This window comes from Castanea sativa, chromosome 7 (assembly GCF_040712315.1).
Source record: "Castanea sativa cultivar Marrone di Chiusa Pesio chromosome 7, ASM4071231v1".
In the NCBI taxonomy this organism is placed as follows: domain Eukaryota; kingdom Viridiplantae; phylum Streptophyta; class Magnoliopsida; order Fagales; family Fagaceae; genus Castanea; species Castanea sativa.
Window position 1 is genome coordinate 9,038,353 of NC_134019.1, and position 72,089 is coordinate 9,110,441.

Genomic DNA, 72,089 nt, shown 5'->3' on the forward strand with positions numbered 1-72,089 from the left:
GACGAGACTCTAAGATCATACATAGCCCGCTTTAATAAGGAAGCCCTCTCAATAGACGAGGCGGATGACAAGATACTTGTAGCAGCGTTCACAAACAGGCTGCAGAAGGGTAAGTTCCTGTTTTCTCTGTATAAGAATGACCCAAAGACTATGTCCGAAGTGTTTTACAGGGCAACGAAGTACATGAACGAAGAGGATGCCTTGCTGGCCCGAGAGGAAAAACCTAAAAAAAGGGAAAGGCAGGAAGATATACGATCGGATAAGGGACGGAAGATGGCTAGAACCAGAGAGCGACGGGAAGATCGACGACCGAAACCGCCCACGGGAAGATTCACGAACTTCACCCCTCTCACAGCCCCAATCGACCAAGTGTTAATGTAGATCAAAGATGAAGGAACCCTGATGTTTCCTAGCAAGCTGAAGGGAGATCCGAACAAGAGGCCAAAAGACAGATACTACCGTTTTCATGGCGATCATGGCCACGATACGACGGACTGTTATGACTTAATGCAGCAAATTGAAGCCCTCATTAGGCAAGGAAGGTTGCAGAGGTTTGTGAGGAAGGAGAAAACGGATCAACTCCAGGAACAAAATCAACAACGAGAGAACGACCGTCCCAGGCCACCTGTAGGAGACATGCGGATGATTGTAGGGGGCACTACTTCTGCAGGGTTGTCCAAAAAGGCCAGAAAGACCTATTTGCGGATGGTTCAAAGCGTCCAGTCGACAGGTTCCTCACTAAAAGTGACGCGATGAGATAACCCTAGCATCGGGTTTTCGGAAGAAAATGCGCGACGCCTTCACCACCCACATGACGACGCGCTCGTCGTCAACATACGGGCAGGGGCTACAACATGCATCGAGTTTTGGTGGATAATGGAAGCTCAGAAGATATCCTCCACTACCCCGCGTTCCAGCAAATAGGGATTTGTAGAGAACGACTGGTCCCAACGAATGCACCCCTTGTTGGCTTCGGAGGGACAAAGGTCTCTCCTTTGGGAGTCGTCACGTTGTCTATGGCGGTTGAAGATTACCTACAGCAAGTAACCAAGGATGTAGCTTTCCTTGTGGTCGATTGCTCTTCTGCTTATAACGCCATCCTTGAACAGCCCACTCTCAATACATGGAAGGCTGTTACCTCAACCTACCATCTAATGGTCAAATTCTCCATTGAATACGGAGTAGCAGAGCTGTGCAAAAATCAGGTGGCTGCACGGGAATGCTACATTGCCATGATGGAAATGGATAACCACCTACAAGCAATGGTTTTCTCCTGATCAACCTTGTCCAATTTAATTTGGTTGTAGCCGGAGAATGCGTCCATGAAGCTCAAGAGTTCATGTCTTGTGGTGGAGTCTACTAGGGTGTCAATACGTGAGAGTGGGTAACTATCCTTAGGGCAGGCCCTATTCAAATCTGTGAAGTCAACACACATTCTCCACTTCCCATTTGTCTTCTTGACCATTACTACATTTGCCAACCAATCAGGGTAGTACATCTCGCGTATGATGTTTACTTCTTGTAGCTTCCATACTTCTTCTGCTAGGGCTCGATCTCGTTCAAGGGCGAACACTCGTTTCTTCTGTCTGACAGGGGAGAAAGAGGGTGATACGTTCAACCTATGAACTATAACCAACGGGTCTATCCTCGGCATGTCCTCGTGACTCCATGCAAAAACATCTTGGTTTTCCTTGAGGAATAATGCGAGCACTTGTCGGACTGCTTGGTTGGCCAAGGTGCCGATTCTTGTGGGCTGTTCGGGCCTAAAATCATCCAGGTGTACTTCTTCTAACTCTTCCACTGGTTCTGCCACCGTTCGCTGTTCAAGGATGAAAGTACGAGACAAATTGTGAGATGGACGTACCTCACAGGTAAAAGATGTCTTAATCGTATATACAAGTTCACATTTGGACAGACCCCTACGACATGATTAGATTATCTATTGTACAAGCCATAAATTAAATAATGCACAGATAAAAACAAGCAAATAAACTAGTTAAATCCTACAAGAGGAATTATGTCCACAAAAAAATTACAACGGTTAAAAGTTGTCCTTGACATTTAAAAAAAAAAACTAATGATGATGTTGGGGGGGAGTGCTTTCAAGTTTCTGATTATCGTCTAGTTGATCTTGAGCAAGAGTCTAGCCTCCGTCCCCAAGAGGAGCATTAACAGCAAACAAATCTTCTGTACTCTCTAAATGAACGAAGTGAGCTAGTGTCTGCCCTTGGGCGTCTATGGAGACATGAGATACGTCTAGATCTGGATATGAGGCCTTAACTTGACGGAGGGCATCATCGAATCCGTCAGCAAAGGAGCTCCCAAGCTCTACTAAAAGAAGGTCGGAGTCACGATACTCCCGAATCACCTCTTCTTTGGCATCGCGGAGTTGATTCCTGGCGTCCGTCACCTCCTTTTCTTTATCCTTCAGGATTTGTGTCAGCTACTCTGTCTGCCTCTCTAGCTCTCCTCTGACCTGTTCTGAACAGGTGAGTTTTCTCTCCATATTGATCTTCCAGGCCTTCAGATCATGAAGCTCGTCCTTCATCAACTTATTCTTCTTCCTGAAACGGTCCAAAGTTGTCTCATGATTCAGACAACGACCCATCAGCCCCTTCATCATCAACATGGCCTGAAAACAAAGTCAAAATGAATATGATATAAATGACGGATAAGCAAGGATGGGTTCAAGGCTGAGAACGGGTTTAAAATACCTGAGCAATGGTAAAAAGGCCCGTCTCTCCCATCACCTCTGTAGCATGGTTACCAAGGTCCTCATAATCGTCAACAATAATGATAGACGAGAGTTTTTCTAAGGCATATTCAGAATCTTCTCGTAGGAGGACGGGTGGTTTCTCACCAACAAGAGCTGGACCTTTCATCAAACCTTTACCTTTTCCATGCCCCATGGGAGTGACTGTTCTTTTGGTCTCAGCTTCCAGCACTACAACGGGCTCAGGGGTTGTTTTCTGCTTCTTTTGTTGACGGTCCATCTTCTTCGGTTACTTCCGTTTGGATGGAACGGATGAATCCGTCCCCTTAATCTGTTGACCGGCCTTCTGTTTCTTCTTTGCTGCTTGTTGCCTGATGAAGGCTCTTCTTTTGGCAGTGTCCATTTCTGCAAAGAAAATATGGATGTGCAGCATTAGAAAAGAATGAGTAAAAGAAACTAAAAGCGTTTAATGACGGGCTTACATTTGTGAATTCTATTATCGTAACGACGGGCGGCTGAAGTTGGTTCGGGGCCTTCACAATACTAGTGGAGTGTGTCGAGGGTGACCAATTTTGCCCACATGCTCTCTTCGAGCTTCATCTTATTAAAAATCCTCTCCAAGAAGCTCCACTGCTCCAATGTAACTTGCGGACGATCTCGAGCTGCAAAAGAAGACGTTTGGAGTAACTTACAAAAAAATAAAAGTAAGGTTTGAACACACGGGAACTAAAGCAAGTGCATACCCGACGGAGGCATTATGCCCCATGTTGTGTCGACGGACATAAATGTGTTATCCCCTGGACGACACATCCACTCGTCCCCTTCCATGAAAAAATACCTACTCTTCCAGTCCCTATTAGAGTCGGGTGTATCACAAACGAGCCTCAACAACGGGCTCCTAGCTACGAAACTATACATACCCTTTGACTTTATGATCTCAGTGGAACAGTAACAGTGAAAAAATTCTTCCACCGTCAGCCTTCGTGCACCGTTTGACATGGCCCCGTACAAGACCTCCACGCCTATGAATACCCTCTAGGCGTTTGGGGAGATTTGTGTGACGGATAAACCAAGATACTGAAGTAGTCGACGGTGGAGAGAGCTTAGAGGAAATTTGAGCCCTGCCTTTAGCATTTGCTCATAAATCCCAACACCTTCAACACCCTTATAGTAACATTTCTCGGATTTATGGGGGAGACGGAGACGGATGTTGTCAGGAATTTGGTACTTGGCCCTAATTGTTTTGAAATGAGATTCTTCGACCGTAGACCTAAAATCATTGACCGTCCACAAGGGTAGCATTACGAACTACCTAAGGTCGTCAGGACCAATTACAGATTGAACAGGGGGATCGACATCGTCTAGGCCATCACTTGAAGCCTCCTCTGAACTATCTGACTCCAAACCTTTGTCATCTGAGGAAGGAGAAGTAGCAGACGGATTCCTTTCTTCACTTGAAGTGTCAGGGACTTTTTGACCTGACGGGAATCCTTCATCGTAGCCCGCCCTGTTGCAGACAAACAAATGATTACTCGATGCACTAGACATTACCTACATATGACGGTAAAACCTAAAACACTGACAGATCTACAAAAAGTGCGTGAAAAAAAGAAGAAAAAGTTCAGAGAAGTACATACTGGATTGAAATCAAGCAGTATGAGATGACTAAGAGATTAGCAGGATGGTACAAGTGCACAAAGTAAACGACGGTGGCGCTCCGATTGCAAAATTTCTATTAGAAGGTGAGAATGAAGAAAAAGAAGGCAATCTTTTATAGAGCAAAGGGCACTAAATACGAAGGGACGCCTCGCTTAGAGTGAACAGCTAATAAATGAAGGCCGCGTGTCCTTTGTCATAAATAATCCTAGCCCGTCTGTCTCGATAAGTTGCCATGAGAAAGGAAGACTGTCACTCCATGAGTCCGTCTAGTTTGTAGTGACAGACTCAAGGAGTGAGGGGGCAACTGAAGAGGATAAAATAGGAGACGGATATCTCTTCGTGAAGCACGACGGTACGGTATTGACATGTGGATGATCGACGGGTCAATGTTATAAGGACATGTAGTAGACGGTTGTAACATTTGGCCTCCGTTGGTATTGATTAGGCTTTTAGGGTTCCTACCTGAAATCAACTTGCATCTCGCAATAAGTCTAATATGGCTTTGCTTGATCTCCACACAAACGTGAATAAAGAGAGTTCTTGTGTTACATGTTTCACCATAATCAAAAGACTCCTATAAGGAAAAGAACTTTATAATGTTTGCAGAATCAAAGAGGTGTTATCCTAAAAGGAAAGGGTTTCCTGGCCAAGGCATGGATGATAACCCTACAGCAATATAAATACCCCAAAACCCTCGTAAATCAAGGTACGCATAATTAACTCGACTCTGGCACTTTAGGGTTGTGAAAAACTCTAACTTGACCTTCGGAGGGTTTTTGGCCAGCACCACACCGGTGCTCTCTGTTAGGTCTTCTCTTTTCGTTTTGCAGGTGTTGTTTCAATTTGGGAGTGCGTGCAGCTTACTGGTGACTTTTTCGACATCATCAACCCACAAAATGTTCTTTTCTATTAAATAATTATAGGGGGACACACAATGAAAAGTAGCCCTACCACATATATTAAACCTTCATATCCTAGCTGAAAGTGGGATCTAATTTTAAGTCTTTTGTACAACACCTCATAGACATTCTGAGCTAATCTAGCCAGAAATTTCAACTTTTGTAGGTACTTATAACTCAAAATAAGTTATACAAGTTCCAAATAAAATGTTTTTCGATAAGCTCCAAATAAAATGTTAATAGAATATTATAACGGAGCATTCTTAACTAGTATTTCCACCTTCAAAAACTCTTCAGACTAGCTCTGTAAATAAAATTAGGGGTAAGGTAAGGCTGCCTACCAATCACCTCTCAAAAAACTTTATTTGACATGTGATACAAACTTTATTTTTTTTTTGAGGTTAAACGGCATAATTGTTTTTCAAAACAAAGCAAACTATACACTAGGAGCAAACTTGCTCAATACAATATAAGACACCTCCGACGGAAAGGCTTTTGAAACAATGTAAAACAAATTTTTTTTTTAACAAAATTTTACAATTCTATTCTTCTTGTTGTCCCTAGCTGCATTTCCAGCAAGCTCCAGTACCTGAATACACACACCAAAATCAAAGCCACATTAATAATCCATACCCATTAAAAATAAGACAAATATTTTGGTAATGAAAGGAGATTGAAATGAATTATCCAAACCAATTTTTTGTAAAAAACGAGATTGATATAAATCCAAAAAAGGTTGATTTCACTTCAGAAAATCCAAATACCTCATGTCCCTTATCATTTCAAAATTTCATGAAAGCTTGAAAATTTATTGAATTGAATCCAATTAAGCAAGACAACACTTCAAATTCAAGAAAAGAAATCCTAATTTAATAAATGAACCCATGAAATCAAAACCCAAAAAATCCCTAACTTCAGTCTTAAGAAATCAAGACCATGCAACGAAAAACCCAGAAAAATCAAAACCCTATTTTCAACCAAAACCCCCAAATTTGAAAACTTTGATCTCAAAAATCAGCTATGCAAAAACAATCAAACCCAATTAATACTCATTTTCGTCAAAATAAAAATCAAAACCCAATTAACCCATAAACCTGAAAATGGAAAAACCCATCAATAATTCGAAATCCAAATTGGGGAAAAGGGAAAATCATGAAAAAAAACCTTTGGATCGTGGCTCAGGGCGGCTCCGATATGTTTCCAAGCTCCACGCACAGCTCTGGTGACCTATGTGGCGGTGAGCTTCGGTGTGTGATGTGGTGGAGGTTTGGGCAAGCAAAGGACGGCACGGAGGCGAGAACTCTTTCTTCTTCGGAATCATTCTGCTTTGGCGATCAGGCTGGCGGTGGTGGAGGTTCGGCGTGAAGGAAGCAGAGCTTTTTGTCGGAGGGGTTTTTCTGTTTTCTGTTTTGTCTAAGGTGAATGGTGTGAGGTTGGAGAAATTTTGATTTTGGGTTTCAGAAATTGGGTTAACACGGTGAGAAAGAAGGTTTGGGTTGCTGAGTTTGTTTTAGTTTTAACCATGGTTTTAGTTGCTAACAAGAGTTAAGGTAATGGGGTTTGTGCTGATGTGGAGCTGAGTCAAAAAAAAAATGAACAAGTGTCATTCTCCTATTAGCTAGTAGGAGGTGGGAGGACCACATCAGTGGTCCGCCCGGAGGAACCAATAATTTCTTCATGTGGACGGATCAGCAATAAAGTTGACAGGCACTTCCCCCTGACAAACCAACGGAGGACCCTTAACTGACGGAAAGGCATGCCGACGGGTCCTACATGGCCTACTTGGTCTACACACAAACTCATATATGGAAACATCTTGCGTATTGCGTATCATGCACAAAGACCCTATCACACAATTTCCACCTCCCAAAATAGAGAGTATCCCTAAGATCTCAATAGCATTAACTCCACCTTCTCCCCATAAGGAAAATCCCCCTATTCTCGGGATCTAGAGCTCTTCCCCACCACTATATAAGCAACAGCTCTCCTCCTTTTAGGTATGCAAAAAAATTTTAACTCTCTCACTATAGAGTTCTTAAAGGTTTTTCACTGATTAATTAACCTACAGAAGATTTTTGGCCGGTACCACATTAGTGTCTTTTGTTTAGTTCTTATTTTCTTATTCTGCAGGCATCCGTCAGCGTGATCAGGAACCAACAACTCACCTGCAATTTTCATGCATCATCAATTAAGTTTGCAATTTTATCGATACTTTATCAGTTAATTCTATTCTAATAATTATCAATTTAGTTTCTAAAATTTTACTGTAATCAAAGATTTTATTTATTGTAATGTAATTGTTTGACTCGCATTTTTTAATCTTACTCATGATAAATGTTAGGTATTGTACAAAGATCGTGAGACACATTATTTAATAACCAAAGTTATGAATACCATACCGGTTGATCATATGGTCAGAATCTATTTTATAAGTAATCATTCGGATATATTTATCAATTTTTTTAGACAGGTAGATAGAGAGTGGAGAGTAATCTGTCCTTATTTTTTCGGTTTGTGCCAATTTTTTTTTTTTTAAAACAAACATATGCTGTTGGCTAATTGGCCTGCTGGTATAACACTGCCGAATGACGAAAGTTGCCAACATTTTTCTTCTTCCACATCACACACAGTCACTCCCCAACTTCTTCTTTCAACCTTTCTCTACATTTCTGTTTTGTCCCACTTTCTTGGTTTTTTCTGCAGCCAACTACTTCCAGATGCTCTTAGCTTCTTTACACATCTTGTTTTGTCCACCGAGCAATTTTCCCCTTGTTTATCCCTCTCGTTCAAGGCTCCTTGAAATTTAAAATTTGAATATATATATATATATATGAGAGTTTGATCCAAATTTTTTTATTTGAACCCATATTAATTTGTTATTGGCATAACACTTTAACCCATATCATGGAACCAAGTTTTAAAACTTTAGGATTTGGGTGTTGCCGTACAGCATGGCTCCACCTAAATGAATTTTTTATTCTTCGCCCATAAAACTAGTGCTGAACACAAGATGAATAAGGATTTATACTTCTCCAACTAATACCTTTTTTTTGTACGAGAGAGAGAGAGAGAAAGAGAGAGAGAGAGAAAGAGAGAAAGAGAGAACTTTTTAACGAGAGCCAAAATGAAAAGTAAACACTTTTATACCAACGCATCACAAATGGATCCTTTTTTTTTTTTTTTTAATCATGAAATGTTTATGCTTTGTATTAAACAACATCATTTATATCACGTGACATTTAATAGAAGTAGGGTTAATAAATATGGCCAAAAAAACTAAATTATCAAAACAAAATAGCTTCAAAATTTAAATGCATAAGTTAAAATTTCAAAAGCCAAATTTCCAAAAAATAAAACTTAGAGGTACATAAATATATTTTAGCCTAAAATTTTCGGATGTGGACAAATTGGGTTAGGGTAGGGTTGCAGTAGGGATGTAACTCGCCTTTGCAGTTGGCAGCTATAAATTGCAACCCTATTTTGCATTCATGAATCTATCCCACGTAACTATCACATCTAAGCACAGATCCTTCTAGTTAAGAGGAAATTCTAGGCAAAGTTCCTTAAATTAGTTTCTCTACTTTCGTTTTAAAAAATAAAAAAAATAAAAACCTCTATCAGGGAGACTAAAGATCAAATAAATCGTACCCACCTTCTTGATTTACTATATTTGAGTCCTTGGATTACTTAGGCATTATACTTGGATTAGAATCAAGTGCAATAGCATTGCACCTTGCAATACCCTTTCAATGACTTAAATCAAAAGTTAAAAAGTTATCTTTTGATATCAACTATTGGATCAAGAAAATTAAAAAAGTAAAAAAGTTAAGAGGTAAAAAAATTTTAAAAAGTTGAAATTTTGTGTGGGAGATTAGCTATTGCACCGGACCTCAAATATTGTACTTTTGGATCATTAAATTGGAGAAGCATGGTGACAAAATCAATGATGTCATTGCATGTGTAAAACACATAGGGCGTAGGATGAAAAACGTTTCACCTTTATTTTTATTTTTTTAATAGAAACTTTCCCCTTCATGTGCCATATATAGGTAATAGAGGTTTATATATTGACTTCTCGCAGTCAAAAAAATCTCAAAAATGGCAATGACTACTGAGTCATGTAGACTTGATGTTGATGGTGAATGTCGACACTTCCCATGCAAATCCCACTTACTCAAGTTGTTTCCTGATTTCCTCAACTTTGAGCACCCAAGCGAGCAGGCAATTCTCCAAAGATGGAGAGAACCAAATTCCTTTCGGTTAGTGCACTTAACTTCACTTAACGCATGGTTTTTATTCATCATTGGCCCCACAGGCCACCTTCTTTTTTATTTCTATATACCAATCTTTCTTAAGGTTTGTAACATATTCTTTACACCATTTCAATCGTATTGCTTAAATCAAGAATCTTATAACTCAACTGGTTAGCATTTCTTGGTGTTTTCAACAAAAACATCTAGGATTCAAATCCCTTAATTTCCCAATTATCAAATTTATGAAAAAAATATAAAAATAAAATAAAAAATAAAAAAAAAAGGAATCGTGTAACAATATTGTAGCAATAGGGTTGTGTGTGCAAGCTATATGTATGCAGAGCTTTATTCTTTACAAGCATGCATATTGAATGTATCGGATCCAAGAAAATGACATGCAAAAATTGGATTGTTTGCTTGATAGATGTCATTTCCGCAAATACTAGTATTTGAAGGCACTTTAAACCCCTTGAAACATAGGAATTCTTACTCTATATGAAGCTATATATAGACTAATGAGCCTGAAAGATGGATTCAAATCAGGTGCAATACCCAGCTACCATCATATATGACCTCATTCATTTGTAGCTCAATCAATGTATCTAACATCACTTATAAAGTAATGCAATAGCAAATCCTTACAAGGAGAAGAGGGAGTAATAATTATACAATATTTTAAGGGGAAAAATGCTCACACACCCCCTGAACTTTTAATTTGGCCAATTTACACCACAAATTTTATACACTTGCCAAATCAATACCTCTATTAGTTTGGTGTTAAAAAACTAACAGAAACTCAATCTCACATGAGAGACACGTGAGCATAGAAATGACCAAGGGAGTATGGATCAATCCATTGCAATGTGGGTGATACCGTACCGTACTAGCCAGTACGGCCGGTATATATCGTACCGGCCAGCTTTCCGGTACAGGTACACCCCATGTTTCGTACCGAAAAAAATACCGGCTATTCCTGCCTCACACCGGCCGTACCGGCAAAATCCGGCTGTTTCGGCCAGTAATTAGATACCGGGCCGAAACACGATCTCAAAAAAAAAAATCTGAGTAAGCCAAGAAAACACAAACACAATCCTCCTCTCTTCTTTGTTCATCTGTCCCTCTCTCAAATGGTAACACAATCAAAACACAAACACAATCTAAAATCAGAATAGAGACAACAGATCAAGAACAGGGAAAAATACAAATTTAATTAGAACAACAAATCTAAAATCAAAACAAAAACAACTGATCAAGAACATAAAAGCCTATCTAAGCTCCAAGCTCCATTGTAACAACAAAGTGACTCAGAACAAGAAAAAAAAAAAAAAAAAAAAAAAAAAAAAAAAAAAGCACAGAAGAACAAGAGAAAGAGAGAGGGATGTTCTGGAAACTTGGAAAGTAGAGATAAAAAAGGTGTGGCTGGAGATATATGAGTGTAGGTGTGTGGTGGAGAAAAAACAAGAGAAAAAAAGAAAAAAAGAAAAGAAAAGGAAACGTACTGTGGATGAAAGAATAGAAAGAATAAGAAATGACCGGTTAGAAATAATACCACAATATTTTTACAATATTTTTGCAATAAATTTTAAATAATTAGCTAATATGAGTGAGTAAAAAAATAATTTTAGCAGTGGGTTCAAATTAGAACTAGTAACAACTTTCCACATAAGGTTTTGATGTGATTCTTGTGAAAGTATTGCGAAAAATATTGTGAATATAACATTTTTATTAAAAAATATAATTATTGGGAATGAAATAGTAAAAATAGCGGTAAACCCGAAACGGTACACCGGTATCCGAAATATATCGTACCGCTAGCAAAACTAGTACAACCTCCGGTACGGTATTGACTTCCTTGATCCATTGAGATGGAGAGAGAAAGCTTTAGAGAGAGACTGTAGAACCAAAAGTCCAGAACCACGTGTCTCTCTCATTCTTTTTCGTTGTTTAGTTCGCTTCTATTTTGTTTGTTTCATTCTATTGTTTCGATTTGGCTATTGGCAAATACTTTTTTTTCACCATTTTTCTTTTCTTGTGAAAGTTTCTCTGACGGTGATTGTTGAATATGTTGGGAAATTTAGACCCTAGTTGATAGAATTAACAAGTTTTAAACTCAAATTGTTAATTAGATATATTATGAATAATCCTTGGTTAAACAAAAAAAAAAACATCAATATCATATCAAAAACATGCACAGCAGAATAGTAAATAAGATAAGATACGATGACTTAGGAAAACCAATGAAACAAACTAGTTTCACCGTAAAAAAAAAATAAATAAAAAATAAAAAATAAAAAAAACCTGAGGGGGAACCTTCCCAAAAAGCAATTCATTATAATTAATAGAAGTTTCATATCTAGTACAAAACCTTTATCCCTAAACTCTACAATACTAGTAGATGAACTTACAACAAAAACCTTCTACTACTTCAGAACCTCTAAACTCTATAATATTCTCTCCACCTACAATCACAATTAGAACCTCCAACTGACTTCAAGAACCTCTTGAAGGTTGTCCTCATTGTAGCAAGTCTATGGTGGTTGCTATGACTCTTGCTTCTTCACCAATGGAATCTTCAGATCTACTTTGAAACTCTTTGGCTTGGTGAACTAGAGAAAACTTAGTTACAAAATCCTAGCCACATAAACGGAATGTTTATCTCTCTAAAAAACATCTAATAGATGGCTTATGATGCCCTTTAAATACTAATTCAATCGGATCTCAATTCGGGCTTCAAACGAATAAGTTATGGGCTTTTCGCGTTGTTGATTTTTGTTGATCTGCGAAGCTCGATCTATCGAGCTTCTATTGAGAACAAAATCTTCTATCAAGGAGACAATAATTTTCAACTTCTATCGAGCTGCTATCAAGGTACATGCTGAAAAAGTGTTTTTCTTAGAGTAAACTTTGTGTCTTCAACTTGGTCTTCAATTACAATTTTAAGACATATCAAAACTCAATAAAAGACACATAATTTGGCATGATTTGACAATACCAAAACACATGAACCTAACAAACTCCCCTTTTGTCAATTCATGACAAAACCTCAGCTACAAAAGTAAGCTCAATACAATAATAACCCGAATACAATAAATGAACCCATATTCAAATACACTAGCCTATATAAAAACAACCAGTCCTGAGAAACCATAGCACGAACTAGGATTGATTGTTTTGATTGGCTTCATACCTGTCTTTCTTAAAAGCACTTAACAAATATGTTATGCGCACCATGTAAAAAACAATGATAGATAATAAACAAGTAAATTGCGTTTTGTTATAGGATATGTCAATTACATAAAAATATAAACCTATATATATATATTCAACAAAGAGGTATTTGAGAGAAGCAATGGAAGGGGATAAGAAAATGGCGTCATCTTCTTCCTGAAGTTCTGAACTTTTTAGGTCTAAAGAATTTTCTTCTTCATCTAGGATTTTTGGGTCAATCTTTGTGCCTTCAACCAAGGTATTGGTTTTATTCTCAATTCAACTCTGTTGTTTTAAGCTAATGTTTAGAATCTATAAATATGTGATGTATTTTCTTCGATTGTCTCGATTTGATTTTCATTGCTTTTATTGTGTTATGTTTGTCTGTTTTCTGCATTTTATGGTATTGGTACCAATTTTGTTTTTACAGTGGTAACCTTTTATAGTTTTTCTATCTCTCTCTATAAAGCTTTCTCTCTCCATGTCAATTGAATTGATTCATACTCCCTTGTCATTTTTATATTCACATGAGTTTCCATTAGTTTTTTAACACCAAACTAACAGAGGCATTAATTTGGTAAGTGTATAAATTTTGTGAAGTAAATTAGCCAAATTAAAAGTTCAAGAGGTATCTTGGCCACTACCTAAAAGTCCAGGGAGATGTGAGCATTTTTCCCTATTTCAAAAATACAATAATATATGTGATAGTGTACTCCCTTATGTCATGTATAATTAATATTGAATTACACTAACACTAATTAAATTCATGGCAGGGTCCAACATGATGTGATACACTCCTTTTATTAATCAAAGCAATACCTACTATCTTACTTTTTGATAAAGACTTTCCTCAACAAAAAAAAAAAAATGTTAAAGACCTTATTTCACCTTTTTATTTTATTTATTTGCTTACAATACAAATAGATGGATGCAATGGTAACATGGATGCAATGGTAAAATTCTTGCTAAAAATGTGGATATTCATAATATACATGGGACAACTATTCTAGAACTTTTTGTAAAAGATGCCACATACACAATCTATGAGTTGCATTTGGTAGTACATCTGCAATTGCCTTAGCGATAACCTTGTCATCGTCTGTTATAATTGTAGAAGGATGATTTCCAGGCATTGCATTAAGCCAAGTCTTCAACAACCATGTATAAGATTATGTTGTTTCATTGACAAGCAATGCACATCCAAACATCACAGATTGATGATGGTGGTTAACTCCTGTGAAAGGAACAAAAGGCATCTTATAACAATTTATTTGGTATGTAGCGTCCAAGGTAACAACATCTCCAAATATTGGTATGTCATTCTTGACCTAGCATCTACCCAAAAGCAATTACCCATGCACCCATATTCATCAACTTTAATTGCATAAAAAAACTTGGATTTTTATATTGCCTCTCAATAAAATATTTGTACATTCCCTGGGCATCTCCATCTTGAAGCAACTTTCTTCTTTTACTACCCATATAATTTTGAATATCAACTGGAATACATCCAACATTATAATCACCACCAGATTCTTTACTTAACATAGACATTATCTTGCTTGGGGCTATACCTGACTCATTGAGTGTATCTATAACATTCTTTTGGACACTTGTTATCACTCTATGCCCACGAAGCAAACTTGTCCTCTTAGGGGTAAGAAGCTCATGATTATGACTCTCCACAAACTTATATACAATCTATATATTCTCAACTTTCTTTAAACCTATCATTGCTTTGCATCCCACTCTTGTTTTTGCACGCTCTGGACCTGTTTTTTTATTGTCTTCATTACAGTGACGATGAAATCCTTCCTTCGAACAAACATATTCAATTCCAACCCTTATTTTATCTTTATTCTTTCGAGTATGATTTACTCATATACTAAAATCCTTTTGCCTTGCATATGCATTATAATTTGCACAAGTAGCCTCTAAGTTTTCAAATACCATATCAAGACGTGGTTCTGAATGCCTATTGCATGCAAAAGGTTGATTTGAATCATCCAATGAGAAGTCTACATTATTTTGATCTTTGTTTATTTCTGGCTCATCATGTGCTAAGTCATCCACCATATCACAAAGTGAGATTGTTTCAGGTTCTTTGTTATTCACACTCATATTTTCAATTCAAGTAATTTTATATTTCAATAGGACCTATAAAAAACAAAAGAGAAGAAAAATTCATAAGCAACAATTAAGAATAAATTTAAAATTTGTGCTATTACAATACTAAACTTGCCCAATTTGGCAAACTTGTTATATTACAAAATTAAATTTTAATCGGAAAATTTTACACTAATATTACAATTATCATTAAAAAATTTGTCATTGAAAAATGGTAACATTTCAACTCAATTTAGGATACAAGTAAAGAGTCAAATTAACCACTTAATACAAAACCAAGCAACCAATTTGATTGTTTGAAATTCAAAATAATTCCACAAAAGCACAATAAAGGCAGGATACATTTGAACATCATGGTTAACAACTCAATAAACTTTATTACATAAATCAGCTCCAAGTACATCCTTATTTGCACTTTGGTACATATATAGAGCAAATTGACATTACAAGTAGGAGAAAATTGACATTACAAGTAGGAGTAAATTATATTTGAAACTAAAAATATTTTAATAGCTATCAAATAAATGATACCAGCTGTGTCCCAGAGGCTAAAGTTGACAGCAGAAAATTCAATAACCATAGTAAGTAAACTTGTCGGAAAGGCACCTATAAGAAAAAAAAGATTCTCATTCAATTAAATTCATTTTGTGGTTGAACTAATATAGAGACTAAAAATATAGAACTTTTCAGTGTTGGATTCCTAATTGAACAAGATCCCAAGAAAAGCAAATCCAAAACTTTAAGTCAAGGTTTTTTTTTTTAAAAAAAAGGAAACACAAATTGAAAAAATTGAAAGATATATATATATATATATATATATATATATGAAACAATTCAGCAATCCTATCATACACAACAAACAGGACTGCATAAAGATATAATGATTTGCATTAAAAAATAATCAAACAAGATAGCATAAAGATATTTGAGCAAACATACACATGGTATTCATTAGCAGATAATAGAAACTATGGTCAAAATTTTCCCTGCAAAATTTTCATTGGCAGATAATACTCTCCTAGGTATCAAATCAACTATTACACTTCTTTTTTATCAATTTTTTGTATCAACAGAACATTTTTTTTTTTAATCATTTTCTACGATTGATTCCCAATCTACAATGCAATTGTAACATAAAACAAACAGTTGGTAAAAAAAGATTCCACATAGCAATTTATTTATTGCAATCAAACGTGACAAACAACTCGCAATATGATATGACCAAAGCTAAAGCTTCATTATCTTTAATTAGGAACAACCTCCATCATCGGATTCAAGTATGTAGGTGCATGGATTAGGCACAAAGGGTGGAATTGGTGCTTGATTCTGTGAAACTGACACATTGAGTGACTCAAGCTTTGACTTCATGTCATACAGAGGCCTCATGGCTTCAGAGGTTTGCTGTTAAGTATCATCAGCAAGGCCAAAGTCACTGCCACCTTCACAATGTTGGAGATAGATTTCCCCCGTAACATTTTTTACTTCATCAAGAAGGAGGTGTGTATTTCGGATGTATGTTTTGTTAATGAGAAAATGAGTATTTTATAGATAAGAAAAATTTGACCGGAGTCCTTGTATTGTATTGAGCTACATTCATTTACGGGTTGAACCCTAACACTTAGGAATCTAATCAAAACCCATTAAGATACCAAAATACAGGAAAAAAAAAACTATAAATAATTCATGAGGCTCCAAAGAAACTCATAAACCCAAAAAAACCCATCAATAATTCGAAATCCAAATTGGGGAAAAAGAAAAATCATGAAAAGCAAACCTTTGGATTGTGGCTTACGGCGGCTACGGTTTGATTCCAAGCTCCACGCACAGCTCCAACGAACTTTGTGGTGGTGAGCTTCGGTGTGTGGTGTGGTGGAGGTTTGGGCAAGCAAAGATAGAACAGGGAGGAAGCTTTTGTCTGAGGGCTGTGGGTTTTCTCAATTCGTTCTCACGCACAACTTCGGCGAACTTTGTGGCGGAGAGCTTTGGTGTGTGGTGTGGTGGAGGTTTGGGCATAGAAGAGGGAGATAGTTTTTGTCTGAGGGCTGTGGTTTTCTTTCTTAATTCGTTTCTCTGTTTGGAGTCTATTTGGAGAGGGATTTAAGTGATAAGTTAATATTGTCCACATGGCAGGATTCTATTGGCTGGCGTAAAGCACTGGTTTTACACCACAGCCAGAATGAATGTATTCTCCTTTTATAATTGCCCAATAATCCATTTCACGATTTTCTTTTAAAAATTTATTTTATTGAGCATGCACTAATAGGCAATAGCTAATTTTTTTGTCCACCCGATGTGACCTATTGGGATCCAAAAGCTCTTTCAAATCTCTTCGAAAGATAAATATAATATCGACCTAGCAAACTGACTTGGAATGACTTGTATTTTTTTCACATACCAGAAAAAGAAAATTTTAACATATTTTTCTTTCAATAAAAATAAAAGGGAAAAACACTTTAAGATAAAAGTTGAATAAAGTATTTGAAAAATCCTTAGGTTTATAATCCAATAATTAATTCTATTGTTTACTAGACTAATAATTAATTCAACAAAATAAAAAAAAAACGTGTGAAAACTAAGTGTGCTCTGGGATTGAATTTTCATTGTAATTTTATTTATATATTTGTTAAAATTTGGCAAAATTATAATTTTGCTTAAAAAATTTTACACAAACAAATAAGAAAAAAAGTTTTTAAAAAATCCAAATTCATTTAATATATACAACTTTAAGAGTAGAACACAACATGTTAGTTAAAGAAAAAAAAAATTAAGAATAAAATCTACATTAAACATACAGAAAAACTACGCATTGTTAGTTATATATTCAACGGTGAAAACATTTATTTTTGAGAATTGCTTATCAAGTTGATGAGTAATGTCATTAATTGGTTTTATCCACAATATATCAATAAAAAATTAATTTTAAAAATTTTATAATAAAGGCTTTATGAGCCATACCCTTTTCTTTTTTTTTTTGGGTTCAAATTCAGGTGGGTTATTAGGTTTGGGTCCAATTTTTCCAAGTCTAACATGATATAAGTAAGATTCAAGATACAAGAATTTTCAGAATTTTTGACGTGGTAAATTGTAATAGAATAAGTAATATCATTTTCTATGGATATACTATTAGCACCATTTTTATTGGCACCAATCACAACATACTACCTTAATAGTTAAAAGAAACAAAAATCATGCATGTAGGCTATTCCCTAATACATATTCTAGAATTTGTAGGATTTAGGACAAACTTTCCTCAAATAGCTTCAGTGAATTTCATGAGAGATGAGAGATTGTGAAAGCTTAGTCATGGTTTTACCCTAAAAAGAACTTGGAAAAAAAAAAAAAAAAAAAAAAAAAAAAAAAAAAAAAGAGAAGTTGATAACAAGGCAATTATACTTCTCTTTTTTGTTGTGTTAGACTACAAGCCCAATGGGCCTAAACTCATTATACTTACAAGAAGTTATTAATTTTCATTGTATTATCAATGTAAGATTTATATTGTATACTAAACAAATTTATACAACATTGTACACTTTTCTGTACACATTTATTTAGTCTATAATGTAAATCCTACATTGATAATACAATGTAAACCAATAAGTGTCCTATACTTTATTTCTCTTTTGTGTATAATCATAACATTTGCATTGTGGCCTCTTCATGCCGGGGAAGGGTTGGGGGGGGGGGGGTGTCATTGTTAATTCTAATGTGTTTATCATCCTCACCCACCTTCTCTTATGCTTTTTTTTTTTTTTGATGACTTGAAACCTCACTAAGGCAGGGTTCTTTGGATTCAGCCCTAGGGAGGACGTGTATCAGGTAATCTAGGGGAACTTCTAGTGGGGATGAAACCATGGATGTCTATGCCTATTGGAACTCCTTTAATAGTGTCTATGCCGCTGTTGAAAGGGTTGATTTATTATGTTTCACATTGTCTGTTCTGATCTTGTTTCTTTCCCCATATTCACCATGCGGTAGCAAATTAATTCTTACAAATCTTACACGCGTCCTTTGCATGCTTAACAGGAGCAAAGGGCATGAGCATGAATATCTGTTTCATCAACATATAGCTTATAAGCACAGCTCACAAGTTACACCTGCTATTTATCACAACCTTTTTAGTCCATGATGCAGCCTAATGATAGTGCACAACTCATGTTTTGCATTTATGAATGAACTACTGGGGAAGTATTTGGACTTCAACAGCCGATACAACAAGGATTCTATATTGTGAATCAGCCACCACTTTTGTTTGGCAGAGAGGACCAATTTGAAGAGTATGATTGTCTGAGGGCTCTGAAACCCATGCCACCTTGGTCTTTAATTAGGAGAGCACAACTTATCCCAGTTAGTCCAAACTCCAAAGTATTTTCCCTCCTTGACCACTAAAACTTGCTAGCCATGCATGGTAGTTCCTTACACAATGACATCGGAATTTTGACACTATTCATTGTGTAGGCAAGTCTAGCTTGTACTGTACCTTAATCAAAATTTCGCAGCCTACTTGTGAGAGCAACTATTCTTTCCAAGCTTGCATTTTCCTCTACACACTAACACTATCTTTCAAATTTTCAAACACTTTTATTTTGATCTCCCCACTAGTGTAGGCAATCCCAAGTATTTCTCATAATGTTGTATTTTGAGTACTCCCAATTGATAGGGCTCAATTAAATTAAATTCTACTACTCTCAATCTTGTAGTTCTTCAAGGGAACTAGGCCTCCATAGATTCTTCGAGGGAATCAACCTCCAATAGCATTTCAAGAATTGCTATTCGAATCAAGTTATTCAATTGATGCTGAGGTGCAAGCCATACTACAAACATTCCATACTAATCCTAATGTTGCTAGCAAATTCAGTTTGCAAAATGGACTCTTGTTATACACAAGTAGGATATACTTGGGCTCTAATTGTGGTCTAAAACCTAAGGTGATGAGTTTGGTGCATGACAGTCCAATAAGTGGACATTTTGATTACTTGAAGACTTTTCACAGGGCTAAAAGGGGTTGGTTTTGGAAGGGAATGAAGAAGATAGGCTGAAGACATTGCTAAGTCCACTCCTTGCAATCTAAACAGCTCCTACCAAAATCTAGAAGTGAACACAAGGTCCCTATCACTCACTATAGATGTGGGCAGCCCATGTAGCTTGAAAATGTGATTCAAGAACAAGGTAGCCACCTTGACTATAGTGTAAGGGTGGGACAATGGAATGAAATGAACATACTTAGTGAGTCTATCCACCACCACAACCATCATATCATGCTTCAAAGACTTAAGTAAGCCTTCCACAAAATCCATGCTTGTGGCAGACCAAGAAGAATGAGGAATCTCCAAGGGTTGCAACAAATCAGCTGGTTTACTAGTTTCATGTTTGATCCTTTGACATAGCTCACAACCCTTAATATAATTCTTCAAATCCTTCTTCATTTCCTTCCAAAACCAATCCCTTTTAGCCCTGTGAAAAGTCTTCAAGTAACCAGAATGTCCACCTAATGGACTATCATGCACCAAACTCATCACCTTAGGTTTTATAGACCACAAGTAGAGCCCAAGTAAATCCTACCTTTGTATAACAAGAGTCCATTTTGCAAACTAAACTTGCCAATAGCATTAGGATTAGTATGGAGTGTTTGTAGGATGGTGTGCACCTCAGCATCAATTGAATAACTTGATTTCAATTCCTCAAGCCAAGTAGGATGGGGAAAAGAAATAAGGAGTAAGCCACAATGACTGTCCAAGCAAAACAAACTAAAGTCAGAATGATCATAATGAACCCTCTCAGAAACTAAAGATGTATCAGAATCAACTAACTCCACCCTATTGAGCACAACACTAGCTAAATCAAATTGACTCCTCTTTGCTTGTCTTAATAAGGTATTGGCTACCACATTTTCCTTTCCCTTCTTATAATTAATGATAAAAGAGTATCCAAGAAGCTTAGTTATCCACCTTTGCTGCATAGGAGTGCCAATTCTCTACTCTAACAGGTACTTCAAACTTTGATGATCAGTCTTGATCACAAAGGGCTTCCCAAACAAATAAGGTCTCCACTTCCTCATAGCAGTAACAAGGGCCAATAATTCCTTCTTATAAGTGGATAAATGAACACTCTTGCCTTTCAAGGCTTGACTGTGGAAAGCAATAGGCCTCCCCTGCTGCATTAACAAAGCTTCAATCTCAAACCCAGATGCATCACACTCTACCATAAAGGACTAGGAAAAATCAGTTAAGGCAAGGACAGGTGGATGAGAAACAACCTGCTTAAGGTTCTGAAATGCTTGTTCAGCTTGATCAGTCCACTTAAAGGCATCCTCCTTGAGAAGATTAGTCAATGGGGCAACAATGGAACCATATCCTCTTATGAATTTCCTGTAGTAACCTGTTAAACCTAAGAATCCCCTCAAGGCTTTCAATGTTTTAGGAATAGGCCAATCTAGCATAGCTTAAGTCTTCTTAGGATTAGTCCTTACACCATGGCCAGATATGATGTGCCCCAAATACTCTACCTCAAAGCAAGAAAATGTGCATTTGCTTCTCTTGGCAAACAATTTGTGATCAAACAAAACTTGTAAAACTGATTTAAGGACATATCGCTACTATATACAAGAATATCATCCAAAAATACAAGTACAAACTTCCTAAGGAAAGGCTTGAACACATCATTCATGAGAGATTGAAATGTAGAAGGGCATTAGTTAACCCAAAGGGAATTACCAAGAACTCATGATGGCCCTCATGAGTTCTAAAAGCTGTTTTCACAACATTTTCCTCCTTCATTCTAGTCTAGTGATAACCAGACCTCAATCCAACTTGGAAAACACCTAAGCACAACCCAAATCATCAAGGAGCTCATCCACCCTAGGAATAGGAAACTTATCTTTGATAGTGTCATTGTTAAGAGCCCTATAATCCACACACATCCTCCAACTACCATCTGTCTTCCTAACTAATAGCACAGGTGAAGCAAAAGGACTTTGGCTACTCCAAATTGAACCAGACTCAAGTAAATCCCTAACAATGTTTTCAGTTTCAATTTTCTGATAGTACGGATACCTGTAGGGTCTTTGATAGATTGGTTGGGTACCTGGTTTGAGGATAATCTGGTGTTCATGCCCTCTACATGGAGGTCAACCCTTTGGTTCCTCAAAGACAGCAGCATACTCCTCAAGCAAGGACAGCACTTCTGAGGGAACTTCTGAAGCCTTGGACCTGTCAACAACTTCAATGGACACAATCTGCAATAACAATCCTTTAGTGATTGGCTGTTTAAGGAATTCATTTGCAACTTGAATTAAGGAACCAGTGGGCTTAATACCCTCCAACCATATTTGTTTGTCCTGGTACATAAACCCCATCACCATCTGCTTGAAATCCCAGCTGATAAGGCCAAGTGTACAAAGCCATTGAGTTCCGAACACCACATCACATCCCCCTAGAGTTAACACATGCAAATTCACAGGGAACTCATTGCCTTGCATTTTGAGTAGTAGGTCCTTACATTCTCCCTTGGTTCTAATCAAGTCACTATTAGCTACTTTAACCTCTAAGATTTTAGTAGTATCCACAACTTATTGCGAAGTCTTGACCAACACATCATCAAGAAAACTGTGAGAGCTACCAGTATCCAAAAGAATCACCACCCAATGCCCTCTAATTTGACCTAATACCCTCATAGTGCCTGCAGAAGGACTGCCCAACAATGCATACAAGGTAATATCAGCTTGATCCAATTGAAAATCTATAGTAACATCCACTTCCACAACTTCCACTTGATTAACTTCTTATATTTCATCAATTTTGAATAGTTTGAGACCCTTGCACTTGTGTTTAGGCTGCCATTTCTCATCACAATAATATATATATATATATATATATATATATATATAAAAGGCCCATCTTCCTTCTCTCTTCAATCTGAGTGGATGTAATCTTTTGTATAGACACTTTGGTTGAAGATTCAGCTTTATTGTCATGCTTGGTCATTAGTGATTCTTGCCAATTAATCTTCCTAGACTCATGAAATGGCCTATAGACCTTCTTGCAAGTGAACAAATACTCCTCCTGAATCTTGGCTAACCTAAAAGCAACACTTAATTTTCTTGGATTTTTTTTTTGATAAGTAAGAATGATATATATACGAAGGTCACTCTATGCCTGAAAAACACAGAGCAACCCAGAAATACAAGAAAAAGAAAACAAAGAGAAACAAGAGAGAAAACCAAACAACAGAGAATTACAAAAAGAGAAGGGAACAAAGAAAAGAGGGGAGGGAATCACTAGACGTGAGTCCCCACGCCCGAGACCAATCAAAAAGAGTTCCACAAAAAGAAGCAAGCAACTGATCCCTAGAACTATCCAAATCCTCAAAAGTCCTCCGGTTCCGCTCCTTCCAAATACACCAAAGGATGCACAGCGGGACTAAATTCCAAATCTGAGACGAATGCTTCCCCAGCCAATTCCACCATCCAAAAAGCAAGTCTGGAACCGAACTAGGCATAACCCAAGCCAAGCCAAAAGTTATAAAAACAAAGCTCCATAACCGATAGGCCACCTCACAATGAAGAAGAAGGTGGTCTATCGTCTCTCCACCATGACGGCACATAATGCACCAATCCACAAAAACCAATCTCCTCAATCTCAGATTGTCTCCCGTTAGGATCTTATTCCAAGCTACGCACCAAACAAAAAAAGAAACTCGCCTAGGGGCCTTAACTCTCCAAATAGCTTTCCAAGGAAAGATAGTTGAAGGAGAATTTCTTAATTTGTAATAGTACGACCGGATGTCAAAAGCCCCATTACGCTTCAATTTCCATCTCATCCGGTCACCAACATCCATAGGAGGGATTATAGCACCCAACATACGAAGAAACCGCAGCCCTTCATCCATCTCCCAATCATTAAAAAATCTACTAAACCGAACATTCCAAGATCTTCTATCCTCCGCCCCCTGCCTATGCAAAGAAACTTCAACAGAAGCCTCCTTATCAATGACAATGCCATACAGCCTAGGAAAAGCCAACTGAAAAGGTTGATCCCCATGCCACCCATCCTGCCAAAACCTCACCCTATTCCCCAACCCAACCACAAATTGACAATTTTTACTGAAATCCTCCCAACCCATACGGATGCTTCTCCACAAACCACACCCATGAGCTCCCCTACCCAGCTTTGAGGTCCATCCCCCCCACTCTTCCCCATATTTTGAAGCTACTACCCGCCTCCATAAACGACCCTCTTCCTTACCAAACCGCCACAACCATTTCCCCAAAAGAGCCTTATTAAAGGTAGTGAGTTTCCTTATCCCTAAGCCACCATTGGCTATAGGCGCACAAACTTTGTCCCATCCTACCAAGTGAATCTTGCTATCTCCCCACAGGAAATCCCTTTGCATCTTTTCAATTTTATTAGCCACATGAGTAGGAATAGAGAACAACGATAGAAAGTAAGTCGGAAGACTAGAAAGAGTACTCTTGAGTAATGTCAAACGACCCCCCTTAGACAAGTACAACCTCTTCCATCCAGATAATTTCCGGTTAATACTTTCCAAAATTGTGTTCCAAATTGAAGGGGAGTTGTGAGGAGCCCCCAGCGGCATGCCAAGATACAACATAGGTAAAGATCCAACTCTGCAGCCCAAAATATCCGCCAGAGCATGCACATCACCAACCTCCCCTATAGGAACCATTTCGCTCTTATGCACATTGACCTTCAAACCTGTTACCGCCTGAAAACTAAGGAGCAACAACCGAATATGAAGAATTTGCTCCACATTTGCATCACAAAAGAGTATAGTATCATCTGCAAATAATAGATGTGAAACACGTTCCCCACCATCCCTCCTACCCTCAACATTAAAACCACGGATCAAGCCAGCTCCCTCCATTCTTCTCAACATCCTACTAAGCACCTCCATCAAGATCAAAAATAGCATAGGAGATAGCGGATCTCCCTGTCTTAAACCCCTTGAGCTACCAAAGAAATCAGCTGGGGACCCATTAATCAAAACAGAGAACTGAATTGTGGATATACAAGAACGGATCCACTTACACCACTTCACTCCAAAACCCATCCTGTTCAGCAAATACAACAAAGCCTCCCAATTCACATGATCGTAGGCTTTCTCCATATCGAGCTTACAAATGACTCCAGGGACCCTACTCTTCCCACGACTATCCACACACTCATTCGCAATGAGAACCGAGTCAAGGATTTGTCTTCCACCCACAAAGCTATTTTGATTCTCAGAAATCAATTGATCTAAAACCACTCTCAAGCGGTTAGCCAAGACCTTAGCCAGGATTTTATACACACTCCCCACCAAACTAATAGGACGAAAGTCTCTGATGTTGGAAGCACCATTCCTTTTAGGAATTAAAGCAATGAAGGTCGCATTAAGGGATTTTTCAAACTTGCAATGATGGAAAAATTCTTCAAAGACCGCTAAGACATCTTTCTCCACTACCTTCCAGCAATGATGATAGAACGCCATAGTGAACCCATCCGGACCTGGAGCTTTGTCCCCTTCCAGCAATGATGATAGAACGCCATGGGATTTTTCTTGGATTTTTCATCCTCACAACCAACCTTATTTCATCCCTCAACCCACTTAGGAAGCAACTGAGATTATGAGACTCAGGTAAGTTTCTGATTCTATTACTCAACATCTCAAATTGACTCTTAGAAGCAGCCACAGTGGTAGTTTGGTTCAACTTAGTCAAGGTTTCCATAGGATCATCATATGATGAAGGTCCAAACCTAACTTGAATGGCCCTAACAAATGTTTCCCAAGAATCCAATGATCTTTCACAATCTTGGAACCAAATCAATGCCTCATCATCAAGATGATAAGAAGCATTCAAAATCCTCTTTTCCTTAGGAATTTCATAATATCTAAAGAATTGGATAGCTCTAAAAATCCAAGCAGAAGGATCACCTCCACTAAACCTAGGGAACTCCAACCTAATAGGCTTAGGAATTAGAGCACCTACCTCAAGTCTTGGATGAGAATATCGTGGCAGCACCTTTGCTTCAGGATGGTCTTTTGGTTGAGGAGCAGGACCTTCTTGTGGACGATCTCATTGCTACACTGCTAGAAGTCTCTCTTCAAACACAACTTTCAAGCCTTTGAAGTTGTTGTCCACTGCTTCTAACCTTCTTGAAATCATCTCCATGGCAGATGCATGATCATCCAATCTCTACTGAACCAATGAAATAGTCTCACTCAAAAGGGAGTATTTAGTTTCTTGCACCATGATTGAACTAGCTCTGATACCAAATTGATAGGACTCAATTGAATTAAATTCTATTACTCTTAATCTTGTGGTTCTTCGAGGGGACTAGGCCTCCATGAATTCTTTAAGGGAATCAACCTCCAATAGCATTTCAAGATTTGCTATTCAATTGTATTATTCATCAACAGAATCCATATTACAATCTGAAGAGAACCTTATATCCTACTTACTAACTAACAAGGTGCAACACATCTCAGCCTCAACTAACTAACTACAACTCTTAATGCATCAACAATTAACCAACTACTTGTAACTAACTCTGTACAAGCCTCCCCTACCTCTTTGCCTCTCTGTATGTACAAGCCTTCCACTGCCCTACCCATAACAACAACACACTTCCCTACACCACACAAGCACCCTTCAATGCACTTCCTAGCCACAGTTGTACCATATAGCAATGCACCCCAATTAGAGTCTTAACACCAAGTGTGCCTTAATCTCTAATTGTACTGAAACTGTTGTATCCTTGCTGAAGAATAGTGATATCGTTTCTCAATTAATTTTGGGGAGTGTCTATTACACAAACTTGCATACATAGTACACACCCCAAAAACAAAGGAAAAGTCACGATTTCGAACTACTTGAAGTCATGATTTCCTTTGTTTTAGGAAAGTTTGTGTATTATGTGTGCATTAAGTGATGTGCACTAGACATTTCCCATTAATTTTTTGTCCTAAAGCATCTTCATATGTAATATGAGCTATAATGTTGGATTGCCAAGCCAAATTGCAAAACGCTAATTATTGTTGCACATAATGAGTTATACACATTCTTACAAACTCAAGTTAAATTTGTATTGAAAGCACAACACAATTTCAATTGTACCCCATATACACAATGTGTAACTATCACCACTCATTGCAAAAAAGAGGTATGAGATACGTGGGCCACCTTTGCTAATGGATATGCCACGCATTCTTCCTTAGTTCTTTGCTTGTCTCAATAAAGCCTTGTGCACATAATAAGAATAGAGTAATTGTTAGTGTAAAATAGTTGTTGCACACACCATGCTCACAAGGTTTTTTTTTAACTGAAAACGTGACATGTTTTCAGTTAAAAAAAACTTGTGTGTACTTTGTGTATAATATGACATTATGTAATAAACACTACCCACAAGAATAAGTATGGGCAATTGGGCCTCTTTAGTCCTTACCTTAGGCCACACGAGTTGGGTGTAAGTAGCCTTTTGGTTCTCCACTTAGCAAAACTGAGTCAGATGCCGAAGATACAGATTCCATTACCAAGGATAACCACCTTCTATCAAAATCTAATCTTTCCATTATGCCCTTGGTCTTGGGCTCTTGGCAATTTGTTTTTGTAGATTCCGCACTGTGTTCTGATTCCATGATTTGATTTCTTCGCAGTCTTTACATCCTAGCACCCTCAACTTCCATTGTCCATGCATCGCCAAATACGTCTTTCACACCCCTCCATTTTTGTCCAAAATTCCTCAGACTGAAAATGCTTTTTCCTTCTCACCAGTACCCTTGATATCTATGTGATTTCCACAAGCATAGCAGCACGATCTCAAAGAAGTGGCACTCAAATGTGAACCGCCATGCCTCGAAACATCTCAGTCCACTCGCTTGCGGCCATGGCTAGGTCTAGCCACTAACGGATTTGGTCCTGGTTATCTTTGTATCCTATTTTATATAAGCTTTTTGAGACAATATTATGGTTTTTCCAAGAAAAATTAAAATGTTTCAAGTTTTTAAGTGAAGGACAAAAATAACATATTTTCAAATAATCTAATCAAACCAATCATTTCATTTCCAGGTATTCAGATTCTCATGTATGATTCCCAAAATGTTGGACGGCGATAAGTATAATGGATTCCTCAATCCAAACACAAAGCTATTTCCGACAACACAAGATGTTTTCTTATTTTATTTTATATATGAAAAAAATGGATATTCAATACAACAAATGGCATTCCCCGCTAAAAAATACAACAAATGGCATTCCCAGCTAAAAAAATACAACAAATGGCATCAACGCACTTATTCAAAACTTACAAAAAAAATAGATGAACTAGTGGTTAATGAATGTATTTCAGATCACACGTGCACAATCTCCTGCTTCACATATCATTACCTCTTTGCCGTTTATTTGGCTAGCAAGCTTTGGTTGAACCTTTCGATACTCCTCCCTGACAAATGAAGCAGCTTCATCGGCACGATCAGCATCTACAAATGCAAGACAGCAACCTCTAAATCCAGCCCCACTAAACCGTGTCCCAAATACGCCAGGAGCCCTCAAAAGGATTTCGTACAGTTGAATTAGTGGTTCACAACCTACAACAATCATGACAGTTTGGTTGGTCATCAATTACTTCGATGCTTCAGAGCATTTCAAGGGCCAAAACAGTATTAATAAGCACCCATACGTCCAAGCTACAAACCCCAATATGGAAAATTGCTAGTCCTAGTCAATTCCATCTTTTCAAACTAAAATCTCCAAATTGGTAATTGAATTGTGAAAGTATTGAAACTTGATTGAATTTCAACATTGAGATAACATCTAAAAATTGAACTAAATCAAGATGAAGTCATGAAACATATGAAATAAGCAAAAATTAAATGAGATTTTGAATTGATGAAAACTTTGAAAATAAGGTGAAATATATAAAGAAAAGCAAGAACAAAAAATTCCCCAGTGTTGCAATGTTATTATTCCTGTACCTCTTGGCAAAAGTTGCAACCAACATATTTGAGTTGGTAAGGGAAAAAGCCTTATTGCAGAATATAATACAAGCACAATTTATTTCTTTGATATGGTGAAAAAGTTATATAGTATATGCATTCATACACTCAGAAGCATCATTCATTTCTAATGTCAATTGTCTACATATACAGGAGAATTTTAACAGGAATTTAGGAGGGTTCTCATGCTGTAATTTGGTTAGCATCAGAAGTGGAGAATTTAAAGTTGATCCTATACTTCATTTCAGAAGAAAATTTAAAATAAATAATAGAAATTTTTTTTTTTTTTTAAAGGCACCAAAATTTTATGCCCAGAGCCTCCTTACTCAATGGTCTTTCTAAAAGCAAATAATGAGAAAACCAATACTCTTAAATCAATTCAAGATCTTAAACTCTAAATGGGACCATTCAACCTTCTATTCATGTCTACTTACTTGGTGTGCAAGTGGAACCTCAGGAATGGAAATGACCATATAAAAAACATGAAAATACTGCAAATAAACATAACTTCATAATAATATATTGATATATATAAAAGAAGATTTCAGTTACTTCACATAGAATTAATTGGAGTAAGTAAAACCTAATTGCTAAAGGTTAGCATCCATATGGCCCCTGAACTCACAAACTGGTTAATGGTTATCACCCATTCCAGGAGAGAGGCGATACAGTTGGTTCTGCTTTCAAAAGTGGGAAACAGATCCAGGCATAAACAGCAAAAGACTGACACTACTTCTAAAAGAAATGCTTTTATAAAGAAAATTAAATGTAATTCTAATTATTTTCACTTTTTTTTTTTTTAAATATCTTAAAAAAAACTTTTATCCTTAAAGAATGTGCTTTTCTTTAGTTTTTTCACAACAGGGGCAGATTGATGAACAAAAGCTAGAAGCTATGAACACTGGAGATAAGTTTATACCAGATTCATATTTACTGATAGAACTTAAACCCGAAGCTGAAACAAGCTTTCCAAAATCTTCCAACTTGCCTGAAGCCCAAGCTTCAGCTCCTGAAATAATCATGCTTTCAACCAATTATTATTTGTAACACACAAAAATTCAAAATTATAACAGAACATAATAACACATTTGCTTAAAAAATGATTGAATGACGTTAACGGGGTTAAACCTTTGATAACCCGCATATTCTCTGAAAAATAATGCTCTGCTCTTTTAGCTAGATCGGGGTCTAATTGGCTCTGCAGGGTATGGGAGCAGGAGAGATTAGAAATGAATGACAAACTAATTGTAACAAAACCATGCTAAGGTAACGTAAGCCAGACACTTAGTTTACATGATGATAAAATAAGGATCAATGAGAGAAATTAGGAAGACATCAACAAAGATAACCAAACCAAAATAATACTAAATGAGGTCAATTTGCAAAGTTCATGTAAAAATAAAATTAACGAAAAATCGGTTTTAAAAGTTCACAATTTGATATTTCAAATGCTGGGGATTGTCTCATACTGGACCAATCAGGAGTAACATATTAGACTAACCCTTTGCCTTTTCTCATCACCTTGCAAAGACTGTAATTAGAATGGAGTGCCCTTACAAATGCACTTCCATAATTACATTGTTAAAATCAGCAATATTAGTGCACTTACAACTGCACAACCTTAAATATGACTTAGGCCATCTTGCAACTGTCAGAAATTAGAAATATTTGACCTCAAACACACATTTTCAACAAAAGAGAACCTTTCTGCATTCAACAGTTGGCCAAGGGTAATATATGTGGATGTTGAGCATACTTTAAAAGAGCCTTAATAACTTGTTTTAGGTCTAATGTCCACATTAAATGCTTATTATCTTCATATGCATTATATGTCTGTCAAAATGCTAAATTAATTTTATCAATAGCTATATATGCACACACATTTTATATACATATGAAACCCAAAGCTGCAATGAATTAATTAATGCAAAAACTTCTGTCATTTCTGTATACCTTGTGAGCTTCATAATCTTCTGGTTGAACTGTTTACATTCAGAAAAAAGCAAAAAAATCAAAATCAAAATCATTCTACAACAAGGCAAGAAAGTTGAAATTCAAACTTGAGAAGTTTGTCAGTTCAACAAAGTGAAATACTTGCCATTTGATAGGATAGGCTCCATTTTGTTGTTTCCAGAAGCACTGTGGAAAGAAGAAAATAATATTATATATGATTTTACAGGAAACATGATTTTCTTTATGCATTTAATTTCAATATAAATGACATAGCATAATCAGTTAAAACATATCACACATAATGAAATGATTTTAGGGGTGTTATATAGTTGGCACTGAGGCAGGTTTCGGAAGGCACATTTAAATCTGATTTGAGTTTTGCTGGTTTCAGAAATAATATTAAACCCAAAACTGCTTCAGGTTGGACTTGGGATGTCTTATTTTCTAATTAGATAAGGTTTTGGCTGGAGTTCCCTCACCAAACCCTGAGGAAATCTGTTCCTACTCAAAGTTGGTACCCCAAGGTTAATTGGCAGGTAAGGCCTCAAGAAGGCTTGTGGTCATGTTTGCTAGTATAATGGGTAAATGATTAAATATACCCTTCCCTATAGTTTTTTGGTACATGTGGTAATTAATCATGGTATTAGAGCATGGGATTCTAAGGGGAACTGTGGAAGCCTGACAGGTTTCTTCAATAGATCCAGTTATTTGGTGGGAGGATCCTATTTGTACTTTATTTATTTGTTATTATTAATATCGTTTATTTTGGTAATGAAGGTTTTTAGTAAGAATGTAAGGTAACTGTTTACGTGGAAGAGGAACACATGCTTTCTGGCTTCTTAGCTAGTGGTTTGAGGGAACTAAAACTTTGATGTCTCCTTTATTATTTGTGATGATACATAATTTTCAGCGAAGCTTATGCAGAACAGTTGTTCAGTGCACATAGTGTTTTGTTTTGTTTAATTTGAAGCAGTTTCAAGCATGAGAATTAACTTGGGGAAGAGTAGTATAACAATTGAATAACATGGGAAACCGTATCTCCTTTGTGTTCCAAGCGCTTAACAGCATTTATCATGCTCTTTTTGCTTTACCTTTGTGTTATTTCTACATTTCAGCTGCTGAGATTACAGTTAGTTCTATTTCGTAAACCACTCATTACCATTGCCTGCTCCATTATATAAAAGTTTCCTCTAAAATCCTCTTCACATATAGTTATGACTTATGAGTAATATTTTAATAGTGGTGAGGATATTTTGGTAATATTTTAATTTATCAATAAACTAAAAATAATACATGTGTATTAGGGTTAATTAATTTTAACCTCAAGTACAATTTTCTGAAATCACTCTGGTAACAAAGTTCATTCAAATTAAACCAATTGGCTGTGGCTGTCATGAAATCCAGTTTCTCACACCAAGTTGTTTTGAGCTTGATAATTCATGAAGGTGTTATAACTGTAAGACATACATGCATATGAAGCAGATCTAAATCATATAAATAATCCTCAAGATATCTGAAAGTAGGTTCTGAAAAAGGAAGAAAGTGGATCTTACTTGAGAATAATTCTTGCAGCCTCTTGACACTCTGCAACTCGGCGATTATATCCAGGGTTGGTAGTCAAAGCCTGCTTCAAGCCTGAAAATGCCAATAATATTTTGTATGCTTTCTGCGGCTCAGTTTTGTGGGTTTTTGGCAGCTTGGGCGGGTGCACTAGCTTATGTTCTTTGGTCTACAAATGCCAAGTGAGATTCAGAAGATGGAATAATTCTAATGAATAGAAGAATAAGAGAATATCTATTAACTTTAAAATTGAAGCAGGATCCAATATACTTGAAGTTCAAAATTTAAAGAAATAGTTATAGACAAAACCCATATTGCATTGCAAAGAGACACATTATACCAGCATGGAAGAGATCCCATAATTTGAAGATGCACAAAAGATAGAAGGCATATCATATACAATAACAATAAACATTCTGTCCTACATGTTGTGCTTGTGCCAAGTGGCTCAGCTTAATTGTTACAAGTCGTACAATGTATTTATTCCATATAGTTCGTTAATTATAAGATAGTTTATTCTAAAAGAAATTCTATTCTCACTAATTATATTAAGATAGTTTACTCTAGGTAGATTATACTACCAAAGTTTCAAAAGTATAATACTATCCCAATTAAATTATATTACTAAAAGTTTCTAGAAGTTTAAGAGAACATTCATTATCTACTTAAATTATTTTAATCATCTCCCATTATTACTAGTTTTAAAATAATAATAGTGTCCTATACATAGTACAAGCACCAAGTGGCTTAATGTATGTGTTATACATTGCTCAATGTACTTTTGTTTTGAGGCTCATTAATTATTATACATATAACATGGGGGAACGATATTCATGGGTATATTCTTCAACATCCTTACCCATGTGAGGATACAATTTGTTATACAACAGTGGGCAATGCCCTAGTTAGTTTCTAGCAAAATGTAAAAGCATAGAAGCAGCAATCCAGACATTTTTAACAATTTCTTGGAAGCCAGTAGCTCTAAGAGCCTAACAAACTGAATTGGGGCAGTTTTTTTAATCTTAGGATTTTGGATTTCGGGAATCTTAGGGCTTGATTTAGGACTGAAAAATTGGGGGAATGGGGGAAAACAATGGCAAGTGGTTGGGGTATTTTGGTAATAACATCTTTGTTACTCAATTGCCATGTCATGTGCCACATGATTAAATAGTTTTACACCAACAATTTCTGTTAAAAAATATAGCACCGGTCACAGAATGGATCCATTGGTACTGAAAAGATAAATAAAGCCATAAAGGACCAACTTGTCATGAACTATTTTAGAGGGATCAACTTCAAACTTGGTGATATTTTTTTTTTTTTTTTTGATAGGTAAAACTTGGTGATATTTTTAGGGATGAAAATTACAGTTTAGCCATTAAAATTTTATTTACATTATACTATTAAGAAAATGTTTTCTTTGATGTACATATAATTTTTAATTAATCCTTGAAGAGTTAAGGGACAGTAACACAGAAATGAAAACATAGATCAGTGAAATCTTGAAGAATAAATAGATGTGACACACACACACACACACACACACAAAATTACCTTTCTGTTTTCTAAAATCGCACTTATTAAAGCCTTAAACCCTCATACATCAAGTAGCTTCGAAACTACCCATGAATTCAATTTTACAGTTCATGGGTACTGTTCACAGCAGCCAGACCAGCAGCCAAAAACTTGGGTTCTTTTCCCTGTAAACCCATATGCCTTTCCTTACTCTATTTGAAACCCGAATTTCCCTAATATTTTCTAGCCCTAAAAGATAATCCTCTCTACTATTTTCTGCCATTAAAATCCTGCAACCTTTAATCCTATTTCCTGTCCCTTACAGCTTTCTACTTTATTTTCCAATGCTTTAAAATATGAAGAGGCACAATATTTTACCTATACTTTACTATTGATTAACCTTAGAAACATCCCTTGCCTGCTTTCCTACATTATTTTGGTGTCGGAGCATTGTCTCAAGTCACTGGACCTCTCCACATAATAGCTTAAGCTTTTCGTTACAGGTTATTGGATTTTGTGGGGGAGGGGGTGTTAAACTAAGTGTTCCCCTTATGCACGTAATTACAGGTCTATGCTCTACTAGGTCCCCTCTACCTTATAGTTTAAGCATTTAGGCTAGAAGCTGTAATAGCATCCCCCCACCCCACATGCATGCACGTGCACCCTCCACTGCAGAGGAGAAGGGGGGGGGGGGGGGGTGAAGAAAAAGAGAGACAGAGAGGTCTTCGAGATTTCATTCCTCAATCCACTATTCTGTTCCTTCCTGTATCTCAAGAAAGCACTAGAATGTCATTAGCACTAGCCAGCTGCACTTTTTTATTCACTTATGATGAAGCAATAAGAATATACTATGTTCCACTAAAAGAAACAATCTGTAAAGTTACTTTTGTCTTCTCAGATTCAAAATTGCAATTTCAAGATTTTTTGTTTCCATATACCTTGTGAACTTTGTACATAGCTTCATTTTACTTGTAAAATTTTATATGTTTCCTAATATCCAAAGAACTCCAAAGAGAAAAATCTCAGGTTCAAAAATGATGGACCAATCAGAAGATCCAGAACTATACACTTATATTTTAGTTTGTCAACAGCCATTAGATTTTAGAAATTTGATCAATAATCCTTTTACAATATTTGCCAGACTATCATTTTTATACCATTTGAATCCATGTATCATGAATTTTCATCATGAATAATCTCCACCTTAATGCTGACACAAGCAGTTTGGTTTAATATGTAAAGCATTTCCGCCTCATGAACATTCTAAATGATTCAGTAACAATGCAAGCCTCATGAACAAAGTAGCCATTAGGTTTATGAGATAACAATAACATAGACTTTACAGAGTCAATACATGGTTATGATACTGGATCTCAAGATTCAACTCTGCACAACAAAAATAAAGGAATGACATTATCCCAGCACCACCCTCTCCACCCCCCCCCCCCCCCACACACGGTGGCATAAACAAAGAAAAAGAAAAATGAATGAATGACATTCACAAAAGAAATTGAATTAAATAACAGGACAAACACAGAAAGCAATATGCACCTAAAAATCTTCACGATACACAACTAGTCGCATGTAAGACAAACATTTATATGAGTAAAAACCAACATTTATATGAGTGATAGAATTCATAAATTACCTTGCAGTTCATGAATGTTAGACAACCCTGGCTTGAAAGTAAGATGGCTGATTGATCCAAGATGCCATTTCTCAGACCCAAATATTCATTTTCAATATACCTACATATGCACAAAAATGAAATTTAGAAAGGTCTAGTATGATTAAACAAATGGGACAAGTATCTGTCACAATGTATATTATTTTAATGTTGGCACCAAAATGCCATGAAATACAAGCACTGTTTTTCAACTTCTCTCTCTCTCTCTCTCTCTCTCTCTCTCTCTCTCTCTCTCTATATATATATATATATATATATATATATATACATATTAAACACTAAGAAAAAAAAAATGCAGCTGCTTCATCCCTAGGTTTCCAAGAGAAGCTAAGCATTTGTAATTAGCAAGATTAACATACCATGTACCTTATATATTTCTGACAATTGTAGTTTGCAGGTATGTTAGGATCACTGGTTTTAATGAACTACCAAGTTAAAATTAAAGAAAAAAATTATAAAAAATTAAACTAAAAGAATTAAAACCGGTGATCCTCAAATATTGGAACCAGTGACACTCTTATTTAATTCTATCCCTGTAACTACACTTTCGACTGCATATATCAGAACTTCACAACATTTAGAGAGTACTCACGATATTGTGTAAGTGCAAGAAGTGAGACTGGAATTTTTTATCTCTCATTTATCAAAAAATCAATTTCTTTTTTCTTTTCCCATAAAAAGTTTCTGAAAACAATTCCTAAACCAATGCCCTTATGCATCCATTAACTTTTCCCTAAAATAAAATTTAAAAACCTAATTAGCTATCATGGACATTTATTCTTGAGTTCCTTAACCTTAGACTTCCGAAGAGGATATTGTTTCTCTAACCATGCTATGGTGACACTATCTTGAACCTAGGACTTGAATGCAGATTGAATTTAGGTTTAATAGACTCCAAATGGCATTTATTTGAAAATGATTTTGTGTTTGAAAGGTTAAGTAAATGCATGGGACAATGCTCATTCCACATAAACCTATTGGCAATTTCTTCTACGCTCCCTATACGTTAATCCTATTTTGTGCATTTTAATTCTTTTTTTCTTTTCTTTTTTTATAAGTAATAAGATTATATAAATTAGAAAAATTGAGCCACCCAAGTATGCATGAAACATACTGAGGTAGACAATCAGTTACAAAAATTGCATAAATCTATCAAATCAATAATAGAAAATAAAGAGAGATTCCTATTGGCTGACAACCAATCCAAAATTGTTCTAATAAAGAACAACTTAAGATCATGCATAGAACTTTCAATGTCTTCAAAAATCCTACTATTCCTTTCCCTCCGGATGCACCACATCAAACAATGAGGGATAACCATCCAAATATGACCATTTCAAAGACAACAAAAATGACCTTCCCAACAAGCTAAAAGCTCAACAACAAATTTTGGCATTACCCATGAAACTCCAAACAAAACCAAAATCATGGACCACATATCTAAAGCAATAGGTGATCAACAGATTCACCATTGCATTGCACATACAGCACCAATCTGTAATTCTCATCTTCCTCTTCCTTAGGTTGTCAATTATCAAAATTTTACCCAAAACTGCAGTCCATACAAAGAAGGCTACTCTTGGAGGGACTTTTGATCTCCATATGATTCTCCAAGGACTGCTCATTGGCAATAGCAGCAGCATCCAAAAGATGATAATAGGTAGCAACCTTAAAGCCCTTTTTCTTATCAGGTTTCCAGCACATCTTATCCTCCCCAATCCCCCTAATTCCCAAAGCATAAATGGTATCCATGAATGTCATCAAGGACTCCAATTCCCAATCTTGAATGGCCCATACAATGTGTAGAACCCAGTGAAAAACCCCATTGGTGAATTGCATTAAATCCACCACACTTGCCTCCTTATTACTACAAACCCGAAATAACTCAGGATAGCAAACAACAAGAGAGCTCTCCCCACTCCATTGGTCTTTCCAAAATTTCACGTGTTCCATCCTCAACTTCATATAGAATATGGCTTGACATAGATGGCCATCCCTGTCTAATAGTTCTCCACATACCAACTCCATAAGGATCATAAACTGGATTAGAGCACCATCCTCCCCATTCACTACCATACTTCACTTCTATCACTCATCTCCATAATGCATTCTTCTCATGACCATATTGCCACAACCATTTCCCTAACAAGGATTCATTAAAAATCCTCAATCTTCTCATACCCAAACCACCTACCGAAAGAGGAGAACAAACATCTGCCCATTTAACTAGATGGCATTTAGTCTCTTCACCCATACCACCCCATAATAAATTTTGCTGCAGTTTTTCTATATGGCTAGCCACAACTGCTGGGATAGGAAACAAAGAAAGAAATAGGTAGGCAAGCTTGATAAAGTATTCTTAATTAAAGTGACTCTACCTCCCTTGGATAAAATATAAACATTTCCATCCTCCAAGTTTCTTTCTATCTTTTCTAAAATTGGATTCCAAATTGACCAATCTTTGAAGTGCGCACCCAAAGGAAGACCCAAAATATCTGTAGGTATCTTGGAATGTCTAAAGCCCCAAAATAGTGGTTGAAGTCAATATTTCTCTTCTTGCTGGGATATGGTCTCAATAATGGCTGGAAATTGTAGTGACTATAAAAACAATAATTAAAGTAACACTCAATTGAACAGTAAAGGCAAAAGCAACTTGCTGTAAAGGCTAATTAGACAACGTGGCTTCAATATCCTTAACAAAGCCATAGATTAACCAAGCTTGAACCCAATTATTTGGACAAACCATTTTGCATTTCACATAAGTATATATCCAAATTATTTGCAATAGCTCTGTCTCCTCCACCACCCTGTCTCTTTTTCGTGAAAGCTAAGTTTAAATACATACCCAGTGAATTGCACTCATGGGAGTTCATGATCGTGATCTTGATTGATTTAATAATGATCATATGTCTACCTAAAAAATAGTTGAAAATTTCTGACAAACTTACCTATCATATTCAATATTTTCTGTCGGAGATACCGTCAAGTTATTTGTACTTTCCAATGCCAACAAGTAAGCTATGCCAACCTGTCAAACATGTAATTATACAGATTAACTTATTAGATTAAAAATAAAAGGCGCTACTCAAAAGCAATAAGGCATTGAAATAGCTATATAAATAGAAAACCTCATGCAAACTAGACACAAACACAGCAAAGAAAATTAAATGTCTTAGATATTTAGCAATGGATAAATATGATAAACAAAAATGCATTAAACTTCATTACCTTAATCATAAGTCCTAATTTCCCCACCCTTTATGAAGATAAGAGAAAGCGACTTTAAATTCAGCTCAGAAAATGAAAGACTATATAACTGATTGTGAACCTTTTCAATTCTACTCAGTAAATTTCTTGACTGTAAACACACTATAACAAAAGCATGTGAAAAGGAAAGAAACTCACAGCAGCAGAAGAGCTAAGTCCTGAACTGTCAAGACCTTCAGAACCACATATGTATCCTATGATACCCTGCAACAATTGATCTAATAAATGAATTCTAAAAAACAGCACAATCTTACAATAGGTGAAACAGAAATTTACTTGCATTCAAGAATTTTCCAAGAAACCTGATTAGCAAATAGTTTAATCACATCTGCCTTGCTTCTTCAAGTACAGAAAGTGGTTTCCTTAGAGGCTCAGATGTCAAATTCATATAGCTTTTAGTTATGCCTGAAAAGATAGCTGTGGGATAGATTTGTCCAAAGTCTCTCTTTTTTTTCTTTCTTTTTTTGGCATATTGGTGTCAGGACAAAATTGGTGACATCTAAAGTTACTTCTCTGTCAGACCTACAGTGTTGGATAAAAACTCATACTTTGATCTTGTTTCTAGACAGTAGACAATCCCAACAGATGGAATTCAAACTTAAACCAGCAGTAGAAATAAAGGGATGGTTAAAGTAGATGGTTGATAGATATTAAAGAGTGATTATTTTTTGTATCGTGATTCAATTATAAGTAAAGATGAAAGGATTGAAGAAAACAATTCTTGTAGAATTAAAGAGAGAGGTGCATATATGGAGTACATTGTGATTGTAAGATACCCATAAAACTAAAGGGAGAAATCTTCCTTTATAAGCATTAAACGTGTATTAAAAGAGTGCAAAAATGGTGTGGCACTTAAGTACACAAAAGGTATACATGAGAGAGGAAAAAAAAAACTAATCTAAAATTTAACAGCTCAACAAAATCCAACATAGAAGAAAAAGTAAAGCAATTAGTAGTAGTTATCAACATCAACAACAACAAAGCCTTAGTATTAACTATGGATTCTCGATAGATTAGTTAAGATTGGCCATATGTATTCTTTTTCTCTGCATAGTTATCCATTTACAAAGTTCTAAGGAAGAAGAACTTGAAATCTAGAACTGCTAGTTCACATCCTTCAAAGTACAAGAGTTCTATTTTCACCAGATATACCACATAAGAGCCATTGGTAACGCATTCCAAATCATACAATTCTTATGTTTCCCCAACCTACCTTTCTAGCAAGCCAACAGATCTACCAAAAGTATAAGGCAAAACACACGATGCCAGAAAGAGAGAAGACAAATAACCACAAATTTTTCACTATAGGACAAAAAAGGAGTAAATGGTCCAGAGTCCTGCATGTATTTTTGCAGAGACATCACCAGTCTACAACAATTATGTTTCTATATGTTGTCAAATGTTATGTTTCCCAAAGCCACAATATACAGAAACACTACAACTCTTCGACGTGATTTCACCTGCCATATAGTCCGTTGAGGAAAAAAAAAAAACAAATCCTTTTCTAGTTTCCTTAAATTCACTATAGTACACCTAACATTGAACTCCTTTAAGCTAGATGCCACCCATATGAGCCTATCAGCCACTCCTAAATACAATATGTCCATGAACAACATTAGGGACTCCAATTCCCAGTCTTGAACAAACATAGAGAATCTAGGTGTCCAAGTAACGTGCTCAGAAAAAATATCCAGATAATCAGCCACCGTTGCAGTTCAACTACAATATGGAGTAATTCTAAATAGGTAACTTTTAAAGGCATGTGTCCACACCATTGATCATCCCAAAAATGAATTCTTGAGCCATGTCTTACATCACACATGATAAAATTTGAGAATAAATCTGATTCACTGCTGATATACTTCCACACCCCATGCCATAAGAACCCACAACCATCTCAGAACATCAATGACCCCATTCAACCCCATACTTCCTGTCTATTACCTTCAAGCTCCTTTACATATCTCCATAACCATTTTCCAAGCAAGGATTGGTTAAAAAAAACAAAGCTGCCTTAACAAAATTTTGAAAACATAAAATAAAAAAAGAGATAAATTTGGGTCAAGAGAGAAATATCAAATCTCAATTCTGAGTCTAAAGGAATTTTATTCAATGAAAAAATTCGGTTTCTTGCTCACTTTCCTCCACTTCTTCTAATAAGAGTTATTTTTTATAGCAGCTTCCCATGGCCTTTCAACTATCTACCAATCGATGATCAGGTTCACCACATAGAAAGCACTTGAAGGCACCTCTTTGGGCTGTTTTCTAGCTCCCACATGGTTGGCATTGGGCTGATTGGATGAGGGCACATGAAACTTATTAATTCTTGCTGCTTTCCACATCAAGATCGCAACAAGCTTTGGTGTTGCTTTGAAATTGTTGTCCAGGCCTTGAAACATCTTTATTTTGTTGTCTCTCCAACAAAGCTCACTTATAAGCCTCAGAAACTTTCCAAAGCAAATGCAACCCAAGAATATCTTGAATGGTTGGCTTCAATCCACTAAGATTCCTTACACCATCTGCTCTTCATTTTCATTCAAATCAATACAACTCACAAGTTGATAGAATTCCTTGGTATACTCTTCTACACTGTCAACCTGTAGGTTGTGTAGGTTCTTGTACAAGGTTTGCATGTAATTGAAGGGAAGGATTTGTTTCTTGAGCTTGTTCTTAATCTTGCACCAATCAAAAATCTTGCTCTTGCCCCTCCTTTGACTATTCATTTGCAATCATTCTCACCATACAAAGGCTCTTTCTTTAAGTCAAATCAATAACAATTTCACCTTCCTTTCTTCATAAACTTCAAACTAATCGACCACCCTTTTGAGTATATTTAACCAATCAACAAGTTCATCGAGGTTAATACTTCCTTGAAATTTTAGAAGTGCAACCTTGATGTTGTTCTCCCACTTGTGCTCATACCTCCCAATAGGCCTTTCCCTTTTAGGAGATCCAAAAGGATTCTCAAAATTTTAAGCATTATTGGCTTCATCACTCCTCACGCTAGGAGGATGCAACCATTGTACCATCTCAGTCAAGGCAAAAATCTGCCTCCTCAATTGCTCAATATCATATTCGTAAGGATGATGTTGCTGGTCATCATTTTGCTCGATGTGAGCAGGAAAATCTGCTCATGGTCGGGATTCACTCCATTACTCCATTCCCTATTCCATTCAGATCTTACACAATGTTCCATGATAATGAACTAGTGCTTAGATTTCTTATGGAAGAATTTCAAGAACTGAAGTAGAGGTGAAGAGCAGCCAAATCCAAATAAACCATGTCAAATTATTCAAGGATAAACAAGACTATAAAGCTCTTTGATGTGCTTGGGCAAGACAAAACTAGATCAGATTTTCTTAAAGGGAATTCTAAGATACTCAGACAAGAGCAAGGAAAGTAAGATCAAAAAATCTCTAGGCCAGGGGAATTCTGAAGAATCTCCAGCAGATTGAACAGTCAGAAGGAAGATCGAAGCCTAAGGTATGATACAAAAATGATGCAAAACAAAATTTGAAACTCTGAAGAAAAAGAGAGAAAATTGGGTTGAGAGAGAAAGTGGAGGCAAAATGAGAGAGAATTCTCAAATGTCAATTCTGATTTGCCATATGGCATTCGTGACCATATCATCACCATTGCCATGTTGAAATACCCTACATCAGGCCTAACCCCCCAAAACCTATTTTATATTGGATTACATACCTCATCCCAATCCACCAAATGAAATTCGGAATCCTCCCCAACACTGTTCCATAGGAAATTTCTTCGTAACTTCTCTAAAAATGTATCCACTGACACTACATAGGTCATCGAGACCTGAATTATGTTGGCAAACTTGGAAGGGAGCTTTTGATTAGTGTCATTCTTCCTGTTTGTTAAAAAAATGTAAACATACTGTACAACAGAACAATAATACCAAACACATATTTCTAACCTGGGTAATCTTATTTCCTCTACTGGCTAGTGCATATAGGGCCCCCCTAGCATAATTTCCCCAGTTACATTCTTCTTGTAATTTTGATGAATCATCTGCAAGGATCTCACCATTCTTCCCAACGCTGTGTCTTGGGTGCTGTGTTTCATCAACTCTACAAGGATGATACCAAAAAAAAAGAAAAAAAATCAAATTATGGCCACATTATATAACGTAATTAATGGAAAAAATACAAAATGTCACAATCATCCTGCCTTATCTGCCAAAGAAGAGGTGGTGTCATGAAAATGGGAATTACCAAGCCAAATAACAGGGATAACTATCAATTACGTTATATGAATTTCAGAATATGAACAAGTAAAATGACAAAAAATTGAAATTCTTTTCTCTTTTTATTTATAAGTGACAGGCAATTGACATTCTATTAGACTTACTATTGTTATTTTATGTTAGACTAGAGGTATGCCTTTAATCTTGCCATGTCACTCTAATAGAAAAATTTGCTAAGGTGAGGGACTAATTAATTAAGCTCTAAACCCTCCCTCTCTCTCTCTCTCTCTCTCATTTTATTCTTTTGTTTCTCTTTCTTCTTTGTGAACCCTAATCTTTCATATTTTACAACTCAACTTGGTAACAGATAGTACCGATCTAACTGTTGAAAACACGTTATAGCAATCTCAAGATCAACTTTAGTTGGCAAAGGTGTGCTGACATAAGCATCCGTACAATGAGTCTATGACATAAGCATTGACATCAGCATCCACACAATCACCCATATCCAACAACCACATCATCTGAGTTGCCGGCCTCCCTTGATAATTTCAGTGATTTTTTTTTTCCAAAATTTTTTATGCCAATCTAATGTGAGTTTTTAATTTTTCAATGTTTTTTTTTTCCTATTTCTGTCACTGATTTTCCAATTTTACTTTCTTGAGATTTCCAACTGTTTGTCAACCAGGTTTCTCTCTATAGGAGCCAAATAGGCTATAGAAGGGGCCAAATGATGTTGGTTTATTGATTTGTAGTGGGTTTTAGTGGTTTTTTGTGTTTTGGAGTGGTTCAGCTTCCAAGAACTTAAAATTCTGAATTTTAGCAATTTTGATCTTTAAGGTGAATGGTCGCTCATTGGTTGAATCTGATTATTGTTATGGTTTGGTTTGGTGTGCCTTACTACATATTAATTCATTGGCTTAGGCTATTATTATAGAATGGGTTGTTTGAGTTCCATATGAATAAAGAAAAATCCGTTGTCATGCCTGAGGATAAAACATCACTAATTAAAGTTGATGATGCACCTAAATTGATTACCTTGAAGAAGCTGAATGGCTTAAATTATTTTGCTTAGGTACTTTCTGCGAAATCTTTTCTACATGGGAAAAATAAATTTAAAAAGTTTGACAATAAACCTTCAAATATTGGGGCTTCAAATTATAAGGATGGATGAGTGGGGATTCTATTGTTTTGTGATGGCTCTAGCATAATTTGCAACCCCACAAAATATCTGCTACTCTTCTAAGAAGATTCAGAACTATATTGAAAAATCTATTTTGCATCAAAGTAATGTTTCTCAAGTTTATGAGATTTATAAGAGAATTTTCACTACGAAGCAGTCTAGGCCATCTAAATACTATAGTTTTTTTGATAGGTAATAAAAGTTTTATTGATAAGAAAAGTGCAATGTGTTTACGGTAGTAAACTCACTGCACTTGCAGCGATTACAAACAAATCAGAGGGCAGAGCTAACGAAAATAAGGAAATCAGACCTGGAAATACAATGCGTAAAACCCCAAATATGAGACCACTCAAACAAAGTCCTAACTAGCAAAGACTTCAACAGATCTATCGGTCTCTCAATATCCTTAAATGTTCGGGCACTGCGTTCCTTACAGATTAAACACATAAGACATGCTAGTACCATGTTCCAAACATTTGAAGAAAAAGTCTCCAACCAATTCCTCCATGCAAACATGAGAGAGACAACTATATTCGGCATCATTCACTAAACCCCAAACATAAGAAAGACTTCACTCTACAAAGGATGAGCAAACTTACAATGGAGCAAAAGATGATCCATAGTTTCCTCATCACAACAACATAGGCAACACCAATTAACAAGAGGCAAGTTCTTCTTAACAAGGTTATCTATTGTAAGAATCTCACCCCTGGCAGTTGTCCATAAAAAGAAAGACACCATTTTATTTATCTTAACACACCAAATGCTCTGCCAAGGAAAAGAACCAGAAGGGGCTTCCAATAATGAATTATAAAAAGAGCGCATATCAAAAACACCACTACAAGTCAATTGCCAAATCAAGTTATCATCACCCTCCCCCCTTGGTAGTTTGGAGGAAATATGCTCAAAGAAAGAGTAAATCTCATAAAATCTCTCCAACTCCCAGTCATTAAAGTCAAGACAAAAAAGTAAGTTCCAGCTCCTAACTCCCCCATCTAGTGCAGTAGAAACCAGATCAGAGATCAAAGCTTCTTGAGCCACAGCACAAGTAAACAAATCCAGATACAAATATTTCAAAGAAATAGGACAGCTCCAAAGGTTGTACCAAAACCAAATGCGAAGACCCTCTCCTGCCGCATAAACCACATGAACAAAGAAATTCAAAGCACCTTTCCTAATGTTCTTCCACATCCCACAGCCATGTATCCCTCTAACAACTCTAGTGCACCAACCTCCACTAGCCTCCCCATATTTGGCGGCTATAACCTTACGCCCTAAATGGGTGACTTCATTCCCAAAACGCCATAGCCACTTCCCAAGCAAAGCTTGGTTAAACATCCCAATCCTCTGAATCCCCAAACCACCTGCCTCCACCGGCTAAGTGCTATAGTACTCTTAAAAATTTGCGGGATCTATTATTGCAGTACCAACCTTTTACTACTGATTTAGAGAGACATAAGCATCATTGGGAGGAAGTTATGCTTGCTTCTTTGCTCTTTGGTTTAGACTATGACTTAAGCGGATTCAAAGATCAGATGCTTGTTAGTGAGACCTTACCTACAACAACTAATGATTATTCTCGACTATTGAGCTCAACGTTGGGACAAAAATCCATTTTGACTCCATAGAGTCTCCTGCTTTAGTTTCAAATAGTGGAGGACAAGGTAGTCCTCATGGTGGTAGTTGTGGAGGCTGTGGTTTTTGTGGTAATGGTCATACTGATGGACAAGGTGACAAAAGTGTGATCTTTATGGTAACACCAATTATACTCAGTCTTATTGTTTGGGGGAAATATGACAAACCAAATTCTGTGAATTAAGTTGATTATGATACTACACAGCCACAACTTACTTCTACTAGATTTGGGAATGCAACTTCTAATTCTAGTTCTTCTAATGCACTCACTATTTATCTAAGCGTGCTTTTTCAGCCATTGCACACTGCACTTCCCTCTTCTTTCATTGCAACATTAGCTAAATCATGTAATATTGCATGCATGGCCAATTCCTCCCCATCCTCAGTCATTAACTTCGGCACTCATAAACGTATATCTTGTATATTATCTCTCCTCTTTTTGCATCATGTTAAGCACCGTACTGTTTTATCTAATGGTTCTTCTTGGCTTGTCCTTGGAAATGTGTTCATCCCACTAAGTCACTATCTTTACCATATAGTCATGTTTAATATAATTTGTTTTTTTTTCTAGTCAATTGACCATTGCCTAGGAAACATAGACACACCAACTGGGAGACATGTCCGTGTCGGACACGGATACCGTACATGTTTAGAGAAAAAATATTTTTTCATAGGGACACAATCCAAACACATCTAGGCTAAAAGAAAGAGAAAGGAAAATGAGGATGGCTTAAACCTATTAGGATCTCCACTGTCGATCTCATTTTTAGTCAAGAACCCTTTTCTCTTTTGATATTGCAAGCCCTAGTTCACTCTCTCTCCCTCTCTCTTGTGGCTACGCCCATCACTGCCCTCCTTAGATCGGTGACCAGTGAGTCACACCTCAGCCATTCTGACCAGCAACCGTCAACCTGCTACACCCACATTTAGTTTCTTACACACTCACACTCTCTGACTCGATCTCAACTCTAATGATGGTAATTGGCATGCTCTTGGCTCATCAACATTGATCTCGGCTCGTTGAAGTTGATATCTTCCAATTATGACAGTCCTTTCTTTTGGCACATCAACAATGTCATGTAATCATGTCTCGTGTCGTTTTGTGTCTTATATCGTTTTTGTGCCAATGCTTTCTAGACCATATCCTTACACTATTATATCACCTTCAATCTTAATTCGTGTGTTTTCCAGGACCTCTGAGTGCTACTATGTCTCGTCTTCTCAGCTCTCAGCTCTGAGTGCTACTATATCCCCTCTTCAATGGCGTGTTCCTTTGGGTCACCTCTTTTGTCAAACTCAAGTCAGCCATTCCTACATTAAGTCATGTGCCTAGTCTAGAATGTGAAGAATGTCAATAAGATAGCATCATCATAGGTCATTTTTCAAGTAGTAATCAAAGTCATTAGTCTAAGTTCTCTATGTAGTCCAAACAGACATATAGGGTCCTTCCTGCATTTCTATTTTGAGTGAATTTCTTTATTATATCATATTTTTTAACAATTATTCTTGAATGACAATGTTGTTTTTTTATGAAAGGGAGGTCTGAACTGCCCATATTTTCTACATTCTATATTGAAAATCTTTGTTTGATTTAATAAGCTCATTAAGATTTTTCAATCCAATAATGCATTAGAATATATGCTATTTGTTATGCATTCCTTCTATGCTGATCATGGTATTATTTATTAGACTAGCTATACTCACACCTCTTAACAAAGCGGTGTTGCTAAGTGAAACATCTTCATTTACTAGACATTGCTCGTAAGTTGTTATTCCCAAGGTAGGTACCTTTCAGGGTGATTTTTTCTCATTAATTGTATGCCTTTCATCTCTTGAATTATATGTCTTTGTTTTATTTTTTTTTATATCCTAATCGTTCTCCTTCTCTGCTTACTCCTCATGTGTTTGGTTTCTTTGCCTTTTTTCATGCCTTTGATCCTAGTTGAGATAAACTATCTCCTCAAGCTCATAAGTGTGTTTTCCTTGGGTACTCTCATACTCATAAAGGCTACAATAGTCTTGAGTCCCGCAGATATTTTGTTAGTTTTGTTGTTGCCTTTTTTTAGTCCATCCTATTCCTCACCACACCTAGTTAGTGTTTGTCTTTTGATCTCATCTCTAGTCATAAGGACGAATGTCCTACTTTTCAGATAACTTTTCCTTCTGCTCTAGTTCCAATAACTTTGGCTTCACAACTAAAACCTCTCTTGCAGGTTTATCATCGATCTCAAGATAGTTTCATTGTTTCTTATAACCCCAATGCTATATCTTCGTCATTTGAGGCTTTTTTTTGGAAATCCTCTCTTCCATGCACTAAATGATTTGCCTATTACTTTACAGAGAGGTATACATACTTGGACTAAACCCCAATTTCCCTCTTTTTGTCACGTAATCATCTTTCACCTTGTTTGCATTCCTTTTCTTGTACCGTATCTTGTATCTCTATTCCCTCATCTTATAAGCAAACTTCTTCCTTGTCTAGATGGAAATATTCTATAGATGAGGAAATAAGTGCTCTTTACAAGAATTAGAAAATGAAGCTTACTTCCTCCTAGAAAATATAAGGTAGGTTTGCACTATTAAGTACCTTCTTGATGGTTTTGTTGAGCAGCATAAGCCACAATTGCTGCCAAAGGGTACACACAAACATATGGTGTTGACTATTGAGATCAATTACCTATCTTGTGTCACATCTTAATTCTGTTCAAATCTTGCACTCTGCTGCAGTTAGTTGTTCTCAATTCGATTGCAGAAGGCCTTGTATGGCTTGAAGCAATCTCCTCATGCATGGTTTTATTGCTTTAGTTCTTGTTGTTTACGGTGAAGGTGTTTAGGGTTTGATTAGTCAACCCTAACACATAAAATATTATTTATATATAAAGTACATGATATTACTGTTTTGCCCCTATTACTCATAACCGTTCTATTGTACTTGGGCGTGGTTTCCAACGTTCATTCTATCTTTGTTCATCATTATTCCACTAGCACTATTGTTCTGATTGTTTATGTGGATGATATTATTATCTCTAAAGTGAAAAAAAATATATATTATTATCTCTAAAAGCGACTCCACTGGTCTTGCTGATTTGAAAAGATGTTTGGGTCAGCTGTTCCATACCAAGGACCTTAGTTCTCTTAGTGATTTTATTGGGATTGAAGTTGCTTGTTTTCTCAGGTATTTTTTGTCCAATGGATATACATTCTAGATCTTCTATCTGTAAATAGTTTCTTGGGTGCTCAACCTTCCGATACTCCTATGGACTATACTAATAAACTTGATGGTGAGTAAGACAAATTGTTTACTGATGCTGACTGACTTCAACGATTTTTTGGGAAGTTAAATTACCCTATTGTGACTTGTTCTGACATTAACAATGTAGTTGTTGTGGTTAGTCAGCATATGCATGCTCCATGTCAGCTTCACTAGGAAACTATTCGTCATGTTTTGTGCTACCTAAAGGGTGCACCTGTACAAGGACTGTTGTACAAGCCCTCTACTTCTTTGTTTATAAAAAAAATAAAAGAAATTTTTAGTGATACTAACTGAAATAGCAGTCATTGTGATCAGTGGTCCACTTCTAAACAAAGGTAATCTTGTTACCTGGCACACTAAAAATCAGTATGTTGTTTCTTCTCTTACTGTTAAAGCTAAATATCCAATTCTGGCTCATTCTGCTTCCTAAATGTTATGGGTTCACTCTCTCCTTCATGACTTGGTTAATTATGTCCCTATTGGGGAGGTGCGTAACATTCATTCTTTGGCCAATATTCTTCAATGTAGGATGGGCAGTTTGCCTATGACTTACTTGGGTATGTCATTGGGAACTTCGTATAAAACAGCATCTAATTGGAATCCGATCCTTGAGAGGATGGAAAAGACGCTTTCAGGCTGGAAGGGGCTTTATTTGTCAAAGGGCGGTAGATTCACCTTACTGAAAAGTACCCTTTCAAGCCTTCCAACTTATTACCTTTCCCTTTTTACTATCCCTAAAGCTGTGGCGACTAGATTGGAACGTATTCAAAGGAACTTCTTGTGGGGTTCAACAGTTGAGTGTTTCAAATATCCTTATCAGTTGAGTATTTCAAATATCCTTTAGTGGCTTGGGAAAATGTTTGCTTACCACGTGAGTTTGGTGGTTTGGGAATTCGAAATTTGGCGTCTTTTAATCTGGCCCTATCAGGGAAATGGCTTTAGAGGTATGGCCATGAAACCTCTCATTTGTGGCGAAGGGTCATTGCCATGAAATATGAGGAGGGAATAGGGGGTTGGTGCACTAGAGCTTGTCGTAGGGCTCATGGTTGTGGGTTATGGCGGAGTATTAGTGAAGGGTGGGAAACTTTCGCAAAGCATGTCTCTCTTGTCGTGGGGGATGGTTCTCGTATCCTTTTGTGGCATGATAAGTGGATTGGAGATGTTCCTCTTCAATTTCTATATCCTCAACTATTTCTATGTTCAGCCAATAAGGAGGCCTTTATTTCGGATGTGTAAAGCCCTCCTATGGGTGATAATGGCAGAGTGTGGAGTTTAAGATTTTACAGGAAATTCATTGATTGGGAGTTAGTGGCTTCCTACTCCCTTCTTCATTTCATCCAAACCCAAACTCCTAGGAGGGTGTGACAGGCTTAGTTAGGATCTTAATGGAAGTGGGAAGTTTGATACTCGGTCTTTTTATCATAAGATTCAAAATGCAACTCCTTCCTCTCTTCCTTGGAAGGGCATTTGGAAAGTTAAAGTTCCTAAAAGGGTGGCTTTTTTCATATGAACAACAGCTCATAGTCAGATTCTAACCTTGGATAACCTTATGCTTCGTGGTCGTCCTTTGGTGAATCATTGTTATATGTGTTGTTGTAATGCAGAATCTGTGAATCACCTATTACTTTTTTGTCCGATAGTTCATTCTTTGTAGATGTATATGCTTCGGTTGTTTGGGATCGATTGGATCATGCCAGGTTCAATTGTAGACTTATTATTTAGTTGGTATCATTGGCTTGGGAAGCATATCTCTGATATTTGGAATTTGGTTCCAGGCTATTTAATGTGGACTATTGGTCTGAACGGAATCGGCAGTCTTTTGAGAATAAGAGGAAAACTGTGGTTCAATTATTAGAGTCTTGCCAGCGGACCCTTTTTGATTGGTCTCGATGTTGGGGTTTCTCGGATTGTTCTACCCTTATGGATTTTCTTCCGTCTATTCGAATAGATTAGGGACTGCTTATGCCTTTTTGTTTCCTTTTTCCTCTATTCACTACCATGAACTCTTGGTATTTTTCTCGCTTTTCTCTTTTTAATAATATTCTCTTCTTACTTATCAAAAAAAAAAAAAAAAGGTACTACCATATATCTTTATCTTTTTCTAAATTGTAACCTTGTTGCCAAAAAAAAAAACATAATTAAATGTCTTCTCTTCCCCTCCCTCTGTTTCTCTTTGAAGCATAAACAGAGGTAATTTTCCTATTACTCAATCTTTTTTATGTTTTCTTCCTCATATGTTTGTATGTCTGTCTTTAATTTACACAAGTTTGTAGTTCTAAAAATACTTCCCTTATCTCTCTTTAAGTGTTCAAACTTTTCTACACTAGAATTCATGTATGTTTCAAATGGTCATTTTGTATGCAGAAATACAAAGAAAGAGCAATCGATGTAATATAGAAATACAAATAATTTTAAATTATAAAAAAAAAATAAAAAATAAAAAGCCTCTGAACACATGCGTAGCACATTCAGAGGCTAGTTTCAATGACTATCTTTCAAGCCAGGCATGCTTGATCAATATGCTCCAGATTAAGGGAGAGCAATATAGTTACTCTTGTTATTTTATGTTAGCTTAGGGGAATTCCAATAAGCTTGTCATATCACTCTAATATAAATGTGGTAAGATGAGGAACTAATTGATTAAGCCCTAAACCTTTTCCTTTACTCTCTCTCTCTCTCTCTCTCTCTCTCTCTCTCTCAACCCTAATGTTTCATATTTTACAACTCAACTCATCCAAAACCCTATAATGCAGAAGTCAATCTTAAATATTTCCAAAGCCAACATGATGTTCACTAATGTAGAAGAAGTTGATTCTACATATCAGAAAAGATCCACTAATCTTGTTTTAGTGTATTCAGATTTCTATTTAAAAAAATGGAAAGTTTCTTTTTTTAGGGGTATTTAAGTAAGCATATAAATTTATATTGTTTAGTCTTGAACTTAGTAGTTGTTTGATTATAAGTCTAGTTTGGCTTATTCTTATTGATGTTTACTTTGAGTCATCTAAAAAATTAAGGAGTCGGTTACCATTTCCACGTAGGACTTCTTAGTTTTCCACACTGTATTAGGAGTTTATTTCTATATAAGGAAGAGTTTAAATAAAATTACAGAGAGACCACTGCTTAAAAAAAGTTCAGCCTATTATACGCTATTGAAATCCTTCTACATAAGACTCCAAGGAGGCCTTGGTGAGATTTCAAGGATCCTCCTCCTCCTCCTACTTTTCTTTAATTTAGAGCTACAACCAGCCCCTTACCAGTTTCTTGTCAAGCTTAAATTGATTCTAAAAGTCGTATTTTACAAACCTTAACATAGCCCACTACCAATTAGCATTAAAAACACTCCTCAAAGATATCAAATTTACTGTTCAAGATGATGTCCATTAATGTTGCTGGAAAGTCATCTTACATTGCATTAGAAGAAGCAAACACTAATGTGTATCAACCATAATTTTCTTCCTAAATATGTGTCTATCTTGTTTCAATGGTCAAAGTCACCATTTCCATGGGCATCTTTTGTTTGAATTTAATGGAAAATCGCAATAAATAAATGATTGTAATATGAAATTATGAGGCTTGGAATATTGGAACATAATAAAAAAAAAGAAATAGAAAAATTCAGAGATGATTATAAGAATAATCCCCACACCTGAACCTAACTTCTCCTTTAAACTGTCCTGAACGCAGTGCAACCTACAACAGTCAAAGCAGATCCACATGTAACTTATCAGAAGTATAAATTTACTCATATATGTTACTGCTTAAGTCAGTTATTTTCCCTAGAATTTCATTCAACAAAAGAGAACAAAAAGTGCGGTGACAAGCTTGAGGCTTGTAGGAAATTTGGATTATTTACACATAATAAATGAGCCTATTCTACTTTGCACAAACTCCATGCAAGTCTTAGTTTCTTTTTCTTTCTTTGTTGGCACTTAATGAGGCTTAATTTTCTTAATACTATCTATAAAATGTTTTGGAGCTTCATGGGACAGGCCGGTAGAGTACCATCAAATCCACAAATTAAGCAGGTAGAGAGCAGATTTTTTTTTTTTTTTTTGATAGGTATGTAGAGAGCAGATTTTTTTCCCTTACCATGCAGCTCAATATTGAAATGCAAGGATTTATTGGCAAGCCAGTGGTGAAAATTTTGTTTGGTAAGAACTCAAATCCAAAAAATACCCAACAAATAAGCCACCCAAGTTCCATCATACTACAAATAGTAAATACACTCGGTCCACCCTTGTTATCCTCCCACTATAGAAGCTCTAAAAGGCACACCTAAAGATTACAAAAGAAAATTCAGGTGATCTAAAAAAAGCACACCTTTCCCAGTGCCTTGTTGGTGCTCATGATCTGATTGAGTATTGGAAGAAATTTTTTTGAACATTCAATAGATCACAGGACTGAAATTATAAGACCAGATTCACAAACTTCAGCAAGAACAAGATTCTCTTTTGAGACAAATAGAGCAGTTCTTCATAAGGGGTGAAACTGCACAGGATAAATGAGATTGGTCTTAAAACATAGTGCCATCAGCCTCCAGTTCTCCAATAGAATTCACTCTTTTATGCAGGTTTTCCCATCTAGGGATGAATTTTAGTAATTATTACCTTCTTTAAACCACATTGACCTTGATTTTTGACACCCAGAAATCTCCTCTATCTAGAACAACCTCTCTAATTTTGATTTAAGGTCTACCCTCCAACACCACCCCTACTAAGATAAAACCACTTCCCTCTATGGATAGCAAATTCCTCTTTTATCAACAATTTCACTAAAAACCCTGTTCATTCCAAGACTTCAAATTTTCTTCTAAAGCTTTTAACTTCTTGACTAACACATAAATGAGAAGGTCTTGAACCATTATTGTACTCTTTTCACAAATCCCTCCCCTTTTAGCCACAAATTTTCATATTTTTTCAATACCTATAAGGCCTCTGCTTGTGACCATCCCTCTATAAGACTAAGTGGCTATTTGGAAGGAAGGTTTGCTATTTACGCTAGTTGATTGATTATGATAATGATTCATAGTGACAGCTATATTTCATTGAAATAAAACAATATGTGGACATTTCCAAATACTCCTCCACTAATTGTTAACCTTACCAGTAAAAAGATTATCTTGTTCTTACCTGAGTGTCACCAGAAGGAACAAACCCTAAAAGTATTCCTTTATCAATTGTCATGGCCAAAACAGCCCCACCCTGTAAACATAGGCAAAACACAAAGAAAGCAAATTAAAAATAAAAAAATAAAAATAAAAAAAAGTGCAACAGTAAAACAATTTTTATTAGCTCTGATTGCAAATCCTAAAGTGTATACACTACAGAAACAAGGGTTTGAATCTATACTAAACTTATATCAAGTACTTAGTTCACTATCATAAATTATCAAAGTCAACCTGATGATCAATATGAGCTCCCAATGGACAAATCCGATAAGGAGAGATAGCAATTTGAACTTCTTCAACACCTCTCCCAGACATTTCTGAAACTATCTTTCTAATTGCATTTAACTGCAGCTAATAGAAGCAATTATATCCTTAGCATAAACATTATCATCAAATAAGTATATAAATATAGATATATAAGTCTAGTAAAACAAAAAATTTCAAAATCGTTGATGTGGTAAGTTGTGATTAGTATACAGTAAAAGTTGTGCCATTGGTGAGTTTATTTCAAAGTTCCAATCATAACTTGCCCAACTTAGCAAATTGTAAAAAGTATTGAAATTTTTTGTATCTCTAGCATTGCTCATAATTTAAACCCCAACGCATTTGGCAAGCCCAGAAAAGTTTTTTTTTTTTTTTGGGCCTTTCCACATCAAAAAGAAAATAGTAGTTTTACAGGTACAATATTTTCACAACAAAATCTAAGTAGCAAGTTGTTACTAGTTTTTATCTGGGCCCACATCTGCCATCACTCTTTTGCCTACAGCTTGTCACTAGGATTTGTTATGAAAATATTGTTTCCCAGCTTTACTCAAAAGAAAAGTTATTCTCCTCCTTTTTTTTACCGTACTTTCAACAAACAGCAAATAAGCATTTCAGCAAAGCTTTTATGGCACCGTTTGATGAACTTTTTAAAAGAACTTTTCCATGCTTTCAAGATCCAATAACAAAGCAATGCTTGGTTGCAAAGTGCAACAAAACTACAGTCACCCCAGCATGAATATTCGAGCTAGTAGAAAAAAGTACCATCAAACCAAAAAATGCCCCATCCCAGAAAAAAAAAAAAAAAAAAAAAAAAAAAAAAACCAAAAAGCAACGAATACCCAGATCAAATATTAACAGATCAGAGCAAAACAAACTAAACCCATTAAAGAAAAGAGAATTTAAGAGTGAATAGTGAAAACCCAACAGCAATGTGGGACCAACCATGAAGCTGTGAAATGCAGGCATTACCTCTTCTGGAGTTGGCCATGAAACCTCACCCATTTTTTCCCACAATGTTGTCTTGCAAATGACTATCAGATCGGATTTGTTCTTGGAGCCTAATGCAAAAGAAGCAAGTGTCTTTTATTGGGCAGAGAGACAGAACAAAAGAGCAAGAAATAAGGTTGGGGTGGTTAGTGTAGCGGCAAAATCGGTTAAAACATCAAACAGTTTGTAGAGAAATTTACTGAGATAGTAGTATATTTTGAGTCCCAACAGTATCTATTTGGTGACCCGTGGTTTTCTCACCCCAGCCTGTGGACAAATAGCTCCCACACATTACTTTTTGTGGGTTTTTATTTACTTTTTTTAACTTTTAATTTTATCCCCCACAAAGATAATAGATAAGAACAGAATACCAAAAAAGCACCCAAAAAAATTAGACTATCAATCAGCTAAAGAACTCGAGTGGATTGAAGTCTTTGAAATAGACTACAAAAGTATCAAAGTTCAAAGCAGGATAGGAGGCTGTATTATCTGGCCAGCTCATGTGTGTCATTGTTTCTTTGACTTACCTAAATGAACATAACTGGAATCCAAATTTTAGTTATTATCTTTATATCTTTATAATTGGAATGGTCCACCTAACTAATACTTGGTATTAGTTTGTTATCGTTAAAGTTTAGTTTATTATCTTTATAACTTGAATCCAAGTATTAGTTTGTTATCATTATGGGTGGAGTAATTCTAGTACTATTTTTTTTTTTTAAATCATAATTTTTATTATAATTATTTTACGTAACAGGCTATAATTAGCTAGTTGTTACTTTTGTATGGACTCACTATTTTTGCTCTATCACTTATAGTCTGTCATGAAGAAAAAAAATGTGGTTATTAATGCGGTCAAAGAATTTTTATTATTACTATCCAAGGACCCGCTTAACTCAAGCAACCAAATTCAATGCACAGTTTCAACAAGTGGTTCATACGGATATTTGGTCAGGAGTTTTTTTTTTTTTTTTTTTTAAATTTCCTAAGTTTTGGGTTGAATGTCAGGTGGATAAGCCATCGGCCCATTAGCCTAACCCGCACAGACCCATACCCTTCCAACCTTCCTCCCATTGTCTTCTTCTTGGTTCTATATTTCTATTTCTCTTTCTCTTATTTCTATTAAATGTTATGTTTTAAAAATCAGACCAGTCAGCTCAGCCGATTGAATTGAGAACTAGACCTAGAATTGATCTTGTCAAAAACAAGAAAACAGATAAAAAAAATGGGAAAAAACCAGTCAAGAATCGAGTTAAACCAAAACCATCCCTTTTTCGGATTTTTAAAACCATGATTAAATGAGTCAAATCTAGCATGCTTCAATACGACTAAGCCTAGATCTACTCTTGGTCCAATGCCGATGAGCCCATAAGATCTTTGATACTCCACCTAATGTCATTGTCAACTCTTCCTCCTTTATTTTTGTTATTATCCATCAACCGTGATTGTGTGACACAGCGATATATACAATGAAATGTGATTTGTTTGGTTTTTAAAAACAAAGATCCAACTAATCACCATTCACTAACATCCTAACCATTAACCCCGAGAAGAGTGACAAGCAACTCCAATGACATCGCCCATAAGCAACAACTGCAAGAAAATAACACACGGCAAAGTGGGGTTGAGTTGTGGATTTAACACCAAAACCAAACCTACTTGATCCATGGACAATCCTAGTTATCATGCAATAATATAACCATAAGTTAGAATCCGCATTATGTTAGGAAATGATTTGTGCATAGTTTATTGACAATCCTAGAGAAAATTTCACTATGTTCAAATCCTATTGAATCTATACAATAAAAATCATGTTTTTAATATTTCAAAATTTTAATAATTTAATAATATATTAAACATTCTCTATATTACATTGACAATGCCGGATTTTAGCACTGTCCCCATCTGTATTGAGTATCAACAACACAATGTTTACAATTTTGAAAAATAATATAAAATTTCATGAAACTTTGATAAAAGAAATTTTAAGTAATTTCATGGGTTTCTGGGAAAAATTTTGTTCAAGGGGTGTAAAACCCATGTGTTTTGGAAAATTATTTTCAAGAGGAAAATTCCATGATTCTTGGAATATATATATATATATATATATATATATATATATATATATATATATATATATATATATATATATATATATATATATATTCAAATGGTGTAAAAACTCATGTAACTTTGGAAAAAAAAATTCATATAAGTAAATGGGTTTTTTGGAAAATAATTTTAGAAGATGGTGTCTAAACCCAATCTTTCTTTGAAAACGCTTTTGGAAATACAAATTTTTACAACAAAGTTTATTTTCAAAGTAATTTGTATGAGGGTAATAAGATTTTACATTATTAATTAGAAAGTTTTAGGGTATGTTTGGTAGACTGTAATAGGCACTGTAATGTAATAGTAATTCCTATGGTTTAGCTATTTAGTAGTTTGGTTATATTTTTATTACAAGAAATAGTCATTCCTTATGAATAGATATTCTTTAAAATGAGGAATAACTATTCATCTCTAAAAATAATATAATTGTTATTCCTTAGTACTTAAATTAATTTCAAAAATTAATACATTTCTAAATACACAAACTTTCCATATGCACATAACAATTAATTTCAAAAATTAATACATTTCTGTTTTTTATTTTCAATTATGAACCAAAGTTATAGATGTTAAAACTAAAGATTCTTCTAAAAAAATTAAGGCTAAATACAACAGAGTATTTTAATTAATATATTTCATGAACATCATCAATAATATATATATATATATATAAAATATAGTACATTTATTGTTTTTTGATAGAATTTTAACATATGGTGTCCACTTCTGATAATTACACTTTTCATTATCAAACCAAAACATCAATCAGTTTTTGGCATAAGCAGGAAATATAGTACATTTATCGATTACACATTGATGACACACATTAAATATATAGAGATAAAGTTAAAATGTTCAAGTTAGCTCAATTGATAGATCTCTTATCGTCAGATAAGAAATTTGTAGTTTGAATCTTGGTTACACCAAAAACTAATTAGAATCCTGGTCTGATGACAAATAATAATAGACAAAATTTAGATACAGTACCTTAGGTACTGTTACTTAGGTTCTCCTTTTATTCAATCATGTGGCTATTTAACTAAAAAATATACTTCCATCTTATGTGAAAAAATCCACATGGTAGAATCTTAAGAAGAGAACTTAAGGAACAACACTTAAGTATTGTACCTAAGTCTTACCCAAAAACAATTATCATGAAGTGATGTCATAGGTTGACAATTTATCTTATCTATAAAGATATAACATAATCTAATAATCATAGAAACTAGCAATTAACATTAAGAACCTTGTAGTTCAACAAGTTGACATCTTTGGTGTTTCCAACGAAAACATCCTAGGTTTAAAATACCCCCATCCCAACTATTGAATTATCAAAAAATAAAAAAATAACACATAGCATTGAAATCAAGAATACACTAATCCCATCATATAATTCATTTTTCTATCAATACTTGCAATAGTTAGAAATGCGATCACCATGAAGTGAGCACCACAGATTTGAATTCTACCACTAATCCCATCGTATAATTCATCTTTCTATCAATACTTGCAATTGCCTGTTAGAAATGCAATTGCTATAAGTAGGCGCCATAAAATGTAAATTCTACCATATCTATAAAAATAGAGGGAAAAAATGTGAGTTCTAATTAGCTCAATTAGTAAAATTTCTTGTCATCAAAAAAGATATTTGAGGTTTGAATCCCGCCTGTACTAAAAATTAATTGGTATCTTAGCATGATGATAAAAAACAATCATTATTGAGTGGACATCGTAAGTGGAATTTCTATTGTATCTATCAAAAAATATATATATTATAAAAAAACATAATCTAATGTTTCCAACAAAGACAACCAAGATTAAAATACTCTCACCAGAACTATCAAAAAAACAAAAAAAAAAAAACCCAACACTTACCAATGAAATCAACAACCCAATCCCATCATATAGTAAATCTCTTCTTTTTGCTAATACTTGCAATAGCCTGTTAGAACTTCTTTTAAGAAAAAATAAATAAATCTATATATAAATGTACTAGTTGGCCCTTAAAAATTAAATTTATCTTTGTCAGTGCCACCAATCATATAAATGAACCCAAACTTAGATCAATGATTCTAGACCATGCTTTTATCAATGTAATTTTACATTTGTTAGAATGTGTCTTGGAAACAAAGCAATATAATTTCTTAGATTGTATCTATAAAAAATTAAAACGAAAGGTGTTGTAATTATTCCTTTTTCTGTTATAATTATGATACAAATTTGACAATTTTAATGAAATAAATGGAATGTATATTCATTTAATGTTTTCTTATATTTCTTTTTAATAAAAATAAGTGATTACTCTAAATATAAAAACTTCAATTTATGAGAGAAAATATAGTCAATCAAACTGCCATTTTCAGAAACAATTGAGGCTAAAATGTTGTTTTGGTCCCCAAATTTTACCCAAAAAAAAAAATCATCCCTAAACTTTAAAAAGTTCATTTTTAATTCCTAAGCAATGTTAAAAAAATTCAATAGTTTAGAGGCAAAAATAGGAATGAAGAAAGATTTTTTTTTTTTTTTTTTTCAATAGTTTAGGAATGAAAGAAATATCTTTTTTAAAGTTTAAGAACTGAAAAACAAAATTTTCAATAGTTTTGGGACAAATACAAAATTCTTGGTAAAATTTAGGGACTAAAACAACATTTTAGTCAACAATTAATTACACGACATACCTGTTCACCCAGGATCCCCAAGGTCACAAAATCTCACAATAGTCACTTCCATGTGTAGCTTTACAATTTTTATCATTTTTGGTATGCTATAATATGAAGTGCACAATGCATAGGATCTAATGATATTGTTATATCACCATTTTGAAACAATAAATATGAGTTTGCACGACCTTCCTACTACTTGATACCATATAGATGTAGAGACTCAAGAGGGGTCTTGCAATCCATAAAATCTCACATTGCCTAGGAAAGTATATGGGGAAGTCATTATAAGGAGTGATATCTCTTTAATGTGTATAGACTTTTTCCCTCACTGCTATGTGCTTTGGGGGAGAGAACAAAAACCGTGAAGGGTATAGGCCTCAAAACAAACAATATTTAAGCAATTTGAGTGGGGTCGTTACAATTGGTATCAGAGTCATGCCCTTACCGAAAGTATGAGCCTCACACGCGAGGACGTGTTTTCCCATAAGAGAGGTGGATTGTAGAGACCTAAAAGGGGGTCTGGCAATCCATGGAATCCCACATTGCCTGGGGAAGCATATGAGAAAGCCCTTATATGGAATGGCCTTCCTTTAATTTGTAGAGGTCATTTCCCCCACAACTATGTGTAAACACCGTATTTTGTACTTGATAATAAACTTTCGTTCTAGACCCCAAGATGAGCTTGACATATGTCAACCAAGGATAATTAAAGAGTTCACAATAGTTTGGAAGTAATCACAACTCAAAAGCACTCAAATCACTTTAAAATCGATACTGAAAAGTGGCATTTGCTTACTGTTTTGACTATAACTCTTGATCCACAAATAATATTTGAGTGAGATTTATTTCATTGGAAAGTAGACATCCTGAGCTTCAATTTGAACACAAAATTTGTCTAATTTGGACTTATGTTGAGTAAGTTATGACCATTTGAAGTTGGGCTAATTAGGTAATCCAATTTTCTGGGTTTTAAAACATCATTTTAAGGGCCCAAAACATCATGTTTTGATGTGGGCCAGCTCATAGACCCTTGATAACATTCAAAGATCATTAAAAAGCCCCAAAAAAACTAATTTTAACTTATAAATACTTATCTTATGTCTCAAATCAAAATTTTAGCTAGAGAAAGTGATTCTAAAGCAAGGTAAGTCTCTTTTCCATGATTTCCCACTTTGCTACATAGAATTCACATGATTCTTTGTTTAATACTATATTATGCGTTCTTACTCGTTATAATTGATTTTATTGATATTTTTTTGTTTATTAATCTAACTGTGGCTTAGCATATTTTGTTTTTGTTCTCTTCTGTTTCTTTATTTCATTCTCACATGAAGCCTCTTAAGTTTGACATGTTTATTGAGTTAACGTTAGTTTAGTATAATTGTTTGTTTTGTTTCATTTTTATTTGTTTATATTGATTTTTGTTTTATTTTCTTTATGTTAATTTAGTGTTTAGGGTTCTTATATGCTTGTTTGATTTTTATGTTTATGTCTTTGAATTATTAAATCTGTAACAAAGTTTTTTTTTTTTTTCCGAATCTATGCTAAAGGATGCATGCGCATCATTAAGTATGCGTGCGCATGGTTCAACAATGCGTACACATAGTTGAGTACCCTGAACCCATATTAGGGTAAAGTCTTATTTTTATTTGTTTTAATAATTTTTCACATGTAATTTGATTCTGTTTGACTCTGTTTTAGGTTAATTATTTATGTTTAATTATTTATCATGTTTGTTTGAGTCTTTTGGCGCCATGTTTGGTTTATTTTATAATCTTTCCTTATATGCATGATTTAATTGTTATCTTTTCCTTTTTGGATATAACATGCTTGATTGTATTTTATTTGTTTCTTTTTATATTGTGATCTTTAATATGTTGTGTGTTATTTCCTTAAGTGCATGATATATGTTTGAGAAATGATATGTCCACAACATTTTTACAACATTTTTACAACAAATCATAAGTGGTAGGATGTTACTGGTTGTTATTATTGAGGCAAAAAAGTAATCTTAGTGTTAAGTTCAAATTTGAACCAATAACAACTAACCACCTATGATTTGTTGTAAAAATGTTGTGGACGTAGCACCTCTCTATATGTTTAGGTCAAAGATTAGGGTTCCCTTAGTAAACTCTTTTATTAATATGGTCTAACAACACATAATAGAGACTGGCCCACATGCTGGGTAGTCTTAAGTGTCTAACACCTTCCCAAGCCGTACCCAAACTCTGGACCTATAATCTAGTATATGGACCTATGTATGTAAGTGATTGATCTAAAAAGCCTAATATAGTTCTTAAATCTAATCTAGGTGGCGACTCCACTTTTCTCTGCCACGGTCCACTCAGCCAGGATGTACTTTCCTTTGTGCCCACACTATGTGCTTTTGGGGGAGAATAAAAACCGTGAGGGCTATGGGCCTCAAAGCAAACAATATTTACATAGTTGGGGTGTGGTCGTTACTAGGGAGAGAACAAAAATCATGAGAGAGTATAGACCCAAAAGTGGATAATATCTATATAGTTGGAGTGAGATCATAACACTAGATGCTAGCTCTGCAATTGTTCATACAAATGCCATTGAATCCTTATGAGTTCGAATAAATAGTACCAAAAAAAAAAGTATTTACTAACTCTTAGAAATTCAATCTTTAAGAGAGTGATATTACTCTAAAAAATAAGCCACTTAATTACGATTTATTTTATCAAAAGTCACAATTTTAATCAAATTTCCATTTAAATAACGTTTATTATATGGAAATGTTGTATTACATAGCAGTTTACCTAACTTTAGCATTAAATTAATAAATATACTTCCTTGCAAAGTCACGTAGTTGATAAAAATTAAGTTAATTTATTCTACTTGATTCAGATTAAATGTCTTATCATAATTTGCAAAAATCCTTATTTTATTATTTATTATTACTTGTCTTATATGTAAACACAAGTTTTGACTAATAACTTCTATTATTAAGATGACCATATGTGTTGTCCTTTCACAAAAGAAGAGGATGATTTTTTTATATATATACAAAATAGAAATTATATTCTAGCCTAATCTAAGTGTGTGTGTGTGTGTGTATATATATATATATATATATATATATATATATATATATATATGTGTGTATGTGTGTGTGTGTGTGAAACTCCCTCTTGGAGATTTGAATTCCGACCCTTATTCCCCACACCCCACAAACATTTAATACTTGTGAAGTGACCACCATGCCAAGGGGGAGCGGTGGTAAAATCTAGCCTAAAAGAAGAGGATGATAAACTCGATATAATCTAATATGATTTGCTTATCATACGTTTCAAAACATAATAGTATGAGAATTGGAAGATACCAACTCTGATTAATATTTTAAACTAATTGTACTCATACAATCATACTTGACTTTTGTGAAGCATCACAAGTTTACATAAAAATTATACAAGAACATTGTGACCCTAGCTAGAAAAAAAAGGTCACTTAAAATTATTTAGTAACTTAATTTATAAATGTTCATAGGTCCAAATTAATCATTGTTAATTTTAAGGATACATCAAACTATATATATATATATATATATATATATATATATATATATAATCATTTAAGCATATATAAGACCATGGACGGAGGTAGACTTGGGCTCCCTAATTTTTTTTAATAAAAAATATTAGTATATATATAGCTACTCATTTTAGTAATTTCGTTCTATAAAATTACACTTTGTCTCCTTTGATAATATCATTGATTCTTTTAAAAGTAATACTATAGTCACAAATTTTTCTACAACATTTTTACAAATTGTTGAGGTAGTGAATTCTTATTGGTTTATATCTGGATCTACCACTTATATCACTTTTTTACTTACTAATAACCACTCATCACATCAACAATTTGTAAAAAAAATTATAACTCTAGCATTTTTCGCTTTGTGAAGGCCATAAAAAATTTTATAGGTACAAGCCCAAAAAAAATTAGCCCAACAATAAAAATTATCAATAGTAAAGCTAAAAATAATTAAATTCAATCAACCAATTTTACTCAAAACAAACAACTCAACCCCTCAAAAAATTTTAAATAAAATAATTTTGTCTTTACCTAACAACAACACACACATCAAAAGCACAAAAAAATAATAAATAAAAAATAGAAAACTCCTTAGAAATTAGTTAAGCAGCAGAGCCGGAGGTCAGAATTGCCGCACATAACCAACAGCAAAGCCGCCCCTAACTCTAAGTTCTGGCTCCGTCCCTGTATAAGACATAAGGATTTAAGCTTTGGTTATTGATTTGAGTTTAACATAAAATAAGAAAATTTCCTCAGAGAAAAGTAATGGCTCAGAGATTTAAAAAAACATTTATTGTGGTGATGGTGGTGTTGGTTATCTTTGCTTTTGTTGAAATGCAGACTATGCAGTTTAATGACCTTAACTACAAGAAAACTGGGCTACTGCGGCGGGCCAAAACCGCCACTAAAGCCCCAAAAACCGCCGCTACAGGTACATTTCACCTATTGCGGCGGGGGCTATTGCGGCGGTTCTACCCGCCAGGCTTGTCGCGTCGCAGTATCTCTATTGCGGCGGTACAAAAACCCGCCGCTATAGATACGCTTTTTAGCGACGGTTTTAGTCTATTGCGGCGGGCATAAAACCGCCGCTATACAACGTTCGAATTTGTTTCAAATGACTTTTAGCTGCGGGTCGTGCCCGCCGCTATTGTGTTCACCTTTAGCGGAGAGCACAAAGCGCCGCAATAGTGTTTCATTTAATAGATAAAATGGGAACCTATTGCGGCGCTTATAGCCCGCCGCTATAGGTTCAAACATATAGCGGCGGTCAAAAAGCGCTGCAATAGGGTTTCATTTAATAGATAAAATGGGAACCTATTGCGGCGCTTATAGCCCGCCGCTATAGGTTTTTTTTTTTTTTTTTTTTCCAGTGGGCTCTAAAACCACTGTTTACATCAAAGATATTGTTTCTTACAAAAAAACCTGTAATAGTTTTAGCTCTACTAACACAATACCACAAATGTCTCCAAACTAACCACAAATGTAATTAATTAACAACACCACAAATGTCTCCAAACTAACATAATATTAACATAGAAATATATTATCAAATACATAACGTTATTTATAACCTCCATCAAAGTTCCAAGCTAATACCACAATCAAAGTTCCAAAGTGTTTAAAAATATCCTTCAACACTTCAAAAAAATGCAGTAAAACTAGAAATTCAATGCAATACACACACTAAGTGACCCTATTGTAGCCAATTAGTTCAACATAAAAGAAAAATTATCCTATATAAGCATACCTCAGATTTCGTAGTCCCCACCAAAAACAGTAAAATAACTTCGGTGGAAAATCAATTGACTCTACTACACCAATTGACTCCTAATGTGAGCCTATTTATGTAAGATTTTTACAAATCAGTGAATTGCAAAGCACAAATAAGTATTACTTTTATAACCAACTTTGCAACTTCATTCACAAAGCTACAATTTTGTAACATAAAACCAGCTTAGCAATCAAATTTATGGATATAACTAAGAGATCCTTCCTTGTGTTTTTTCCTTTGAAGCACTATTCATCGTAATCGAAACCTGTAATTACAATTTAGGAACTCAAAATTTCAACTTCATTTCCATAAACCTCTCAATTCAATAACAAACACCAAAACACACTCACACACATGTATATGTACAAGCATGCTACACCAAATAATATATACCTTCATAATGTTTGAACTAACACTGTCAAGTTCATACAGACGGCATATCTCTATAATCTGCATAAAAATATATGCAACTTGAATCAGTCACAAATATCTCCGTCAAATTATAGGACACTAAAATCCAAAAAAAACCCTACATTGAAAGGTGAATCAATTACCTTAAGCAGTACTTGATTATTTTGAACAGGTTGCTTCCTCAATAAAATCTCTAGCAAACCCATTCCCTGCTTTATGCATGATGCCAAATAAATTGGAGCTATCTGAAGACATAGGAGCATCAAACTTTATGAGGATTACTTGAGATGAGCACATACACTAGTTCCAAAAAAAAATAAAAAACAAAAAAAAAGCACCTAGGAAGAGATACTGATAGACATGTTGATTAATAGCCAACCACAAGTCAACTTTTACAGTTGATACACACACATGCATGCAAAAATTAAAATGATATGATATTTTACAAGGTGCAATATAGAAAATGTTAGTGAGGATTACTTGATATAAGCATATAGGAGCACAAAACTTTATGAGCATTACTTGAGATGAGAAAAATACACATTATTTCAAATATCAAAATGTGCCTAAGTAGAGATACTGATAGACCTGTTGATTAATAGCTAGGCACAAGTCAACTTCCAACAGTTCATATGCACACAGAAAGAAAAAGAACTTCATATTTTAAAAGGCACAACCTAGAATAAGAAAGTGACCCTTAGAGATGGCACTAAAAATCTATTGAAACTACTGAACACTGGGTAGCACAAAGGCAATGATGGTTACAAATTATGTTATGATACAATTCAACAGGCAAACTAAGCAATAATACGGTTGAAGTCCATGGGATATATAGAACAGAGATTTAAATATCTAGTGTGCCATTTAGTACCATTTAGTAGCATTCAGTTCCATCACTTTGAGCAACTAGATCAAAAAATAATTAATAAATTATAGTACTAAGCACGTATTCAGATGCATTTGCTCTTGGCAATGGATGAAGCATGATAACACTATACACAAATCTTAATCCCAAGTCAGCCTCAGGAACCCTCCACTTATAGGGCTTGTTTGTTTTAGCATAAACCTTTTGCACAAAATGTTCCACTTTCATGCGTTTGGGGTGCTTGACAGTATTAGTCACCTTGAAAACATTTTAAGTGCCCACGGAAAAGCAATCAAAGACAAGATAAGTCATCCAAGGAGGGGGGAAAAAAGTCCCTCAAAGATGGTCTTGTGTACTCCTCCTCCCCACCCCCCAATCTCCATTTTTGCCTAACCCCCCTCTCTATGCCGCCTCACTTTTTTTCCCAGATATCTCTGTCATTTTTTCTTTGGGTTTCTCTTAATATTTTTATTTTGCTATACATTTCTTGATTATTTTTCTTTCTTAAGTAACCAAGATATCTGTAAGGAAAAAAAAAGCTCCTTAGGACATGTATGGTAACCCACAGCAATGGCCAATACATTGAATGGCACAACATTTCAATTTCTTAGTGACATGTCCAAGCTTTTATAAAATGGCAATTTGGCTTTTTTTTTTTTTTTAAGTTTATCCTATCCTATCCCATTCTATCAATTTAATTTTTATGTTACCTATCCAAGAGGACAAAAATAATAAAGATTTCTAAGTTTCTTATTGTATTTGAATTGTACAAAACTTAAAAGCACAAATGGGCTCACAGATGTACCAATTAATGATTTCATTTTCAGTTTTCTCACAAATTTTAAAAACGCAAAAAAACAAAAACAAATTCAAAGCTAAAGTTTGACTAGATTTTGCTAAGGTTTCTCTCACAATTCAAATCCAATTGGCAATTTTCATTAGCTAAACTACAACTAAATTGTCCATACAAAGCATTAAAAAAAAAACCCTAGAAACCAAATTGATCACAAAAATTCGTACCTCATCGGCTTCTCGATCACATCATCAGGGAAGGGATCGGCGCTGAGAAGAAGAGAAAGGAATAAGATGCCCAGTTTAGCTATGGCTCATTGGCAATCAATAGCTACAAAATCTAAAAGTATCATGAAATTTACCATCCAACAATGACTTCCTTTGGATTCACTTTCTGGTGGGACACTAACATATTGTGATGGTACTCAATATCCAAAGCAACCTGCAATTCCAATAAACAAAACCACATCAGAAATCTGAAACTTGTTGATGTTCAAAAAAAATTAACACTAAATTCCATTCCTAAAAGCTCTTCATATTACGAATTTCAATTCAAATGTTTCGTTATCTCAGATCCCAAACAACGAAAACCCAACCTCCATAATTTTAAGCATATATTCCCTTTTCTACTTATTTAGACTACAAAATTGACCTATTTAGACTACAAAATGGCCAATGGAAAATCTGCAATGAACAGAAACTCAAAAGGCAGTCACACAACCGCAATGCAAATCGGAAAAAGGGTCACAAATGAACATATTCTTTATCAATAAATAAATAACTATATACAATGGAATTTAACAAGCCATTGCACAACATAACCTGATGCATTTCCAAAAGTTGTCCTATATCTAGTAAGTTTTCATTGACAAATCAAATAAAATAATAGCTAGTAAACATTCTCAGATGTGCAATTGGACTAACACCACAGATAAGCAGATTTAATAATAAAAAAAGGGTCTACATCAACTATATAAAAATCCCAATAGCATTACTAAACTTAATCAATATTTTAAAATATAAACAATAAAAATAAAATAAAAAACAAACTAGAGCATCAACTAGATAATAAAAAAAAGCTATAACTTCAATGACCCTCATATCATACATACACGACCTCATTTAATAATGCATGGGAAACACACAAAAACGAATATCACTGATATCAATGAGTTCAAACATAATATATCTATCACTATACAAAATCCACCTAACAAGGAACCCAAAAGGGCATTTCCTTCTAGATATTATAGTATGATATAATAAGACTACAACATATTGCACATATGGAACCCAATTAGATGCCTTTGCAGTGGCCAAGCCACGAACATATCATTAGCATATATCATGCATGAATACTGACAAATTAATATAAATCCTTCTATGAAAACAGTGAATTCAATTATTACAAATCGGAATCACCTTATCGTCCGGAAAGGAGAGAAGAGCGACGAGATTAGCGAAAGCACCGGAATCAAGCACAGCACGAACTCCGGCGTCGAAGCCACAGGCGAAGCTACCGAGCGCCGCAGCCGACTGGACCAGAAGGTCAGCTTGCGCCTGAGCTTGAGCCTGAGCCTGAGCCTGGGCCTCCGCTAGGACACAAGAGACAGCCGGCACAGTGCCGAGCTTGAGGAAGAAGAGCTTCTTGGTGCGGTTACCGACGATCTGGTTCTTAAGCTCCCTGAGAGCCCTCAGCTTGATTTCCGAGTCCGCGGAGCCTATTCGGACCATGAGGTCCGACGAGGCGCGGCGATGGCTCGACGAGGCTGAGGCTGAGGCTGAGGGTGAAGCTGGGGTTGGCATGGTTTGCGAGCTTCGTTCGGAATTTCATGCGAGCTCAAGGAGAAAGCTTTGGGGTTTTCTCAAAGAGACAGAGACAGAGATGTGCGGCTAGGTGAAGGGGAGAGGCGAGGCAAGGCGAGGCTGAGGGAGGAAGAGAGAGCTGTCGAAGCGAGGGAGAGAGAGACCCAAAAGGTGAGGATGAGGAAGAGAGAGTGGGCGGCTGAAAATTTGATAGGGTAAAAAAAACCCTAACTTTTGCCTTTTGTTTTTATCCGTTGATCTTTTTTTTTTAATTCTAATTTTTTTTTTTTTTTTTTTTTGTGCTGATCCTCCTTTGTTTTCTACTTTTATTTTTACTTTTCTTTTTTCTTTTTCTTTCCTAAAGAGTGACATGCTCTTTTTTTTTTTTTTCTTTTTGTTTTCTTTCTTATACCTTTTTGATAAGAACGTAATTTAATATCTAATGTTTCAATCAACCCATTTGTGGCAACGTTGTTATTGCCTTTCAAAAATTATAAAAAAATTTGATAAAAGAAGTTTAAATTCTTAACGTAATAATTATTCTTAGTCCTAAAATTTTGTAAGTAATATATATATATATATATATATATATATATATATATATATATAATATAATATAATATAATATAAGCTTAGTTATATAATTTAACTTCAAATTTTAATATTATTATGCTACAAATTAAGTTTCTGGTGCATATAGGTTGACAAAATATTTTGAGAAATATATCCTTACATCAGTTACATGTGACTTGTATTTGTCTATAATCTAATCCTACAAATTAACTAATATATAATTTAATACTTCAAATTACTAAAATAAAATTTAATACTACAATTGTTAATAAAATATAATTTACTAATTAATAACAATATAATTAATACCTCCAATTATGTAAATATATTTTAATACTAAAATTAATTGAGTATAATTTAATAATTAATAAGGTTTAATATAATACTTCAAATTAATAAAATATAACTTAACACTACAAATTAATAAAATAAAATATATTAATTAATAAAAATATTTTTCAATAATTCAATTTAACAAAATTTAATTTAATTTAATACTTCAAACTAATTTAATATATTGGATAGGATAGTTTCAAAAATTAATTTAATACTTCAAACTAATTTACACCAACCAATAAGTTATTATTGAATTCATATTTTAAAAATCCAACCGTTGGATCACATTTTCTATATGTTCATAACATGCATGCCAATTTTGATGCCAATCGGATGTAATTTACCATTTGATCTTTAAACTCATCCTTTATGCGTTATTTTCAATTACAAAAACTTGAATTTAAACAATTGATTGATAACGTGACTATTAATCTTTGATCACCTTGAAATTTTTTAAGCATGAAAACCATATGAAGATAATGTAATCTAACGGTAGATTTGTCAAAATTCACATCGAATTACGAAATATAGGGTTGGGTTCAAGTTACGCTTGATGTAACTCTAAAAAATGTTACACCAACCAATAACTTATTGTTGAATTCATATTTTGAAAATTCAACCGTTGGATCACATTTTCTATATGTTCTTAACATGCATGCCAATTTTGATGCCAATCGGATGTAATTTACCATTTGATCTTTAAACTCATCCTTTATGCGTTATTTTCAATTACAAAAACTTGAATTTAAACAATTGATTGATAACATGGCTATTAATCTTTGATCACCTTGAAATTTTTTAAGCATGAAAAATATATGAAGATAATGTAATCTAACGGTATATTTGTCAAAATTCACATCGAATTAAGAAATAAAGGGTTGAGTTCAAGTTACACTTGATGTAACTCTAAAAAATGTTACACCAAGAAATAGTTATTGTTGAATTCATATTTTGAAAATCCAACCGTTGGATCACATTTTCTATATGTTCTTAACATACATGCCAATTTTCATGCCTAGCGGATGTAATTTACAATTTGATTTTTAAAATCATCTTTTATACGTTATTTTAAACTACAAAAACTTGAATTTAAACAATTGATTGATGACATGGCTATTAATTTTTAATCACCTCGAAATTTTTTAAGCATGCAAAATATATGAAGATAATGTAATCTAACGGTATATTTGTCAAAATTCACACCGAATTAAGAAATATAGGGTTTGGTTCAAGTTACACTTGATGTAATTCTAAAATATGTTACACCAAGAAATAACTTATTGTTGAATTCATATTTTGAAACTCCAACCGTTGGATCACATTTTCTATATGTTCTTAACATGCATGCCAATTTTCATGCCAATCGGATGTAATTTACCGTTTGATCTTTAAACTCATCCTTTATGCGTTAGTTTAAATTACAAAGACTTGAATTTAAACAATTGATTGATGACATGACTATTAATATTTGATCACCTTGAAATTTTTTAAGCATGAAAAATATATGAAGATAATGTAATCTAACGGTATATTTGTCAAAATTCACATCGAATTAAGAAATATAGGGTTGGGTTCAAGTTACAGTTGATGTAACTCTAAAAAAATGTTACACCAACCAATAAGTTATTATTGAATTCATATTTTAAAAATCCAACCGTTGGATCACATTTTCTATAT

The 72,089-nt window shown here is 35.1% G+C and overlaps 2 protein-coding genes across 5 annotated transcripts; both read right to left on the reverse strand.

Moving 5' to 3' along the window:
* Positions 1-28,002: 28,002 nt before the first annotated feature.
* Positions 28,003-55,775, reverse strand: LOC142642150 (galacturonokinase). Of its 4 annotated transcripts, none has more exons than XM_075816503.1 (14): positions 55,508-55,775; positions 54,506-54,625; positions 54,237-54,308; positions 52,754-52,797; positions 42,764-42,917; positions 38,968-39,033; positions 38,511-38,590; positions 35,524-35,623; positions 32,354-32,529; positions 30,946-30,986; positions 30,801-30,829; positions 29,976-30,045; positions 29,767-29,856; positions 28,003-28,439 (listed from the first exon to the last, which is right to left on the reverse strand). In XM_075816503.1, exons 1-14 carry the CDS (start codon positions 55,538-55,540, stop codon positions 28,198-28,200), a joined length of 1,317 nt encoding a protein of 438 aa, XP_075672618.1. In that variant the 5' UTR covers positions 55,541-55,775; the 3' UTR covers positions 28,003-28,197. The 4 variants fall into 4 exon arrangements, with proteins under 4 accessions (XP_075672618.1, XP_075672619.1, XP_075672620.1 ...); XM_075816504.1 differs by having other exon boundaries at positions 54,506-54,619; positions 55,508-55,682; XM_075816505.1 differs by lacking the exon at positions 54,506-54,625 and having other exon boundaries at positions 55,508-55,682.
* A 10,408-nt stretch (positions 55,776-66,183) lies between these two features.
* LOC142605330 (uncharacterized) lies at positions 66,184-69,720 on the reverse strand. The gene is made up of 4 exons (XM_075776787.1): positions 69,120-69,720; positions 68,060-68,139; positions 67,926-67,967; positions 66,184-66,285 (listed from the first exon to the last, which is right to left on the reverse strand). The coding sequence occupies exons 1-4, from the start codon at positions 69,501-69,503 to the stop codon at positions 66,282-66,284; spliced, it is 510 nt and encodes a 169-aa protein (XP_075632902.1). The 5' UTR covers positions 69,504-69,720; the 3' UTR covers positions 66,184-66,281.
* Positions 69,721-72,089: the final 2,369 nt, after the last annotated feature.

Excerpts from the sequence above, each read along its gene's own strand:
- LOC142605330 (XM_075776787.1), bottom strand. The coding sequence starts at position 69,503 with ATGCCAACCCCAGCTTCACCCTCAGCCTCAGCCTCAGCCTCGTCGAGC. Across the intron at positions 68,140-69,119 it reads TCTCCTTTCCGGACGATAAG|GTTGCTTTGGATATTGAGTA; the intron begins GTGATTCCGATT and ends TTGGAATTGCAG. Across the intron at positions 67,968-68,059 it reads AAGGAAGTCATTGTTGGATG|CGCCGATCCCTTCCCTGATG; the intron begins GTAAATTTCATG and ends TCTTCTTCTCAG.
- LOC142642150 (XM_075816503.1), bottom strand. The coding sequence starts at position 55,540 with ATGGGTGAGGTTTCATGGCCAACTCCAGAAGAG. Across the intron at positions 54,626-55,507 it reads CATGGCCAACTCCAGAAGAG|CTGCAGTTAAATGCAATTAG; the intron begins GTAATGCCTGCA and ends TGCTTCTATTAG. Across the intron at positions 32,530-35,523 it reads TAACATTCATGAACTGCAAG|ACCAAAGAACATAAGCTAGT; the intron begins GTAATTTATGAA and ends TGGCATTTGTAG.